The 72,089-nt window shown below is 41.9% G+C and overlaps 2 protein-coding genes across 2 annotated transcripts; both read left to right on the plus strand.

Annotated features, from left to right (window-relative positions):
* Positions 1–20,790: 20,790 nt before the first annotated feature.
* On the plus strand, positions 20,791–57,452 carry LOC142175780 (MADS-box transcription factor 58-like). Its single transcript, XM_075242776.1, has 6 exons — positions 20,791–20,795; positions 21,509–21,590; positions 21,709–21,770; positions 21,860–21,949; positions 56,966–57,043; positions 57,293–57,452. Exons 1-6 carry the CDS (start codon positions 20,791–20,793, stop codon positions 57,450–57,452), a joined length of 477 nt encoding a protein of 158 aa, XP_075098877.1.
* Positions 57,453–57,503: 51 nt separating this feature from the next.
* Positions 57,504–57,922, plus strand: LOC142175781 (uncharacterized). Its single transcript, XM_075242777.1, has 2 exons — positions 57,504–57,798; positions 57,906–57,922. The coding sequence occupies exons 1-2, from the start codon at positions 57,504–57,506 to the stop codon at positions 57,920–57,922; spliced, it is 312 nt and encodes a 103-aa protein (XP_075098878.1).
* The last annotated feature ends 14,167 nt before the right edge of the window (positions 57,923–72,089 follow it).

Consider the following 72,089-nt stretch of genomic DNA (forward strand, 5'->3'; position numbering starts at 1 on the left):
ATTTTCACTCTGGAATAGGTAAGGGTATTTAGACTTCATCTCCTCTTCTGCTCCCCATGTCATTTCTTCTATATTCTTGTTCCTCCATAATACTTTCACGGAAGCTACATCCTTTGTTCTCAGCTTGCGGACTTGTCGATCTAATATAGCCACTGGCAGTTCATCATATGATAGATCCTTTGTAACTTGTACATCTTTGATAGGGACGACCCGAGAAGGGTCTCCAATACATTTCCTCAACATAGATACATGGAATACCGGGTGGACAAATTCCAATTCAGATGGCAATTCTAACTCGTAAGCAACCTGTCCAATTCGTCGAAGAATTTTGTACGGCCCAATATACCATGGACTCAACTTACCCTTCTTCCCAAAACGCATAACACCCTTCATCGGCGAGATCTTCAGGAAAACCCAATCACCAACCTCAAATTCCAGATCACGACGTCGGACATCGGAATAAGATTTTTGCCTGCTTTGTGCCGTCCTCAGCCGCTCTTGTATCAGTTTCACCTTCTCAATGGCTTGGTAAATCAAATCTGGCCCATATAATTCTGTCTCACCGACTTCGAACCATCCAACTGGTGATCTACATCTCCTCCCGTACAGTGCCTCATACGGGGCCATTTTAATACTGGAATGGTAGCTATTATTGTAGGCAAATTCTATAAGTGCCAGATGGTCATCCCAATTCCCCTTAAAATCTAGAACACATGCTCGTAGCATATCTTCCAGCGTCTGGATGGTACGTTCAGCCTGTCCGTCAGTCTGCGGATGGAATGCAGTGCTGAGATTTACTTGTGTGCCTAAACTCTTCTGAAAAGATCTCCAAAAGTTAGCCGTAAATTGAGCTCCTCGGTCTGATATAATAGATACCGGCACACCATGAAGCCTAACAATCTCCTTGATATACAACTTCGCATAATCTTCAGCCGTGTAAGTTGTCTTAACTGGTAGAAAATGGGCAGATTTTGTAAGTCGATCAACTATCACCCAAATGGAGTCAAACTTATGATAAGAGCGAGGTAATCCAATAATGAAGTCCATATTAATCACCTCCCATTTCCAGGTCGGAATCTCTATATTCTGAATCAATCCACTGGGTTTCTGATGCTCGATCTTTACTTGTTGACAATTAGGACACTGGGCTATAAATTCTGCAATAGACTTCTTCATGTTGTCCCACCAATACTGCTCCTTAACGTCATGATACATCTTTGTCGAGCCAGGATGGATAGAATATCGGGACTGATGAATCTCAATCATAATCTTCTCTCGCAACCCTGCCACACTAGGCACACATAATCGACCCTGGTATCTCAGTGTCCCATCTCCTCCGATCTTGAAAGCTGTAATCTTACACTGCTGAATTCCCTCTCTCAATCTTACTAAGGTAGGATCTTCATATTGCCGTGCTTTTACCTCGGCTACCAAAGATGATTCTGCTGTATTTTGTACAGTAACACCTCCGTCATCAGAGTCCAACAATCTGATTCTCATATTGGCCAGCTGGTGAAGCTCTTTGGTCAACCCTTGTCTACCTGCCTCAATATGTATTAAGCTTCCCATTGACTTACGGCTGAGAGCGTCTGCCACAACATTGGCTTTACCAGGATGGTACAATATCTCGACGTCATAGTCTTTCAGTAATTCAAGCCACCTACGCTGCCTCAAATTCAACTCCTTCTGCTTGAAGATGTATTGTAAACTTTTGTGATCTGTGTAGATGTCAACATGGACGCCGTATAAGTAGTGCCGCCATATCTTCAAAGCATATATTACTGCAGCCAATTCCAAATCATGAGTCGGGTAATTCTTTTCATGCTTCTTCAATTGTCGTGATGCATAAGCAATCACCTTCCCACGTTGCATCAATACGCACCCCAAACCTATACCTGAGGCATCACAATATACCACATAACCTTCTGTTCCTTCTGGGAGAGTGAGCACTGGCGCAGATGTCAATCGATTCTTTAGCTCCTGAAAACTATGTTCACAAGAATCAGACCACTGGAACTTGGTAGCTTTCTGTGTTAACTTAGTCAATGGTGCTGATATAGAGGAAAACCCTTCTACAAACCGCCTATAATACCCTGCTAGCCCCAGGAAGCTGCGGACTTCTGATGGTGTTGTAGGTCTCGGCCAATTCTTCACTGCATCGATCTTCTGAGTGTCGACACTAATACCCTCATCAGATATCACATGGCCAAGGAATGCTACTGAGTTCAGCCAGAATTCACATTTAGAGAGCTTAGCATATAACTTATGATCCTGAAGGGTCTGTAATACTATCCGCAAGTGGCCCGCATGTTCCACCTCCGAACGAGAATACACCAGAATGTCATCAATGAATACGATCACGAACACATCAAGATAGGGCCTGAATACACTATTCATGAGATCCATAAAAGCTGCTGGGGCATTTGTTAGCCCGAACGACATCACCAAGAACTCAAAATGCCCATATCTTGTCCGGAAGGCCGTCTTTGGAATATCCTTCTCCTTAACCCTCACCTGATGATACCCTGAACGCAAGTCAATCTTGGAGAAATACTTGGCACCCTGGAGTTGGTCAAACAGGTCATCAATTCTTGGAAGTGGATACTTGTTCTTTATTGTAAACTTATTCAACTGTCGATAATCGATACACATCCTTAACGACCCATCTTTCTTCCGCACGAACAAGACTGGCGCACCCCAAGGTGAAGTGCTAGGCCTAATGAAACCCTTATCCAGCAAGTCCTTCAACTGTGCCTTCAACTCTCGCAACTCTGCCGGGGCCATCCTGTATGGAGGGATAGAGATCGGTTGAGTGTCAGGCAATGCATCAATGCTAAACTCAATCTCCCTTTCAGGAGGAAGGCCTGGGAGGTCATCTGGGAAAACATCTGGAAATTCATTGACCACGGGGATTAATTGTAGAGTAGGCGGCTTCGCCTCCACATCCCTAACACGAACAAGATGATAAATGTAACCTTTTGAGATCATCCTCCTTGCCTTAAGATAGGAAATAAACCTACCTTTCGGCATAGCAATGTTCCCCTTCCATTCAATGGTGGGTTCACCCAGAAACTGAAACCTAACCATCTTCGTACGACAGTCAACAGTTGCATAGCATGAGGCCAACCAGTCCATTCCCATTATCACATCGAAATCAACCATTTCTAACTCAAATAAATTTGCCGAGGTTTGAAGACTACAAATCATCACAGTGCAACCTTTATATACCCTTCTAGCAATCACAGAATCTCCTATCGGAGTGGATACCGCAAATGGTTTACTTATCAATTCAGGTTCAATGCCAAACTTATTAGCCACAAAGGGTGTAACATATGATAAGGTAGATCCTGGATCAATTAGCGCATATACATCATAAGAAAAAACAGACAATATACCTGTAACAACATCCGGAGACGATTCGAGATCTTGTCGACCTACTAGAGCATAGGTTCGATTTTGAGCACCACTCGAACTCGGCACTGAACCTCTACCTCTACCACGACCTGTCGACTGCTGAAAACCTTGTGCTGGAGGTCGAACTGATGAGGAAGAACCAGACACAGATCCAGTCGGTTGAGCCATACCACCACCTCCTCTGTTAGGACAATCCCGCATCATATGGCCACGCTGTCCGCAAGAATAGCACGCATCGGAACCTCGATGGCACAGTCCAAAGTGGGCCTTGCCGCACTGATCACAACGAGGTGTTGGGGGTCTCGTCTGACTCGTATCTCTATGAAATTGTGAACCTGATGCCCTCGAACTCTGACCTGAATCAGAATAGGTAAATCGATCATACCGAGGCCTCTGAAACTGTGGAGGAGCACTAGCTACAGGGGGCGCCGAACTCCTCGAAGATTGGGGCCTGATACTGCCTCTTAACTCATCAGAATACCCTGCAAATCTTGCCCTCTTATGCTGGCCCCTATCCTGCTCCCTATCTGCCCTTTGCTGGCGCTTACGATCCTCTAGGGTCTGGGCATAAGCCTGAATACGGGAAATATCCATGCCCTCTACCAAGGAGGCTGTTGTGCACTCATTTATCAGATGTGGTCCCAACCCGTTCACGAACAGATGCACCCTATCACTCATTTCGGCCACCATATGGGGAGCATACCTTGCTAAAGAATCAAATTGTATACTATACTCTCGTACACTCATATTACCCTGTCGAAGGTTCAAGAACTTATCAGCTCTTGCTCGTCGTATCTCAACTGGCAAGTAGTGACGAAGAAAGGCCTCAGAAAATTCCTTCCACACGGCTAGAGGAGCGTTCGGACCCCTAGATCTCTCCCAACTATCATACCAGAAAACCGCTAAATCCCGTAACCGATAAGAAGCCAACTCTACTGCCTCCGTATCACTAGCATGCATAACCCGCAATGTACGATGAACCTGATCAATAAATGTTTGTGGGTCCTCCTTGGGATCTGATCCGGTAAACACTGGAGGGTCTAGATTAATAAAATCACGAACTCTCGCACTAACCGGTTTATCAGCAACACCGGTATTCTGCCTCTGAGCCTGAGCAGCTACCAAGCTAGTCAACAACTGCACTGCACTGCGCATATCGTGGTCTGTAGTGCCAGACGGTGGAACTGGATGTACTGGGTGCCTCCTAATATCCTCTGGAGGAGACGGAGAGGTATGAGATGGCATCTCACTCTGAGCCTCACTTTGGCCTGCTCTGGCTGGAGGGACCTGAATGTTACCCTCGCCCACAGCTGTATCAAGCCGTTTACTAATCGCTTGCTTCCTAGTCGAAGGCATCGCTGAAAGAAAACAATGTGAATATTAGATATGAACACTTACGACTCAACTCTACGCACGATCTAGATTTAGGAAGAAGGTAACAACCCTAGATGTCATGTAGCCTCCTGATTATAAATGTGGCGCGCTACACATCCATAATCAAAACTCTACTAGACACGGCTCATAGACAACCCCTAGGACATACTTGCTCTGATACCAAGTTTGTCACGACCCAACTGGAGGGTCATGACTAGCACCCGGGCCATACTTGCCGAGCACCAACGTACATTTTATCTAACCTTCCTTATTATCTTTAAGGGCCGACAAGACCAATATAAATGAAAGACATGGATCATGAACATCCAACAATGAAAGATAATGTCATGAACATACGTAACATGGGACGACAAGACTGTCAAGAAACTATATATAAGGTACGAGCTACCATGGTGCCATGAAAGACTATACAACAAAAATCAGCCGACAAGGCATTCCAAACCATACATGAGTCGACACCTGTCTATGAGCCTCTAAAAAAACATAAGTGCTACAACATTGCCGGAACAGGGCCCCGACATACCCATAATGTCTATAACAAAAATGCATACCAAGACCACGGCAAGTCCGGAGAAAGGATCTTGCCAATAACGCTGAACCGGATAGCCTACTGTGATGGGGGAGCTGCGTCTACCCGTCTATCAGGACCTGCAGCACGACATGCAGCGTCCACAAATAAAAAGGACATCAGTATGAATAAAGTACTGAGTATGTAAGGCAGAATAGCATAAGTAAGAACAATAATGTAAACAGTGATAGGGAATATACAACCTGTGACATCTGGGTACCTCTGAGGGCTACTGACATGAAATACATGATACATACATATATATATACATAAACGTTTAAAACATATGCCTTTGTGGGCATCATCATCATCATATCGTACCCGGCCATAATAGGCTCGGTAAAACATACCCGGCCATCAAAGGGCTTGGTAGAATCGTACCCGGCCACGTGGAGCTCGGTAAAACCCAACTGATCAGTGGTTGCACAATAGGTGCCATACCCGGCCGACTATAGCGCGGCTCGATAGAGTAAAATAGATACATATATATGATGCATGCTGGACTCGTTGGAATCATATTTTGAACCTTTCGGAGTGACGTAAGGTCGGTATCCTTCGTACACGTTATTAGGATTAACTCTTCATCAAGAATCTTATAAGAATCAGGAACTACCAACAACATTGATAATATAAGAATAAGAGAAGTAACATCAATATCAATCGTTTCATAAGAAGGGCAGCAATGTAAGTACTGCTAGCTTCTAAGAGTAGAGTATCTTTGGGAGCTCGTTCATTACATTATGTACAATTGGAGTCGTGCAAAAGAATGAAGGGGATAGCCTCACATACCTTGTATATACTGCCCAACCTCAAGCTATGCAAATGTCACGACTCCTTAGTCTACAATAAAAGAAATGACACTATCATTATCGTTTAAGCGTCGTAACTATTATGTATCGACCGCAACCTATTTTACGATGAAACGGACAGCACCTCCCCTATTTATATGACTTCACACAAGTCAATACAATCACCAAACAGCCCAAACAACATCATTAATAATCATATTGAGCCTCCAAAATAGTCCACCAACTAACAACATTACTACCAAGCCTTTTGATATATATTTCACAAGTTCTAGCATCAACGACTTAGCCACAACTTGGATAATCTTAAATATATATAGAGTAAGAGGTTCATTACCTTTAAACAGAAAGAACAACTCCAATTTGACCTTAATTTTCCTCGAAATATCCCTTCAATTCTGCCACAAGAATAAGGAAGCGAAACTTGCAATTAATTCGGGTTTTTCGGCACTAGAATTACTTTAGAAGACTTGAAATCACCTAGGGTTGATATTAAAAACTTGAAGGTGTATTTACAGAATATAAAGCACTTTAAACAACCTCCCACACGAGCTGGAACAACACAAAAATCAGCAACAACAAGAAAAACAAGAAACTTACTAGCACCACGGGATTCCCGACATTTGATTTGTGTTGTTTGCCCTTTGTTTGGGTCTTGGATCATGAGAGAATCTTGAGAGAATGTTTTTAGGGTTATAAGGTCTGAATATACTGAAAAATAATGACTTAAAACGGGGTTGAGTTATCTTATATATGTCCAAATGTCTTAAACCGCCTTTGTGGGCCCCATAGAGAGCAGCTTGGCGCACTCTCGCGAAAACGCAAATATCTCTCTATTCCGAGATCGTATCGATGAACGGTTTAATGCGTTGGAAACTAGACTCATAGATCTTCAATTTGATAGGTAGATCACCCCATAATTCCAAGCACATTGGGAGTAAAATGCAGTAACATTTGACCTAAAGTTTAAGTAAAATTATAAACCTAAGTTGCGACAACTTTTATCGACTTTTATTTCATAACTCGCTTGACTTCAAGACTTATGATGCGGATATTATATGATTCAAATACATTAAAACAAGACCTCTTGGGACAGTTAATCACCTCTAGTGTTATCCGAAAATACGGGTTATAACATCCTTGATTAGCTTAACTTCAAATACTTGTTAACCACTCTTATACACCCTTGTATCGTTTAAGACCAATAGGATTAACTTATTATCATCTCAAAGATAATCTCTTCTTGGATTTACGTCGACTACCTTACGGCGTGATCTATGATATGCGAATTTGGGTTGTAACAGTGGAACTAGGAAAGCCGACTTATTTCCAAAACAAACCGATGTTTTCATTTCAAAGATAATTTCAATGTTGTTTAACATAAAAACCTTCGTAAAGGAGTTCAAATCAAAATTAAAATGCAGAAGGAAAAGCCCGACATCGGGGTGTCACTAGTCATGAGCATCTACTATAATCTATCTAACAATATCAAAGCTAACTCAGCCTGGAAAATAGCTAAATACAACTAGAGGAAGATAAGAGGGAGAAGAGCAGGCGCTGCAATCGCCAAACAGCTACCTCGCTATCTCCAAGAAAATCTGCAACCAGAACAATCAATAACCGCTACCGTATCCAGCTACACCTGAATCTGCACACAAGGTGCAGGGAGTAACGTGAGTATGCCAACTCAGTAAATAACAACAATAAATAAAGAATGACCAGTAGTGACGGGCAACAAAGCATACAACATTCATATCAAGAAAACTCAGTAAAATACCACATGCTTTTAAAATCAGGATTTAAATCAAAACATCTCGTTTAAACCCAGTCCCAGTAAAAATCATTTAAAGATATTTTTCAACCGTTTTCAAACAAAGGAAAAATGCAAAGGTGCGCAAAATGGTGAAGTCATTAACAGCCCATTGGGCAAAACATCACTCATATACTGCCCCTCGGGCAAACCTCACAGTCACTTGTGCCACTCGGGCATACCTCACAATCACTCTTGCCACTCGGGCAAACCTCACAATCACTAATGCCTCCTAGTCACTCAGCACTCGGCACTTGGCACACGCACTCAGTAGGTACATGCGCTCACTGGGGGGTGTGTACAGACTCCGGAGGGGCTCCTTCAGCCCAAGCGCTATAATCTGCACAGACAACTCACGTGCTGCACGGACAACTCACGTGCTATAATAATAAAGTATGTTGCAGGCGTACAACCCCGATCCACACTCATCCTCACAAATCAGGCCATCGGCCTCATTCAGTCATACACCTGTCAAGCCACTCGGGCATTTCAGTAAAACAGGGCATTCGGCCCAAAACATTTATATGCATCACAATAGAGTCATAAAACTGAGTTACGCGGTAAGAAAGTATAAACACGACTGATTATGGATTTTCAATCGAAAACAATGAGAGGATGGTATGAGAAAGCCCCTAAGGGTCCAAACAGCACTGGCGCAAGGCCCGAACATGGCATTCAGCCCAATTTACAGAAACTCTTTCTAAAACATACAAGTATCATATAGTTTTAACAAAATATGTAACTTTACAGTTGCTACGGGACGGACCAAGTCACAATCCTCAACAGTGCATGCCCACATTTGCGTCACTAAAAATAGTAGAATGATACAAAATCCAGGATTTACAAATGCTCCGAATCTATTCACCATCAGTACAATACCATCAATACGCGTTAATGGAATGAATTCCACAAGAAAAGCTACAAAATTAGACCAAAACCCGAAATTGGCTCAAACCCGGCCCCCGGGCTCATGTCTCGAAATCCGACAAAATTTACAAACCTAGAAAGCTCATTCTCTCACGAGTCTAACCATACCAAATTCATCAAAATCCGACATCGTTTGGTCGTTCAAATCCGTAAATTACTCTCCAAACAATTCCAAGCCCTAACCCCTCATTTTCACTAATTACAATGATTAAACAACGAAATATCACCATATATACAAGTATTAGGGCTCAAGTAACTTACCTCAACGAAATCCCCTTGATTCTCTCTTCAAATATCTCCCAAAAACTCCAAAAACCAAATAGAAATGGTGAAGAATGCACCAAAATTCACGAAGTGTGCAATATGTACCCTCTGCCCAGGCTCCTCGCACCTACGGCCATTATCTCGCACCCGCGCGACCGCACCTGTGCAACTCACTTACGCGCCCAGACTCCGCATCTGCGGCAAACCCATCACACCTGCAAAGGCATACCTGCGCTTTTCCTCCGCTTCTGTGAAGCCTGCCCAACATTTCCCTTCTCCGCATCTACGCCCCAGGTTTCGCACTTGCGGGCTCGCAGATGCGACGTCCAACTCGCACCTGCACATCTTGTGTAGCCCAGCATTGCCCGCACCTGCGCACTCCCCACGTGCACCAGCAGCTTCGCCCCTGCGAGGCTTTCTTCCGCAATTGCAAAAATAGCAGTAGCAACAGCTCCAGCTGCATTTTCCAACTTGGACAAATTTGCTAACCACCCGGAATCACCCCAAGGCCCTCGGGACCGCAACCAAAAATGCCAACAAATCATATATCAACATACCAACTTAGTCGAACCTTTGAATCACTCAAAAAAAAATCAAATCATCAAATTACCCTCGGATTCAAGCCTAAGAACTTCAAAATTTCAAAATTCGGCAACTGATGCCGAAACCAACCAAACCACGTCCGAATGACCTCAAATTTTGCATACACATCAAAAATGACACTACAAACCTACTCAAACTTCCGGAATTCCATTCCAACCCCGATATAAAATTTTCCACTACCGATCGAAATTGCCAAATTTCCAATTTCGCCAATTCAAGCCTAATTCTACCACAAACCTCCAAATCATATTCTAGACGTACTGCTAAGTCCAACATTACCTAACGGAGCTAACGGAACCATCAAAATTCAAATCCGAGATCGTTTACACATAGGTCAACATCTGGTTGACTTTTCCAACTTAAGTTTCTACTTAAGAGATTAAGTGTCTCAATTCACTCTGAAACCACTCCGGTCCCGAACCAACTAATTCCATATAACATAATATAGTTGACTAACAAAAAAATAAGTAGAAATGGGGAAAACGAGGCTATAACTCTCGAAACGACCGGCCGGGTCGTTACATCCTCCCCCTCATAAACATCCGTTCGTCCTCGAACGGGTCTAGAAACATACCTGGAGTCTCGAATAAGCGTGGATATTTGCTCCGCATCTCCCGCTCGGTGTCCCAGGTGGCCACCTCCACAGGCTGACCTCTCCATTGCACCTTCACTGAAGCTATATCCTTTGACCTCAACCTTCAAACCTGTCGATCCAAGATAGCCACCGGCTCCACATCATAAGTCATATCACCCTCCAACTGAACCGTGCTAAAATCCAAAACATGGGACGGATCTCTAATATACTTCCGGAGCATGAAGACATGAAACACTGGATGCACACTCGACAAGCTGGGTGGCAAGGCAAGCTTATAAGCCACCTCCCCTATCCTCCTAAGTACCTCAAAAGGCCCAATCAACCGGGGGCTCAACTTGCCCCTCTTCCCAAACCTCATAACACCCTTCATAGGTGATACCTTCAGCAAAACCTTCTCCCCAACCATAAATGACACATCACGGACCTTCCTATCCGCGTAGCTCTTCTCCTTAGACTGCGTCGTGCGAAGCCGTTCCTGAATCAATTTCACCTTATCTAATGCGTCCTAGACCAAGTCTATACCTAAGACCCTAGCCTCACACGGCTCAAACAATCCAACCGGAGATCTACACCTCCTCCCATATTAAGCCTCATACGGAGCAATCTAAATACTCGACAGATAACTGTTGTTATATGCAAACTCCGCGAGTGGCAGAAACTGGTCCCATGAACCCCCAAAGTCAATGACACAAGCACGCAACATGTCCTCTAATATCTGAATAGTGCTCTCGGACTGCCCGTCCGTCTGAGGGTGAAAAGTTGTGCTCAACTCAACCTGAGTACCCAAATCTCGCTGCACGGCCCTCCAAAACTGCGATGTGAACTGAGTACCCCTATCTGAAATGATGGAAACTGGGACACCATGCAGGCAAACGATCGTTCGGATGTAAATCCCAGCCAAGCACTCTGAAGAGTAAGTAGTACCAACTGAAATGAAGTGCGCAGACTTGGTCAGCCGATCCACAATAACCCAAATAGCATCAAACTTCCTCAAAGTCCGTGGGAGCCCAACTACAAAGTCCATGGTGATCTGCTCCCACTTCCACTCTGGGATCTCTAATCTCTGAAGCAAGCCACCCGGTCTCTGATGCTCATACTTAACCTGCTGACAGTTGAGGCACCGAGCCACAAACCTAACTATATCCTTCTTCATCCGCCTCCACCAATAGTGCTACCTCAAATCCTGGTACATCTTCGCGGCACCCGGATGGATGGAATACCGCGAGCTATGGGCCTCCTCAAGAATCAACTCTCGAAGCCCATCTACATTAGGCACACATATCCGGCCCTGCATTCTCAGCACGCCATCATTACCAATAGTCACATCCCTAGCATCACCTCTCCGAACCCTATCCTGAAGAACGAGCAAGTCGGGGTCATCATACTAACGCTCCCTGATACAGTCATAAAGAGAAGACCTGGAGACCACACAAGCCAGTACCCGACTAGGCTCCGAAATATCCAATCCAACAAGCTGGCCTGCTAAGGCCTGAACAACCAATGCCAAAGGTCTCTCTGCTGCTGGAAGATAAGCTAAACTCCCCAAACTCTCTGCCCGGTGACTCAAAGCATCGGCCACCACATTGGCTTTCCCCGAATGGTACAAAATAGTGATATCATAGTCCTTAAGAAGCTCCAACCATCTCCGCTGATGCAATTTAAGATCCTTCTACTTTAACAGATACTGCAGACTCCGGTGATAAATATAGATCTCACAATGAACCCCATACAAAAAATGATGCCAAATCTTCAAGGCGTGAACAATGGCTGCTAACTCAAGATCATGGACAGATAGTTCTTCTCATGGGTCTTCAACTGGCACGAGGCATATGAAATCACCCTACCCTCTTGCATCAAAACACAACCAATGCCTATCCTCGAGGCATCACAATACACGGTGTAAGAACCTGAAGCTAATGGCAAAACTAACACTGGAGCGGTGGTCAAAGCAGTCTTGATCTTCTGAAAGCTCTCCCCACACTCATCCGACCACCTGAATGGAGCACCCTTTAGGGTCAATTTGGTCAAGGGCGATGCAATAGATGAAAATCCCTCCACAAAGCGATAGTATTAACCCGCCAAACCAAGAAAGCTCCTAATCTTTGTGGCTGAGGACGGTCTGGGCAAACTCTACACCGCCTCTATCTTCTTCGGATCCACCTGAATACCCTCACTGGACACCACGTGCCCCAAGAATGCTACTGAACTGAGCCAAAACTCACATTTGGAGAACTTTGCATAAAGCTTCTCCTCCCTCAATCTCTGTAACACAATCTTCAAATGTTGAGCGTGTTCCTCCTGGGTACGAGAGTACACCAGGATGTCATCAATGAATACAACAATAAATGAGTCAAAATAGGGCTGGAATACATTGTTCATCAAATGCATGAACGTCGTTGGGGCATTGGAGACATCACCAAGAACTCATAATTGCCATATCGGGTCCTGAAAGTTGTCTTAAGAATATCTGAATCCCGAATCTTCAACTGGTGATAACCGGACCTCAAATCGATCTTGGATAACACCCTCGCTCCCTGAAGCTGGTCGAATAAATCGTCAATTCGAGGAAAAGGATACTTGTTCTTGACTGTGACCTTGTTCAACTGCCTGTAATCAATACACATTCTCATGGAACCATCCTTCTTCTTCACAAATAGAACTGGTGCACCCCAAGGTGACACACTAGGCAGAATAAACCCCTTATCTAGGAGTTCGTGAAGCTGTTCATTCAATTCCTTCAACTCCGTCGGTACCATACGATATGGTGGAATAGATATGGGCCGAGTGCCCGACACCAAATCAATACCAAAGTTAATATCCCTATCAGGCGGCATGCCCGGCAAGTCTGCAGGAAACACATCCGAAAAATCACGTACCACCGGAACAGAATCAATGACATGAGTCTCTGCACTAACATCTCTCACAAAAGCAAAATAAGATAGGAAACCCTTCTCAACCATGCGCTGGGCCTTCATATATGAAATCACCCTACTTGGTACATAATCTACATAACCGCTCCACTCAACCCTCAAAATTCCTGGCATAATCAATATCACCATCTTAGCGTGACAATCTAGAACAACATAACATGGAGATAACCAATCCATAACTAATATTACGTCAAAGTCGACCATACTGAGCAGCAAAAGGGCCACTTGGGTCTCCAGATCCCCAATAGTCACCACACATGACCGATATACGCGGTCCATAATAATAGTATCGCCCACAGGAGTGGATACATGAATAGAAGAAACTAGAGACTCACGGGGCATATCCATGAAAATGGGCGAAATACGAGGAAACATATGAATACGTGGAACCAAGGTCAAATAATATTGAGGCATCTCTGTGACAAACTGAGACAATACCTGTAATCACAGCATCTGAAGCAATAGCATCTGGTCTGGTAGGGAGAGCATAGAAACGGGCCTGACCACACCCTGATCTGCCTCTTCCTCTATGGTGACCCCTAGCTGACTGACCTCCACCCTGAGCTGACTGGGCGAGTGGTGAGGTAACTGGTGCTGTAGTCGAAGGCTAACACCTCTGCTGAGATAGACCTCCATGACGACGAGGACACTGCCTCCATATATTCCCAAGCTCCTCACACTCAAAACAACTCCCTGGTGCTGGCGGCGGAAACTGAAGGGAACCCCTAGAGCCGGGATAACTGGTAGAAGAACCTGGCATGGAAGAGCCCTGAACAGGTGGAGCACGAGATGAACTCTGAACTGGAAGGGCACTAAGTGATGAGTGGCCCTGATAAGAACTGTGAGAACCATGGCGAGATGATGCACCACGGTAAAATGGCCGAGCTGACTGAGCCTGTCTGAAATGACGACCTCTACCATGCTGGAACTGACCCCCAAAAGGAGCACCGCTGAATCCACCCTGACCACGAGGCCTCTTGGCCTCCCTCTCAAACCTCTCTTGACCGCGAACCATCTCAATCTGCCGAGCAATGTCGACAACCTCATCAAAGGTAGCACCCGAAACCCGCTCCCTGGTCATGGCAACTGTAGCTGATAAGTGAGGCCATCAATAAACCTCATGATCCTCTCTCTGTCTATGGGAACCAACCAAATAGCATGACAGGCTAACTTGGAGAATCACATCTCATACTGTGTCAAAGACATATGACCCTAGAGAAGCCGCTCAAACTGTCTGCGCAGCTCTTCTCTGCGGGATCGAGGCACGAACTTCTCCAAAAAGATCACGGAGAACTGCTACCAAGTAAGGGGTGCTGCGCCATCCGGCCTACGCCTCTTGTAAGTCTCCCACCATCTGAGTGCAGCCCCAGAAAACTGAAAGGTAGTGAATAAGACCGCACAAGTCTCCAAAATACCAGCAGTACGGAGTATCCTCTGACACCTGTCTAAAAAGTCCTTAGCATCCTCTCTCTCTGTGCCACAAAAAAGTGGTGGCTGGAGTCTCCCAAACCTCTCCCACCTACGCTGATCATCCTCAAGCATAGCAGAAACCACATAATCCTGAGCAACTATAATCGGCTGGGCTGGTGGTGCCTCCAGTGTGTGAAGTCCCTGAACAACCTGCTCGGGTGTGCGACCGACGAGAGTCTGAGTGCCTCCCCTGGCCTGAGAAGTGGTTGTAGCCGTCCAAATAGAGACCACCTGAGCAAGGCCAGTACACACTGTCAGAATCAGAGCTAAGGCCTCCTGAAGGCCTGGAATCACAATAGGCACAGGTGGTGCCCGAGCTGGTGCATCAAAAACTGGAACTGGAACCTGGTCCTAATCTGGGACAACCGGTGGGTCTGCAGGTACTGCCCCAGCTGCCGTACAGGCTGCACCTCTGCCCCTACTACAGCCTCTACCGCGGCCTCGGCCTCTCACGGCCCTGGCTGGTGGTACTGGTGGCTGACCCTCCTGACCGGTAGCACGAGTCCTCATTATCTCTAAGAGAATGAAACAACAGATTTTTAGTTACTAGAATCAACAGATTCGCACGACAAGAATTCAAGAATGTGGAGTTTCCTAAAGGTTTTGCACCCTCCTAAAGATAAGTACAGACGTCTCCGTATCGATCCGCAAGACTCTACTAAACCCGCTCATGACTCATGAGACCTATGTAACCTAGGCTCTGATACCAATCTGTCATGACCCAAGCTAACCCCTGTCGTGATGGCGCCAATCGTAGAATTAGGCAAGCGACTCATTTCCAAAACAAATCGATGTTTTCATTTCAAAGATAATTTCAATGTTATTTAACATAAAAACCTTCGTAAAGGAGTTCAAATCAAAATAAAAGTGCGGAAGGAAAAGCCCAACATCGGGGTGTCACTAGTCATGAGCATCTACTACAATCTGTCTAACAATATCAAGTCTAACTCAGCCTGAAAAATAGCTAAATACAACTAGAGGAAGATAAGAGGGAGAAGAGCAGGGGCTGCGATCGCCAAACAGCTACCTTGCTATCTCCAAGAAAATCTGCAACCAGAACAATCAATAACCGCTACCGTGTCCGGCTACACCTGAATCTGCACACAAGATGTAGGGAGTAACATGAGTACGCCAACTCAGTAAGTAACAACAATAAATAAAGACTGAGCAGTAGTGACGAGCAATAAAGCATATAACATTCATATCAGGAAAACTCAGTAAAATACCACATGCTTTTAAAATCAGGATTTGAATTAAAACATCTCGTTTAAACCCAATTCCAGTAAAAATCATTTAAAGATATTTTTCAACAGTTTTCAAACAGAGGAAAAATGCAAAGGTGAGCAAAATGGTGAAGTCATAAACAGCCCCTCGGGCAAAACATCACTCATATATAGCCCCTTAGGCAAACATCACAGTCACTCGTGCCACTCGGGCATACCTCACAATCACTCTTGCCACTCAGGCATACCTTACAATCACTCATGCCTCCCAGTCACTCAGCACTCGGCACTCGCACTCAGTAGGTACCTGCGCTCACTGGGGGTGTGTACAGACTCCGGAGGGGCTCCTTCAGCCCAAGCGCTATAATCTGCACGGACAACTCACGTGCTATAATAATAAAGTATGCTGCAGGCGGGCAGCCCCGATCCACACTCATCCTCACAAATTAGGCCCTCGGCCTCACTCAGTCATAAACCTCTCAAGCCACTCGGGCATTTCAGTAAAACAGCGCATTCGGCCCAAAATATTTATATGCATCAAAATAGAGTCATAAAACTGAGTTACGCGGTAAACAAGTATAAACATGACTGAGTATGGATTTTCAATCGAAAACAATGAGAGGATGGTTAGAAAAATCCCCTAAGTGTTCAAACAGCACTGGCGCAAGGCCCGAACATGGCATTCAGCCCAATTTACAGAAACTCTTTCTAAAACATATAAGTATTATATAGTTTCAACAAAATATGCAACTTTACAGTTGTTACGGGACGGACCAAGTCACAATCCCCAACAGTGCACGCCCACACGCCCATCACTAAAAATAGTAGAATGTTACAAAATCCGGGGTTTCGTACCCTTAGGACTAGATTTACAATCGTTACTTACTTCAAACCGGTCAAATCTCTACCCCCAATGCTCTTGCCTCTGGACTCGGCCTTCAAAAGCTCTGAATCTAATCACAATCAGTACAATACTATCAATACGCGCTAATGGAATGAATTCCACAAGAAAAGCTACAAAATTAGACCAAAACCCGAAATTGGCACAAACCCGGCCCCCGGGCCCACGTCTCGAAATCCGACAAAATTTACAAAACTAGAAAGCTCATTTACTCACAGGTCTAACCATACCAAATTCATCAAAATCCGACATCGTTTGGTCCTTCTAAACCTTAAACTACTATCCAAAAAATTCCAAGCCCTAACCCCTCATTTTCACTAATTACAATGATTAAACAACGGAAAATCACCATATATACAAGTGTCAGGGCTCAAGTAACTTACCTCAATGAAATCCCCTTGATTCCATCTTCAAATCTCTCCCAAAAGCTCCAAAAACCGAATAGAAATTGTGAAGAATGCACCAAAATTCGCGAAGTGTGCAATATGTACCCTCTGCCCAGGCTCCTCGCACCTGCGGCCATTATCTTACACCCGCGCGACTGCACATGCGGTCCAAGGAGCGGTACCTGCGCAACTCACTTACGCACCCAGACTCCGCATATGCGGCAAACCCATCGCACATGCAAAGGCACACCTGCGCATTTCCTCCGCTTCTGCGAAGCCTGCTCAGCATTTCCCTTCGCCGCATCTGCGCCCCAGGTTTTTCGCACTTGCGGGGTCGTAGATGCGACCTACAACTCGCACTTGCGCATCTTTCCTAGCCCAGCGGTTCTTGCACCTGCGCACTCCCCACGCACACCAGCGGCCTTGCACCTGCGAGGCTTTCTTCCGCAGGTGCAAAAATAGCAGTAGTAGCAGCTCCAGCTGCATTTTCCAACTTCGACAAATCCGTTAACCACCCGAAATCACCCCGAGGCCCTCGGGACCTCAACCAAAAATTCCAACAAGTCATATATCAACATACCAACTTAGTCAAACCTTCGAATCTCTCAAAACAATATCAAATCATGAAATTACCCTCGGATTCAAGCATAAAAACTTCTAAATTTCCAAATTTGGCAACCGATGCCGAAACCAACCAGACCACGTTTGAATGACCTCAAATTTTGCACACACATCACAAATGACACTAAAAACCTACTCCAACTTCCGGAATTCCATTCTGACCCCGATATCAAATTTTCCATTGCCAACCGAAATCGCCAAATGTTTAATTTCGCCAATTCAAGCCTAATTCTACCACGGACCTCCAAATCACATTCCGGATGCACTCCTAAGTCCAAAATAACCTAACGGAGCTAACAGAACCATCAGAATTCAAATTCGAGATTGTTTACACATAGGTCAACATCCGGTTGTCTTTTCCAACTTAAATTTCTACTTAAGAGACTAAGTGTCTCAGTTCACTCTGAAACCACTCCGGTCCCGAACGAACTAACCCGATATAACATAATATAGCTAAATAACACAAAAAGAAGTAGAAATGGGAAAAATGGGGCTATAAATCTCGAAATAACCGGTCGGGTCATTACAGATAATCATTTTGACGAGCTCTCATAGTAGACAAGGTTAGCATTCAGCGAAGGATCGGTAAGACTCCACCTCATTCGGAGTGCAGCCGAGTCTATGAGTCATCATGTCAGAGTTTTTCTATATACTTATGGGTAGGCCGGTAACCTGTCCCATTTAATGTCGAATAATCTTAGAGGATTTATAAACATAGGTTCATCTTGTACAGTATGTCAGAGGCTTTGACGGCCCACATGTATTCATGTTTTAAGAAAGATGGTTCATTTATACAATGTTTTCCCACTTTATAATTGTACATTATGAGTTGTGCCCATGTGGGCCCATGATAGTTACAAAAGGAATGAGTTTAGCTAACTCGACCTATGTATGTTCTAGTTTTGGTCGAACGATCATGAGTTACAGTGTGGTTCGCTCGGGCCAGCACGGCACTTGGTGCCAGCCACGCCTCCCCAGGTTTGGGGATTGACAATAACAACATTTGACTATTTCGAATAAGTTTTGTGACACGATAGGAACACATGCATGTAAGGTAAGCACTCTCATCCCCTGAATTACCTTACTAATGGCCCATTCTAGTTACATTTTGAAATTAAGAGTTTGGGTGATAGAATCTTACATCTTGAAAAGAAGACCTAGGTGCCTCTCTTGATAATCTTCAAGGTTTTAAGTGAGAATTGAAGAGCAATTTGATGATGATCACTTTCTCCCTCTAGGACCCTCTCTCTCACTCTAAAAATATCATAAAATAAGTTCAAAATGGCTCAAGTTAGGCGTTTTAACGGAATAGGATCGGGTTTAAAAACCCCAAAAATGAAGTTCCGGAACAAGTTCTGCGATCGCATAATTGATATGCGGTCCGCATATCGACCGCATAATTTGGCCTCCAAAATTGGGCATGACTGACCCGGTATGCGGTCACTATGCGGCTCGTAGACCTGTTCTACGGTCGTATAATGCACCGCAGAATGGATCTACAGTCGCATGCACCGCAGAATCTCCCTCCAAAAAATTCCAAAGGGGGATATGCGACAAGAGTGCGGCCCACGAAGTGGTTATGCGGTTGCATAATGGACGCAAAATTTGACATCAAAATGACCCAGAAAAATGACCCACTCTTCGACCATTCTGCCCAACATTTTCTTCAACTCCTTGGCACACTGTTCAATCCAAAAAGTCTGAACCGCAGCTCGCAAGCTCGCCGCAAAGAACTTCTACTACTATTTAACCTCTACGCTTATTTCGGCATCACGAAATCCCGATTTTTAGGAAAAATTTTACGGAGCCTTATAGTATCTTCTTCTATACGTAACTTCGTGTTGTACCTATTGTACACATCATTCTAAGTTGTTGCTGGAAATTCTCGCAAACTTTCCTTCAGCCTCCTCGTGGCTTCTGTACTTTTCACGTTCAGGTTGCTCGCAAATGCCATAGCCGCCTAGTTATTAGGTACTCGAGGTAACATAATCCTCTCCCGCTGGAATCTGTCTACGAACTCTCTGAGCAATTCTGTATTCCCTTGTTTAACCTTAAAGGTGTCTTCCATCCTTTTCTCAACTTTTTGAGCTCCCGAATGTACTTTTATAAATGAATCTGCAAGCTCAGCAAAAGAGATATCTTGTATATGCCCTATACGATCGTTCTGTTCCTTCAACAGTTTCTGCAAAGTTAGCACTAAACTTTGTAAATTAAAATTATTGGGAGTACCTGACCCTCCATCACGGGAATCATTGGGATTTTCTCCACTTCCAGAATTATGAAGCCCTGAACACGGGTTCTCCAAAGTTGTCGTGCTAACGGGTGTTAGAGTTTGCACCGCATTAGGCAATCCACTGACAAAAGCTTGCAGCGCATTATTCACGTGCTCCACAATCAATTGATTTAGAGCATCTTGCTCCATAGTTTGGTAATTTCCGTGTTGATCATCAGTGCAAGAAGTGGACCTTGCAGGCGAAATTCCACGTGACTGTTGTGGGGATCCCGTTGGTGTGTGGTGTGGTGGAGTTGCACCCTGTTGGTTCATCTGGTTGTTGTCATTGACGGTAGACATATTTGATTGTTAAAGATTGGAAATTGAACAGATTATCAGATTCTCGGTAACGAAACCAATTTATTTAACCAAAAATAGATTTCTCGGTCAAAGTCAATATCTAGAAGAAATCGGATTACTAATAACCAATACGTACTTCACTTTCCCAATAATTTTTGAAGAATAGATCAAAGAATGGGAATGATTGACAAAGGAAAATAAGGAATGAACTAATAATCACTCCCACAAATTAAGGTATAAAGCTTGGAGAAATAAGCAAAGAATAATAGTGTGGATTTCAATAATAATCGTAACCTCTATTACGAATGAGGTTTTTGTTCTTATATAGGAGCATACAATTAAAAAGGTTCCCATTTTTAATTTGGGTTCACTAATGGTATTAATTGTATTGATTGTCTGTTACCATATATTACCGTAGCATATACATTTATGACTAAAGATTCCTTATAATTGTATCGATTTCCCTTCCTTCTTTGCAGCATTCATTCATTTCGCTCATGTTTCTCCTTTAACAGTTGTCTGGTCTGGTTCTTTCCTTAATGTAACCCCGTTGGTGTTTCTCTCGTGTTTTTTCTGCATTCTTTAATTCGTCAAATTAAGAGTGCCACTTGTCCTTACATCGATGTTCCATGTGTCATGCCTCGTCAGCTTGTTGATAGTCCACGTATCATGTCTTTTTTTCTACCAATACAGTTTCCATTTTTAGCATTCAGTTTTATTAACATCTTTTTATGCACAAAAAAAGTACCTGAAACTAATTGCTTCCCATATTCTTTTCCCATCTAGCAAGAGATGAATTTACACCATCAAAATTTTCCTTGTTTCAGTGTGGATATATAGAGATTAAAATGCTTACGTTCCCGGTTTATTTATTTCACGAGATAAATTATATCTGCTGAAAAGAATTTATTGCATTAGATGCATCCTTGCTCCTTGTTAACGACTTTAATTTCTTTATTTTATTTTCTAAATAAATTTATGGTTTATTATTGTAACATGTTGAAACCTTTCTGCTATACACAGAATTAAGGCAACTATTGATCAGTACAAGAAAGCAACCTCAGAAACCTCTAATGCTTGCACCACTCAAGAGCTCAATGCTCAGGTAATTAATTTAGCAAAACCTTTTATTCTTTCAATATTTCCACATATACAGAAGCACATATTATTTTAATTAATTGTTGCCGGATTAAAATTAATTCTTTTGGCTATCATGGACGTAGTTTTACCAACAAGAATCGAAAAAGCTGCTCCAACAGATACAGATGATCCAGAATTCAAACAGGCAATGTATTAATTGCATAAAATTTAACATGAACTTAAAACTAATTCAATTGTTTTATAGTAGTTATAACATTAATTTTATATCCACAGGCATCTGGTTGGTGAAGGCTTAAGCTCTTTGAACGTAAGGGAGCTGAAGCAGTTGGAGAACAGACTTGAACGAGGCATTACTAGAATTAGGTCAAAAAATGTAACGACCCGACCGATCGTTTTGAGAGTAATAGCCCCGATCCCCTATTAACTGCTTTTTCCAAATCTTTTTCTGCTATTGTGACTTGCCAGGATGATTGATTTTGAGTTTCGGAGTGTTTTGGGACACTTAGTCCATAAATGAGAGCTTAAGCCTTAGGATTTGGACAGTAGTCGGAACTATGTGAAGATGACTCCGGAATGGAATTCTGTCGGTTCTGTTAGCTCCGTTAGGTGATTTTGGATTTAGGAGCATGTCCGGATTGTGTTTTGGAGGTTCGTAGCTCATTTAGGCTTGAAATGGCGAAAGTCGAATTTTTGGAGTTTTGGGCAGGTAGTGAAATTTTTGATATCGGGGTCGTTTTTCAATTCCGGAAGTTGGAGTAGGTCCGTAATGTTGATTATGACTTGTGCCCAAAATTTAAGGTCAATCGGACGTGATTTGATAGGTTTCGGCATCGGTTGTAAAATTTGAGGTCAATCGTCAGTGAAAGGTATGCTTTCGCGAGAGTCCCCTCGCGTTCGCGAAGGAGGAATTTTGGGCCAGTGGAAGATTGTTCATCGCGTTCGCAATCGTGATGTCATGTTCGCGAAGAAGAATGCACCTGGGCAGAATTTAAGGTTCAATAACAAGGGTTGAGTTCATAACACAAAAATTTGATTGAGAGCTCGGTAGAAGGCGAAATTTGGAGAGATTTTTGGAGGAAGTTTTTGGGTAATGATTCCTAACTCCTTTATGGTTATATTTTACTAATCTATGGTTGATTTCATCATTTAATTTCGGATTTGTGATGAAAAATTGAGAAAGATTCTTAGGCCGAATTTTGGGGTTTTGATCGTGATTTTGGTAATGGATTTGAGCAATTTTGGTATGAGTAAACTCGTGTGTGAATGGGTTTTCGTATTTTACGACTTTTACCCGATTCCGAGACATGGACCAGGGGTGACTTTTTGGGCATTTTTCGTAATTTCACGCTTTAGCTTCGAATTAATTAGCCAAATTAGTTACTTGTAGTTATATTTACATTATGCAATTTATTTGAATAGATTCGGGCCATTTGGAGTCGGATACTCGTGGCAAGAACGTGTTACCAAGGTGATTGAGCGGTTCAAGGTAAGTGTCTTGCCTAACCTTGTATTGGAGACTTCCCCATTAGGATATCTTGATATTATTTTGTGTGTGGGCGCCGTGTACGTGAGGTGACGAGTACGTACACGGGCTATTATTGCAAAAATCCTGTTTAACCTTTTTAAATCATAAATTATTTCTCTTATTAAGTCGTACTAATATGTTTAATTGTGTAGTTTAGACTAGAAAAGCATGTTTACGTGTTTTAACTGCCTAATTGACATTCTGTGCGTCATGTTTAGCTAAGTCCTCATTTGCCTTATCTGTGTCCAGTATAAACTGTATATCTCGATGTCATACCTGTCATTTCATCTTGCGTTGCATATTAACTTTGGGACTACAGACGTATTCCGGGAGATCCCCATGTACTGCATATTTACTTTGGGACTATGGACGTATTTCGGGAGATCCCCCAGCTCTGCATATTTACTTTGGGACTACGGACGTATTCCGGGAGATCCCCATTGTACTGTATATTTACTTTGGGACTACGGACGTATTCTGGGAGATCCCCCTGTACTGTATATTGCATATTTACTTTGGGACTACGGACGTATTCCGGGAGATCCCCCTGTACTGCATATTCATTTGAAACTACGGGATGGTATCCCGAGAGATTTTTCCCACTGTGTTTACCTTGTTTTGAGCCGAGGGCTCCCTTAACTGTTAAATTTTCGATAATTTCTCTAACTATGTTACCGTAAATTTCACTTATATCTTTTACTGTTTAATTTATTATATTTACTCTGGTAGGGCCTTGACCTGACCTCGTCACTACTCGACCGAGGTTAGGCTTGGTACTTACTGGGTACCATTGTGGTGTACTCATGCCCTTACCTGCACATGTTTTTGTGCGCAAATCAAGGTGTGAGCTATCAGCCTCGGGGTTAGTACGTGCTGCTGATTCTAGGAGACTTCAAGGTACTTCTGCTTGCATCCGCAGATTTTCGAAGTCCCCTTCTACTCCCTCGTCTAGAGACTTTCCTTATTATCTTAAGACTTTTGTATAGAGTTACATAGATTATAGCAGCTTGTGACTTAGTGATATTCCGGGTCTCGGGAAATTATTTTGTATATGCCGAGTTGTACTACTCTTGGCTATTTATAATATGCTGTTTATCCTTAAAATGTTGTATTTTCTTTATATTTTTAGCAATAGTAGGCTTACCTAGTCGTAAAGACTAGGTGCCACCACGACACCTTACGGAGGGTTAATTTGGGGTCGTGACAAGTTGGTATCAGAGCACTAGGTTCATAGGAGTCACGAGTCACAAGCCGGTTTATTAGAGTCTCGCGGATCAGTGCGGAGACGTCCGTACTTATCTTCGGGAGGCTATGTAACTGTTAAGAACAATCATATTTCTTTGATTTCCTTGTCGTGCGAGTTATTGACATCAAATATTCTAAGATTCTATTCTATTCTTTCTCAAAGATGGTGAGGACCCGCAATGGGAGGACCGACGATCAGGCACCCGGGCCCTCTGCCAGAGCCGCCAGAGGCCGGGGTCGGGGTAGAGGACGACCACGTGGTGCAACCCGAGCACCTACGAGAGCTACCTCAGAAGAGCCCCTAGCAGCTCCAGTTGGAGGGCCAACGCCGGAGATCCCTATTGCTACTCCAGCCCTCCAGGAGACTTTAGCTCAGTTCTTGAGCATGTTCAGCACTCTAGCTCAGGCAGGACTATTTCCGATAGCTCCGCTACATCTCAGGCTGAGGGAGGGGCACAAACTCCCGCAGCCCGCACTCCTGAGAAGAGGGTCTAGGTTGATCAGGCCCCAGAGTATATTCCTATGCCCCCATTGGCTCCGGTTCAGCATGAGATCAGGGTAGCTGCTTCTGAGGCAGAGCAGCTCAGACTTTAGAGGTACAAGAAGTACCACCCACCTACTTTCAGCGGACTAGCTTCATATGATGCTCTAGGTTTTCTTGAGGAGTGTCATCGTATTCTCCGCACTATGGGCATTGTAGAGACGAGTGGGGTTTCTTTCACCGCTTTCCAGCTGAAGGGAGCAGCATACCAGTGGTGGTGTGCCTATGAGCTGAGTAGTCCGGACGAGGCAACCTCACTCACTTGGACTCAGTTTTCAGAGATATTCTTGCGTGAGTATATTCCTCAGAGCCTCAGGGATGCTTGGCGCGCAGAGTTTGAGCAGTTGTGTCAGGGTGCTATGACTGTGTCGGAGTATGCAGTCCGTTTCAGTGAGTTAGCTCGCCATGCGCCGGCTCTGGTTGCTACAGTCAGAGAGAGGGTTCGTCGCTTCATTGAGGGACTCCACCCCAGTATTCGGACTAGTATGGCCAGGGAGTTGGAGATGGACATCACGTATCAGCAGGCAGTGAGCATTGCCAGGAGGGTGGAGGGCATGTTTGCCCGGGACAGAGAGGAGAGAGAGGCCAAGAGGTCTCGAGAGACTGGTCATTATTCAGGAGCTCGTGCACCAGCAGCACACTATGGTAGGGGTTTTGTGAGTCGCCCTGTTCATTCAGCTCTTCCAGCAGCCAGCGGTGTTCCAGCTCCTCCTAGACCTCAGGAGCCCTATTATGCACCGCCAGTATCCAGTATGCCTCCTACTCGAGGTGCTACTATCGGCCTGTCCAGCAGGCCAGGTCCGAGTCAATCTCAGCCGCCGCGTCCTCCGAGAGGTTGTTTTGAGTATGGTGACACTCGTCACCTGGTTAGAGATTGTCCTAGATCCAGGAGGGGTGCACCTCCACAGACTTATCAGCCTCCACATGCTCCACCGGGTCCTCCGGTAATTCTTCCAGCACCAGCTGCCACCCCACCTCCTCAGCCAGCTCGAGGTGGAGGTCCGGGAGGTCGAGGTCGCCCTAGAGGGGGAGGCCAGGCCAGGTACTATGCCCTTCCAGCCCGTTGAGAGGTCGTTGCTTTAGATTCAGTCATCACAGGTATCGTCCCTGTCTGTCATAGGGATGCATCAGTATTATTTGACTCAGGCTCTACATATTCATATGTGTCTTCTTATTTTGCTCCACATTTGGGGATATCTCGGGATTCTTTGAGTTCCCCTGTTTATGTATCTATTCATATGGGAGATTCTCTTGTTATGGACCGCGTATATCGGTCGTGTTTGATTGCTCTTAGTGGTTTTGAGACCAGAGCCGATTTGTTATTACTCAGTATGGTAGATTTTGATGTTAGCTTGGACATGGACTGGTTGTCGCCCCATTATGCTATTCTTGATTGTTACGCTAAGACCGTGACGCTGGCTATGCTAGGTTTGCCGAGATTAGAGTGGAGAGGTACCTTAGAGTATACTCCTCGCAGGGTCATTTCATTTCTTAAGGCTTAGCGAATGGTTGAGAAGGGGTGTGATGCGTATTTGGCCTATGTGAGAGATGTCAGTATTGATACCCCTACAGTCGAGTCAGTTCCAATAGTGAGGGACTTTCCAGATGTGTAGCTAGGGCACTCAGCCCGATAGAGATATTGATTTCGGCATTGATTTGTAGCTAGGGCACTCAGCCCATTTCTATTCCTCCCTACCGTATGGCTCCTCCTGAGTTGAAGGAGTTGAAGGAGCAGTTGCAGGAGTTGCTTGATAAGGGTTTCATCAGGCCCAGTGTATCACCTTGGGGTGCTCCGGTCTTATTTGTGAAGAAGAAGGATGGTTCTTTGCGTATGTGTATTGATTATTAGCAGCTGAACAAGGTTACAGTGAAGAACAAGTATCCTTTGCCTCGCATTGATGATTTATTTGATCAGTTACAGGGTGCTAGGGTGTTTTCCAAGATTGACTTGCGTTCTGGCTATCATTAGTTGAAGATTCGGGAGTCGGATATCCCAAAGACCGCTTTCAGGACCAGTTATGATCACTATGAGTTTCTTGTCATGTCATTTGGGCTGACCAATGCCCCAGCAGTCTTTATGCATTTGATGCACAGTGTATTCCGGCCTTATCTTGATTCCTTTATCATTGTGTTTATTGACGACATCCTGGTATATTCTCGGTCTTGGGAAGATCATGAGCAGCACTTGAGGACCGTGCTTCAGACGTTGAGAGAGAAGAGGTTGTATGCAAAATTTTCTAAGTGTGAATTCTGGCTTGATTCAGTGGCATTCTTGGGCCACATAGTGTCTTGTGATGGGATCAAGGTAGATTTGAAGAAGGTGGAGGCAGTGCAGAGTTGGCCTAGACCGTCATCAGCTACGGAGATCCGTAGTTTCCTTGGTTTGGCGGGGTATTACCGTCGCTTTGTGGAGGGATTTTCATCCATTACACCACCTATGACCAGGCTCACCCAGAAGGGTGCTCCATTCAGGTGGACCAAGGAGTGTGAGCAGAGCTTTTAGAAGCTCAAGAAAGCTTTGACTACAGCCCCAATATTAGTATTGCCTACAGGTTCAGGGTCCTACACTGTCTATTGTGATGCCTCGAGGATTGGCTTTGGGGCGGTATTGACGTAGGACGGTAGGGCGATTGCCTACGCGTCTAGACAGTTGAAGGTGCATGAGAAGAATTATCCAATTCATGATCTTGAGTTAGCAGCTATTGTTCACGCCCTGAAGATCTGGCGTCATTATTTGTACGGTGTTCCCTGTGAGATTTACACTGACCACCGGAGTTTGCAGTACTTGTCCAAGTAGAAGGACTTTAATTTGCATCAGCGGAGGTGGTTGGAGCTACTTAAAGACTGATATCACTATATTGTACCACCCGGGGATTCCTTGAGTCGCCGGGTAGAGAGTTTGGGGAGTTTGGCATATCTTCCGGCAGCTGAAAGGCCCTTAGCCTTGGATGTTCAGGCCTTAGCCAACCAGTTCGTGAGATTGGATATTTCAGAGCCTAGCCGGGTATTAGCTTGTGCGGTTGCTTGGTCTTCTCTTTATGACCGTATCAGGGAGCGCTAGTATGATGATCCTCATCTTCTAGTTCTTCAAGACAGGGTTCGGCAAGGTGATGCCAGAGATGTGACTATTGGTGATGACAGTGTGATGAGGATGCAGGGCCGGATCTGTGTGCCCAATGTAGATGGCCTTCGGAGTTGATTCTTGAGGAGGCCCATAGCTCGCGGTACTCCATTCATCCGGGTGCCGCGAAGATATACCAGGACTTGAGGCAGCACGAAGAAGAATGAAAAAAGATATAGTTGGGTTTGTGGCCATGTGTCTCAACTGTCAGCAGGTTAAATATGAGCACTAGAGGCCGGGTGGATTACTTCAGAGGTTAGAGATCCCAGAGTGGAAGTGTGAGCGAATCACCATGGACTTTGTAGTTGGACTTCCACGTACTTTGAGAAGGTTCGATGCTATCTGGGTGATCGTGGATCGGCTGACCAAGTCAGCTCATTTTATTCCAGTGTTGACCACTTATTCTTCTGAGGGGTTGGCTGAGATTTATATCAGAGAGATTGTACGCCTTCATGGTATTCCAATAACCATCATTTCAGACAGAGGTACACAGTTCACATCATAGTTTTGGAGAGTCGTACAGCAGGATTTGTGTACTAAGGTGGAGTTCAGCACAGCCTTTCACCCTCAGACGGACGGGCAGTCCGAGAGCACGATTCAGATTCTTGAGGATATGCTCTGTGCCTGTGTGATGGAGTTTGGAGGGTCATGGGACCGATACTTGCCACTTGCATAGTTCGCTTACAACAACAGTTACCAGTTCAGCATTCAGATGACACCGTATGAGGCTTTGTATGGTAGGCGGTGCCGGTCCCCAGTGAGATGGTTTGAGCCAGGCGAGGCCCGATTGTTGGGTACAGATTTGGTCCAGGATGCCCTGGATAAGGTGAAGGTGATTCAGGAGAGACTTCGCACAACCCAGTCCAGGCAGAAGAGTTATGCAGACCGTAAGGTTTGTGATTTGGCATTTATGGTTGGTGAGCGGGTCTTGCTTTGGGTATCGCCTATGAAGGGTGTCATGAGGTTCAGAAAGAAGGGCAAGCTGAGCCCGAGGTTCATTAGTCCTTTTGAGATATTGCGGCGAGCTAGGGAGGTTGCTTATGAGCTTGCCTTACCTCCCACCCTAGCAGGAGTTCACCCGGTATTCCACGTGTCCATGCTCCGGAAGTATCACAGTGATCCGACTCATGTATTGGATTTCAGCTCAATCCAGTTGGACAAAGATCTATCTTATGTTGAGGAGCCAGTTGTCACACCCCGAACCTAGGAGCGAGACAAGCACCTGGTGCCTCACCTAACCTGGCATACCAAATTGCGACTAAGGGACTCTGAACACATAATGTCATACTTTGGCCATGGGGCCACCTTGCAAGACAATTTGCGAAGAAAAATATAAAACTGAATGGAAACTAGCGCTAACTAAACATCAATATAAAGCTAGGCTGAAAAGGCCGTCATAGCTACTACAGTTGACAAACCACCAAATTATACATACCAGGCCTACAAACCCAACATACTGCACTAACCAACAGGATATGTCTACAAGCCTCTACTGATAGATGTACTACGATCGGAACAGGGCCCCGACCAACCCATAACATATATACAGATATACATAAGATGTACACAACACTTTAGACCTGGCAACTCCAAAAGGCGTGGAGCTTACCGATCAGGCTGAACTCGGGAAACACCTACTAAGGAGATCTACTCGTCTGTCTATCTGAACCTGCATGCATGAAATGCAGCGTCCCCGGAAAAGGAACGTCAGTACGAAATAATGTACCGAGTATGTAAGGCAATAACATAACTGAAAATCGAAACTGAACTGATAATATAATAACTGGAAGTAACTGGGAGTCAAAGATGATCTGGAGATATACTTACCTACTGATACTGACTCAACTCCTTCAATGTAGTAAGTAAAATAATTGTACGGCCTTATAAGGCTCGGTATATATAACTGCTGTGCCATAGTAGGCTCACTCATAGGCGCTCAGCCATACTAGGCTATGTATCTCGACCATGCTGGGCTCGCTCATAGGCGCTCGGCCACAGTAGGCTCGGTATATAACTTTCCATCTCATCAGTGGTTGCCCAATAGGGGCCTGCCCATCGATTATAGCTCGATGGTAATGAAAATACTGTAATACTGTATATATAGGCTTGTTGCTCTCTTGACTGGAAGAAGACAATACTAAATTGAATATAGAATCTCGATAAGGAATAATATTGTAACTTATGAGACTAGAATAGTGTGAATAAATTCATGAATATGAACTTCTCTTTTTGTCTCATTACTAACACATGTAGCTACGAGATCATGCCAAAATGAAGGAAGGATTAGCCTTAACATACCTTATCACAATCTTTCCAATCACCAAGTTGAACTCACCTCTTTGCACCTTAATCTACAAGAACGATAATAATACTATCATTAAGTTACGAAAGGTACAACTATCGCACAACAAACGACAAACTTATTTTGTATTAAAACGGGCAGCATCTCCCCTATAATCCTTACTTCCTCCAAATTCAAGATAACACCAACAATATAAGAACAGAACAATAACAACATATATACATCATTTTCCAGCCCTATATACACCATCAAATACTACAAAATAGCCCAACACACCCCAATCTCTTCGTACACAAAACGACCACCGTAGTAGTGTCAAACGACCCGAAAATGTTATGATGAACGACCAGCCAACCACCCTACATTTATATGGTATTTATAAACCCCCTTCCTCCTCCAAAACTCCACAAAATAGTAGTAAAACACGCAGCCCAACAGCAACACAAAACAGTCCACAAAACAGTCCGCTACAAGTGAATAACTCGAACTCACGGCTTCCGATCACCGTCCCGTGAGTTCTTACAATTATAGAACGACTTACCATGAATTTACAGAAGAAAAATTGGATGAAAGATATAAGTAAACTCACCTTATTTGTTGGATAACTCAGCTCTTATCTTGGTTCTTCAAACTCTAGGTTTTACCTTCAATTGGAACTTGAAAGGGAGAGAAAATCAATTAGGGTTTGTGGGAAATTTTTGGGAGGATTCTTTGCAGAGCTTATGTCTGGTTATTATGCTCTATTTTAAGTCTAATATATGAAGAAAATAGGCCCTTAAAATGCCTCTTTGGACGACCCGAAATGGCCCATTTTTGAGCTTTCATTTAAGCAAGTAGGTGACACACCTACTTGTCACCTAGCAGCTTGCGCAGTATCGCACAAATGCCCATATCTTTCTACTCCAATGTCGTATTGACAAACGGTTTAATGCGTTGGAAAATAGACTCATAGATATTTAATTTGATGGGTGGAACACCCCATAACTCTAAGTATATTGGGAGAAAATCGCAGTTACATTTGATCCAAAATTTCAGTAAAACTTATGAGTGTAACTTGTGATGACTTTCATCGACTTTTGTTCCACAACTCGCTTGACATTAAAACATAACACACGGATGTCATACGACTAATATAAATCATAACATAATCTCCTTATCATGTTAATCACCCTAGTCTCACCCCAAAGGTACATGTTATAACATTCCCAACTTGTCGACTTTCGACGAAACATTGTTTTATTTAATTGCTTTAGCTTCTGAACTGTCCAATCCTCTTTGTACTTGTTGTTCATGATCTTCAATATTTGTAACCTCAGAGGTAACTTGATTAACTTACTTTATATACTTTTAAATATTATCTCATTTTTGTTCCTACATTAGTTTGCTTACGATGCATTTTTACGTACGAAAATATAGGGTGTAACATCACTCCCCCCTTGGGAACATTCGTCCTCGAATGTTTACTCTTAGAGACTTTGGAAAATTTTGCCAAAGTATCCTTCGTACACTAGGTTAAAACCAACCTGCACGTAGCCAGTAACATACTATGCATGCCACATATGGCCAATCTTTATAAATAGCAGCAATTTGCCTCACCGACCGTAAATCATAAATATTGAAAGTGAAAAATAAAAGCTTACCTGATGACCTGCTAGCCTACATAGAGCTATGTTGTAGCGTCCCATCTCGAACCATACCTTCAGTTTGAAATAGGTGGGGGTATTTAGACTTCATTTCTTCCTCCGATTCCCACGTCATCTCTTCTACATTCTTGCTCCTCCATAAAACCTTTACGGAAGCTACCTCCTTATTTCGTAGATTGCGGATTTGTCGGTCTAGGATGGCAACTGGAATTTCCTCGTATGACAAGTCCTCTGTAATCTGTACATCATCCGTGGGCACCACTCGGGTAGGATCGCCAATGCACTTTCGTAGCATAGATACGTGAAAAACCGGATGGACAGACTCCAATTCTGAGGGCAACTCTAACTCATAAGCTACTTGGCCCACTCTCCGAATGATCCTATAAGGCCCAATATACCGTGGGCTAAGCTTGCCTTTCTTGCCAAACCTCATCACGCCCTTCATAGGTGATACCTTTAAGAATACCCAGTCATTAATCCTGAACTCTAAGTCTCGTCGCCGCACGTCAGAATATGACTTCTGATGACTCTGAGCTGTCAACAATCGCTCCCGGATAAGCTTTACTTTCTCTATGGCCTGTTGAACCAGGCCTGGCCCATATAACCCAGATTCCCCAACATCAAACCACCCGATAGGAGATCTGCACTTACGCCCATACAAAGCCTCATACGGAGCCATCTGAATACTGGAGTGGTAACTGTTATTATATGCAAACTCGACAAGAGGTAGATGTTCATCCCAACTTCTTTTAAAATCCAACACACATACTCGTAACATATCCTCGAGCGTCTGAATTGTGCGCTCGGCTTGTCCATCAGTCTGTGGATGAAAAGCTGTGCTGAGATTCACCTGAGTCCCTAAACCTCTCTGAAATGACCTCCAAAAATGTGCTGTAAACTGAGCCCCACGGTCAGATATAATAGAAACTGGTACTCCGTGTAGCCGCACTATCTCCTTAATATATAACTTGGCATAATCTTCTGCTGTATATGTAGATCTGACCGGTAGGAAGTGAGCTGATTTCGTGAGCCTTTCGACTATCACCCATATGGAATCGAACTTACGATTAGAACGAGGTAAACCCGTGATAAAGTCCATGTTTATCACCTCCCATTTCCATGTCGAGATCTCTATAGTCTGCATTAGCCCTCCAGGCTTCTGGTGCTCTATCTTCACTTGCTGGCAACTAGTACATTGGGCGACAAACTCAGCAATGTTCTTCTTCATATCATTCCACCAGTACACATCCTTAATGTCATGATACATCTTCGTCGACCCAGGATGGATGGAATACCATGAATAATGTGCCTCTGACATAATCCTGTCTCGTAGCCCTGCTACATCTGGAACACACAAACGACCCCTATATCTGAGAACCCCATCTCCCTTTAGCTCTAACAGTGGTTTCTTCTGCTGCGGAACTCGCTCTCTCAGCTCAACCAACTCTGGGTCCTCGTACTGCCTTTCCTTGACTTCCGCTATGAGGGATGATTTTGTAGTGTTTTGGAGTACAACTCCACCATCCTCAGAATCTACTAACCGAACCCCCAACGAAGACAATTGATGAATCTCTCTAGCTAATTGTCTTTTCTCGGGATCTACATGTGCTAAGCTACCCATAGATCGATGACTTAATGCATCTGCTACAACATTAGCTTTCCCTGGATGGTAGAGAATGTTAACATCGTAATCTTTCAATAACTCAAGCCATCGCCTCTGTCGCAAATTCAACTCTTTCTGCTTGAAGATATATTGTAGGCTTTTATGATCAGTAAATACATCAACATGAACACCATATAAATAATGCCGCCATATCTTAAGTGCATGGACAACCACAGCTAACTCGAGGTCGTGGGTCGGATAATTCCTCTCGTGCTTCCTCAACTGCCTTGAAGCATACACAATTGCCTTCCCATGTTGTATTAGGACACATCCTAACCCGACACCTGATGCATCACAATACACGGCATAACCCTCTAGACCCTCTGGAAGTGTTAGAACTGGAGCTGAGGTCAACCTGTTCTTAAGCTCTTGGAAACTCCGCTCACAAGCCTCTGTCCATTGAAACTTAGTTTCTTTCTGTGTCAACTTCGTCAATGGTGCCGAAAGGGAAGAAAAACCCTCTACGAACCTCCGATAGTATCCTGCTAAGCCTAGAAAGCTACGAACCTCTGTCGGAGTGGTAGGTCTAGGCCAATATTTCACGGCCTCAATCTTTTGAGTGTCCACCTTTATCCCTTCATCTGATACAATATGCCCCAAGAATGCTACAGACTTCAACCAGAACTCACATTTAGAAAACTTAGCATACAACTTACGATCACGGAGGCTTTGGAGTACCGCTCGCAGGTGGTCTGCATGCTCATCCTCTGAACGGGAATAAAGCAGAATATCATCAATAAATACTCTCACGAACAGATCTAAAAATGGCCGGAATAGGCTATTCATCAAGTCCATAAATACAGCGGGTGCATTAGTCAACCCGAAGGACATGACAAGGAACTCGAAGTGGCCATATCGGGTCCTGAAGGCTGTCTTCGGAATATCTTTTTCCCGAACACTGACCTGGTGGTACCTCGACCTCAAATCTATCTTTGAAAAGCATCTAGCCCCCTGCAACTGATCAAACAAGTCATCGATCCTTGGAAGTGGATACTTATTCTTAATAGTTACCTTGTTCAGCTGCCTATAATCGATACACATCCTCAGCGAGCCGTCTTTCTTCTGCACAAATAGTACTGGTGCACCCCAAGGTGAGGTACTGGGCCTGATGTAACCTTTCTCCAGCAAATCTTTTAACTGCTCCTTCAACTCCTTCAATTCGCCAGGTGCCATTCTATACGGAGGGACGGATATTGGTTGAGTTCCTGGAAGCAAATCGATGCTAAAATCAATCTCTCGCTCTGGAGGAATACCTGGAAGCTCATCTGGAAACACATCTGCATACTCTTTGACTACGGGAATAGACTGAAGTGTAGGTATCTCAGCATCTGCATCTCTAACTCGCACAATATGATAAATGCACCCTTTTGCGATCATTTTCCTCGCCTTCAGATAGGAAATAAACCTACCTCTGGGTATTGGTCTATTACCTACCCATTCAAGGACTGGCTCACCCGGAAAATGAAATCTGGCTGCCTTTGCTCGACAATCAACTGTGGCATAGCAAGCTGCCAACCAGTCCATGCCCATGATAGCATCAAAATCCATCATCTCTAGCTCAACTAGGTCAGCTGAGGTCTGACGACTACAAATTGTCACCGTACAACCTCGGTAAACTCGTCTAGCAATAATCAATTCTCCGACCGGTGTAGATACCGCAAAAGGATCACTTAGTATTTCAGGCACTATACCAAAATTCCTCGCGACAAATGGGGTAATATACGATAAAGTAGATCCTGGGTCTATCAAAGCATAAGCATCGTGAGAGAAAATGGTTAATATACCTGTCACAACATCTGGTGAAGACTCCTGGTCCTGTCGACCCGCTAAAGCATAGATACGGTTCTGATTACCACTTGAACTAGAACCTCTACCTCTGCCCCGACCTCTACCAGCCGAAGACTGAGACTCGCGCCCTGAAGGATGCACTGACATAGATGATCTTGTTGCTGAACTCGCTGGTTGTGCCATTCCCCCCGAATATCTATTTGGGCAATCTCGCATCATATGCCCTGGACGCCCACATGTATAACAAGCATCAGAACTTGCTCGGCATTGGCCCAAGTGTCCTCTACCACAGATGTCACACCGTGGAGGAAATGACCATGTCTGCGCAGATCCTCGCTGTCGCTGCAAACCCGACGCCCGTGAGCTCTCACCTGGTCCTGACTTAGTATAACGGTCATACCTGTAACCCTGTAACTGAGGTAGCAGAGGCCTAGGTGGCCGTCCGAAGTACTGGGTCCTATAACTACCCTGATATTGCTCCTGAGACCTGGGAAATCTCATCCTCTTACGTTGCCCTTGCTCAGCCCTCTCTGTACCCTGCTGCCGACGCCTACCCCTTTCTATATTCTGGGCGAATGCCTGAATCCGGGAGATATCCATACTATCCTGCAATGCAGCGGTGGCACATGCCTCGGTTAACTCTGGGGCTAACCCTGCTATAAACCTGTGAATCCTGTCCCGCATAGTAGCAACTATGGATGGTGCATATCTGGCCAATGAGTCAAAACGGAGACTATACTCTCGAACACTCATATTACCCTGCTTGAGGGCTAGAAACTGATCGACTCGAGCCTGTCGGATCTCCCGTGGTAAGTACTGGTCAAGGAAGGCATCTGAAAAATTCTCCCAAATAGCTGGAGGTGCATCACGTCCCCTGGACCTCTCCCATCCCTCATACCAAAGGATGGCTATATCTCGGAGTCGAAAAGCTGCTAGCTCAACTGCCTCTTTCTCCGTGGCATGCATAACACGAAAGATCCTGTGAAGCTGATCTATGAAATCCTGTGGGTCCTCCCTCTGATCTGTCCCCGTGAACTCTGGGGGACTCAAAGCAATAAACTCTCGGACCCTTGAACTCCCAGACCCCTCAGAAGTTCCCGCACAAGCTGATGCCCTAGCCTGTTGCTGGGTAGCTACCAACTGTGTCAACAAATGCACCGCACTCCTTAAGTCCCGATCTGATGGAAGTGGAGGGGGAACTGGATGTGCGGTTTCCCTAGGAATCTCTATAGTTGGTGGAGGAGCCGGTAATGGCTGAGTAGGGGTCTCACCTTGAGCCTCAGACTGGGCCCCATCTACTGGGGGTACCCTGCTGGTCCCCTCACCTACTACTGTATCTCTCCTCTGGCTAGCCGTAGTCTTCCTAGTCACCGTTATCTGTGCATGCAAACACCAACACATAAGTTTAATTCAAATTTCCTATAACTCAGTTCTATAGCACGATTTAGATTTCAAAGAAGGGTAACCAACTCCTAAATGCCCTGTAGTGCCCTGCTTATATAATGTGGTGCACAACACATCTATAAACAAGACTCTACTAGACACGGCTTGTAGACTCCCTAGGATAGAACTGCTCTGATACTAAGTTTGTCACGCCCCGAACCTAGGAGCGAGACAAGCACCCGGTGCCTCACCTAACCTGGCGTACCAAATTGCGACTAAGGGACTCTGAACACATAATGTCATACTTTGGCCATGGGGCCACCTTGCAAGACAATTTGCGAAGAAAAATATAAAACTGAATGGAAACTAGCGCTAACTAAACATCAATATAAAGCTAGGCTGAAAAGGCCATCATAGCTACTACAGCTGACAAACCACCAAATTATACATACCAGGCCTACAAACCCAACATACTGCACTAACCAACAGGATATGTCTACAAGCCTCTACTGATAGATGTACTATGATCGGAACAGGGCCCCGACCTACCCCCATAACATATATACAGATATACATAAGATGTACACAACACTCTAGACCTGGCAACTCCGAAAGGCATGGAGCTTACCGATCAGGCTGAACTCGGGAAACACCTACTGAGGAGATCTACTCGTCTGTCTATCTGAACCTGCATGCATGAAATGTAGCGTCCCCGGAAAAGGAACATCAGTACGAAATAATGTACCGAGTATGTAAGGCAATAACATAACTGAAAATCGAAACTGAACTGATAATATAATAATTGGAAGTAACTGGGAGTCAAAGATGATCTGGAGATATACTTACCTGCTGATACTGACTCAACTCCTTCAATGTAGTAAGTAAAATAATTGTACGGCCTTATAAGGCTCGGTATATATAACTGTTGTGCCATAGTAGGCTCGCTCATAGGCACTCGGCCATACTAGGCTATGTATCTCGACCATGCTGGGCTCGCTCATAGGCGCTCGGCCACAGTAGGCTCGGTATATAACTTTCCATCTGATCAGAGGTTGCCCAATAGGGGCCTGCCCATCGATTATAGCTCGATGGTAATGAAAATACTGTAATACTGTATATATAGGCTTGTTGCTCTCTTGACTGGAAGAAGACAATACTAAATTGAATATAGAATCTCGATAAGGAATAATATTGTAACTTATGAGACTAGAATAGTGTGAATAAATTCATGAATATGAACTTCTCTTTTTGTCTCATTACTAACACATGTAGCGACGAGATCATGCCAAAATGAAGGAAGGCTTAGCCTTAACATACCTTATCACAATCTTTCCAATCACCAAGTTGAACTCACCTCTTTGCACCTTAATCTACAAGAACGATAATAATACTATCATTAAGTTACGAAAGGTACAACTATCGCACAACGAACGACAAACTTATTTTGTATTAAAACGGGCAGCATCTCCCCTATAATCCTTACTTCCTCCAAATTCAAGATAACACCAACAATACAAGAACAGAACAATAACAACATATATACATCATTTTCCAGCCCTATATACACCATCAAATACTACAAAACAGCCCAACACACCCCAATCTCTTCGTACACAAAACGACCACCGTAGTAGTGTCAAACGACCCGAAAATGTTATGATGAACGACCAGCCAACCACCCTACATTTATATGGTATTTATAAACCCCCTTCCTCCTCCAAAACTCCACAAAATAGTAGTAAAACACGCAGCCCAACAGCAACACAAAACAGTCCACAAAACAGTCCGCTACAAGTGAATAACTCGAACTCACGGCTTCCGATCACCGTCCCGTGAGTTCTTACAAGTATAGAACGACTTACCATGAATTTACAGAAGAAAAATTGGATGAAAGAGAGAAGTAAACTCACCTTATTTGTTGGATAACTCAGCTCTTATCTTGGTTTTTCAAACTCTAGGTTTTACCTCCAATTGGAACTTGAAAGGGAGAGAAAATCAATTAGGGTTTGTGGGAAATTTTTGGGAGGATTCTTTGCAGAGCTTATGTCTGGTTATTATGCTCTATTTTAAGTCTAATATATGAAGAAAATAGGCCCTTAAAAGGCCTCTTTGGACGACCCAAAATGGCCCATTTTTGGGCTTTCATTTAAGCAAGTAGGTGACACACCTACTTGTCACCTAGCAGCTTGCGCAGTATTGCACAAATGCCCATATCTTTCTACTCCAATGTCGTATTGACAAACGGTTTAATGAGTTGGAAAATAGACTCATAGATCTTTAATTTTATGAATGGAACATCCCATAACTCTAAGTATATTGGGAGAAAATCGCAGTTACATTTGACCCAAAATTTCAGTAAAACTTATGAGTGTAACTTGTGATGACTTTCATCGACTTTTGTTCCACAACTCGCTTGACATTAAAACATAACACACGGATGTCATACGACTAATATAAATCATAACATAATCTCCTTATCATGTTAATCACCCTAGTCTCACCCCAAAGGTGCATGTTATAACATTCCCAACTTGTCGACTCTCGACGAAATATTGTTTTATTTAATTGCTTTAGCTTCTGAACTGTCCAACCCTCTTTGTACTTGTTGTTCATGATCTTCAATATTTGTAACCTCAGAGGTAATATGATTAACTTACTTTATATACTTTTAAATATTATCTCATTTTTTGTCCTACATTAGTTTGCTTACGACGCATTTTTACGTACGAAAATATAGGGTGTAACACCAGTAGCCATTTTAGACAGGCAGGTCAGAAAGCTCAGGTCAAAGAATATTGCTTCAGTAAAGGTCTAGTGGAGGGGTCAGCTGGTCGAGGAGGCAACTTGGGAGACTGAACAGGATATGCGCAGCCAGTACCCTCATCTTTTCACAGTTTCAGGTATGTCTTTATACTTGTTCGAGGACGAATGATTGTTTTAAGAGGGGGAGGATGTAACGACCCGGCCGGTCATTTTGAGAGTAATAGCCCCGATCCCTTATTAACTGCTTTCCCCAAATCTTTTTCTGCTATTGTGACTTTCCAGGATGATTGGTTTTGAGTTTCGGAGTGTTTTGGGACACTTAGTCCCTAAATGAGAGCTTAAGCCTTAGGATTTGGACTGTAGTCGGAACTATGTGAAGATGACTCTGGAATGGAATTCCATCGGCTCTGTTAGCTCTGTTAGGTGATTTTGGGTTTAGGAGCATGTCCGGATTGTGTTTTGGAGGTTTGTAGCTCATTTAGGATTGAAATGGCGAAAGTCGAATTTTTGGAGTTTTGGGCCGGTAGTGGAATTTTTGATATCGGGGTTGTTTTCCAATTCCGAAAGTTGGAGTAGGTCCGTAATGTTGATTATGACTTGTGCATAAAATTTGAGGTCAATCGGACGTGATTTGATAGGTTTCGGCATCAGTTGTAGACTTTTGAAGTTTCAAGTTCTTTAAGTTTGAATTGGAGGGTGATTCATGATTTTAGCGTTGTTTGATGGGATTTGAGAGCTCGACTAAGTTCGTATGGTGTTTTAGGATTTGTTGGTATGTTTGGTCGAGGTCCCGGGGGCCTCGGGTGTGTTTCGGATGCTCAACGAGTCATCTTTGAACTTAGAGAAGTGGCAGATTTCTGGTGTTTTATTGCACAAAAATCCTTCATCGCATTCGCGAGAGGTGCCTCGCGATCGCGTAGTGCATCTGGGAAAGGCAGCGAAGTTGTTCTTCGCGTTCGCGATGTTGTTCCCGTGTTCGCGAAGGTGTGGGACCTTAAGCCTACGCGTTCGCGATATGGTCCTCGCGTTCGCGTAGAGGAACGGGGTAGAGGAAGCTTCGTGTTACAACCCAAATTCGCATACCATAGATCACGCCGTAAGTTAGTCAACGTAAATCCAAGAAGAGATTATCTTTTAGATGATAAGAAGTTAATGCTATTGGTCTTAAACGATACAAGGGTGTATAAGAGTGGTTAACAAGTATTTGAAGTTAAACGAATCAAGGATGTTGTAACCCGTATTTTTGGGTAACACTAGAGGTGATTAATTGTCCCAAGAGGTCTTGTTTTAATGTATTTGAATCATATAATATCCGCATCATAAGTCTTGAAGTCAAGCGAGTTATGAAACAAAAGTCGATAAAAGTTGTTGCAACTTAGGTTTATAATTTTACTTAAACTTTAGGTCAAATGTTACTGCATTTTTCTCCCAATTTGCTTGGAATTATGGGGTGATCTACCTATCATATTGCAGATCTATGCGTCTAGTTTCCAACGCATTAAACCGTTCATCGATACGATCTAGGAATAGAGAGATATTCGTGTTTTCGCGAGAGTGCGCCAAGCTGCTCTCTATGGGGCCCACAAAGGTGGTTTAAGACATATGGACATATATAAGATATCTCAACCCCGTTTTAAGTCATTATTTTTCAGTATATTCAGACCTTATAACCCTAAAAACAGTCTCTCAAGGTTCTCTCATGATCCGAGACCCAAACAAAGGGCAAACAACACAAATCAAATGTCGGGAATCCTGTGGCGCTAGTAAGTTTCTTGTTCTTCTTGTTGTTGCTGATTTTTGTGTTGTTCCAGCTCGTGTGGGAGGTTGTTTTAAGTGTTTTATGTCCTGTAAATGCACCTTCAAGTTTTTAATATCAACCCTAGGTGATTTCAAGTCTTCTAAAGTAATTCTAGTGCCGAAAAACCTGAATTAATTGCTAGTTTCGCTTCCTTGTTCTTGTGGCAGAATTGAAGGGATATTTCGTGGAAAATTAAGGTCAAATTGGAGTTGTTCTTTCTGTTTAAAGGTAAGGAACCTCTTACTCTATATATATTTAAGATTATCCAAGTTGCAGCTAAGTCGTTGAAGCTAGAACTTGTGAAATATATATCGAAAGGCTTGGTAGTAATGTTGTTGGTTGGTGGACTGTTTTGGAGGCTCAATATGATTATTAATGATGTTGTTTGGGCTGTTTGGTGATTGTATTTACTTGTGGGAAGTCATATAAATAGGGGAGGTGCTGTCCGTTTCATCGTAAAATAGGTTGTGGTCGATACATAATAGTTACGACGCTTAAACGATAATAATAGTGTCATTTGTCTTATTGTAGACTAAGGAGTTGTGACATTTGCATAGCTTGAGGTTGGGCAGTATATACAAGGTATGTGAGGCTATCCCCTTCATTCTTTTGCACGACTCCGATTGTACATAATGTAATGAACGAGCTCCCAAAGATACTCTACTCTTAGAAGCTAGCAGTACTTACATTGCTGCCCTTCTTATGAAACGATTGATATTGATGTTACTTCTCTTATTCTTATATTATCAATGTTGTTGGTAGTTCCTGATTCTTATAAGATTCTTGATGAAGAGTTAATCCTAATAACATGTACGAAGGATACCGACCTTACGTCACTCCGAAAGGTTCAAAATGTGATTCCAATGAGTCCAGCATGCATCATATATATGTATCTATTTTACTCTACCGAGCCGCGCTAAAGTCGGCCGGGTACGGCACCTATTGTGCAACCACTGATCAGTTGGGTTTTACCGAGCTCCACGTGGCCGGGTACGATTCTACCGAGCCCTATGATGGCCGGGTACGTTTTACCGAGCCTATTATGGCCGGGTACGATATGATGATGATGATGCCCACAAAGGCATATGTTTTAAAAGTTTATGTATATATATGTATGTATCATGTATTTCATGTCAGTAGCCCTCAGAGGTACCCAGATGTCACAGGTTATATATTCTCTATCCCTGTTTACATTACTGTTCTTACTTATGCTTTCTTGCCTCACATACTCAGTACTTTATTCGTACTGACGTCCTTTTTATTTGTGGACGCTGCATGTCATGCTGCAGGTCCTGATAGACAGGTAGACGTAGCTCCCCCACCACAGTAGGCTGTCCAGTTCAGCGGTTATTGGCGAGATCCCTTCTCCGGACTTGCCGTGGTCTTGGTATGCATTTTTGTTATAGACATTATGGGTATGTCGGGGCCCTGTTCCGGCAATGTTGTAGCACTTATGTTCCTTTAGAGGCTCATAGACAGGTGTCGACTTATGTATGGTTTAGAATGCCTTGTCGGCTGATTTTTGTTGTATAGTCTTTCATGGCATCATGTTAGCTCGTACCTTATATATAACTTCTTGACAGTCTTGCCGTCCCATGTTATGTATGTTCATGACATTATCTTTCATTGTTGGATGTTCATGATCCATGTCTACTATTTATATTGATCTTGTCGGCCCCTAACGATAATAAGGAAGGTTAGATAAAATGTACGTCGGTGCTCGGCAAGTATGGCCCGGGTGCTAGTCATGACCCTCTAGTTGGGTCGTGACAAACTTGGTATCAGAGCAAGTCTGTCCTAGGGGATGTCTATGAGCCGTGTCTAGTAGAGTTTTGATTATGGATGTGTAGCGCGCCACATTTATAATCAGGAGGCTACGTGACATCTAGGGTTGTTACCTTCTTCCTGAATCTAGATCGTGCGTAGAGTTGAGTAGTAAGTGTTCATATCTAATATTCACCTTGTTTTCTTTCAGCGATGCCTTCGACTAGGAAGCAAACAATTAGTAAACGGCTTGATACAGTTGTGGGAGAGGGTAACATTCAGGTGCCTCCTGCCAGAGTAGGCCAAAGTGAGGCTCAGAGTGAGATGCCGTCTCATACCTCTCCGTCTCCTCCAGAGGATATTAGGAAGCACCCAGTACATCCAGTTCCTCCGTCTAGCACTACAGACCACGATATGCCCAGTGCGGTGCAATTGTTAACTAGCTTGGTAGTTGCTCAGGCTCAGAGGCAGAATACCAGTGTTGCTGATAAACCGGTTAGTGCGAGAGTTCGTGATTTTATTAATCTAGACCCTCCAGTGTTTACCGGATCATACCCCAAGGAGGACTCACAAACATTTATTGATTAGATTCATCGTACATTGCGGGTTATGCATGCTAGTGATACGGAGGCAGTAGAGTTGGCTTCTTATTGGTTACGGGATTTAGCGGTTTTCTGGTATGATAGTTGGGAGAGATCTAGGGGTCCGAACGCTCCTCCAGCCGTGTGGAAGGAATTTTCTGAGGCCTTTCTTCGTCACTACTTGCCAGTTGAGATACGACAAGCTAGAGCTGATAAGTTCTTGAACCTTTGACAGGGTAATATGAGTGTACGAGAGTATAGTATACAGTTTGATTCTTTAGCAAGGTATGCTCCCCATATGGTGGCCGAGATGAGTGATAGGGTGCATCTGTTCGTGAACGGGTTGGGACCACATCTGATAAATGAGTGCACAATAGCCTCCTTGGTAGAGGGCATGGATATTTCCCGTATTCAGGCTTATGCCCAGACCCTAGAGGATCGTAAGCGCCAGCAAAGGGCAGATAGGGAGCAGGATAGGGGCCAGCATAAGAGGGCGAGATTTTTAGGGTATTCTGATGAGTTCAGAGGCAGTATCAGGCCCCAATCTTCGAGGAGTTCGGCGCCACTAGTGCTCCTCCAAAGTTTCAGAGGCCTCGGTATGATCGATTTACCTATTCTGGTTCAGGTCAGAGTTTGAGGGTATCAGACTCACAATTTCATAGAGATACTAGTCAGACGAGACCCCCAACACCTCATTGTGATCAGTGCGGCAAGGCCTACTTTGGACTGTGCCGTCGAGGTTCCGATGCGTGCTATTCTTGCGGACAGCGTGGCCATAAGATGCGGGATTGTCCTAATAGAGGAGGTGGTGGTATGGCTCAACCGACTGGATCTGTGTCTGGTTCTTCCTCATCAGTTCGACCTCCAGCACAAGGTTTTCAACAGTCGACAGGTCGTGGTAGAGGTAGAGGTTCAGTGCCGAGTTCGAGTGGTGCTCAAAATCGAACCTATGCTCTAGTAGGTCGACAAGATCTCGAGTCATCTCCGGATGTTGTTACAGGTATATTGTCTGTGTTTTCTTATGATGTATATGCGCTAATTGATCCAGGATCTACCTTATCATATGTTACACCCTTTGTGGCTAATAAGTTTGGCATTGAACCTGAATTGATATGTAAACCACTTGCGGTATCCACTCCGATAGGAGATTCTGTGATTGCTAGAAGGGTATATAAAGGTTGCACTGTGATGATTTGTAGTCGTCAAACCTCGGCAAATTTATTTGAGTTAGAAATGGTTGATTTCAATGTGATAATGGGAATGGACTGGTTGGCCTCATGCTATGCAAATGTTGATTGTCGTACGAAGATGGTTAAGTTTCAGTTTCCTTGTGAACCCGCCATTGAATGGAAGGGGAACATTGCTATGCCGAAAGGTAGGTTTATTTCCTATCTTAAGGCAAGGAAGATGATCTCAAAAGGTTACATTTATCATCTTGTTCGCGTTAGGGATGCGGAGGCGAAGCCGCCTACTCTACAATTAATCCCCGTGGTCAATGAATTTCCAGATGTTTTCCCAGATGAACTCCCAGGCCTTCCTCCTGAAAGGGAGATTGAGTTTAGCATTGATGCATTACCTGACACTCAACCGATCTCTATCCCTCCATATAGGATGGCCCCGGCAGAGTTGCGAGAGTTGAAGGCACAGTTGAAGGACTTGCTGGATAAGGGTTTCATTAGGCCTAGCACTTCACCTTAGGGTGCGCCAATCTTGTTCGTGCGGAAGAAAGATGGGTCGTTAAGGATGTGTATCGATTATCGACAGTTGAATAAGTTTACAATAAAGAACAAGTATCCACTTCCAAGAATTGATGACTTATTTGACCAACTCCAGGGTGCCAAGTATTTCTCCAAGATTGACTTGCGTTCAGGGTATCATCAGGTGAGGGTTAAGGAGAAGGATATTCCAAAGACGGCCTTCCGGACAAGATATGGGCATTTTGAGTTCTTGGTGATGTCGTTCGGGCTAACAAATGCCCCAGCAGCTTTTATGGATCTCATGAATAGTGTATTCAGGCCCTATCTTGATGTGTTCATGATCGTATTCATTGATGACATTCTGGTGTATTCTCGTTCGGAGGCGGAACATGCGGGCCACTTGCGGATAGTATTACAGACCCTTCAGGATCATAAGTTATATGCTAAGCTCTCTAAATGTGAATTATGGCTGAACTCAGTAGCATTCCTTGGCCATGTGATATCTGATGAGGGTATTAGTGTCGACATTCAGAAGATCGATGCAGTGAAGAATTGGCCGAGACCTACAACACCGTCAGAAGTCCGCAGCTTCCTGGGGCTAGCAGGATATTATAGGCGGTTTGTAGAAGGGTTTTCCACTATATCAGCACCATTGACTAAGTTAACACAGAAAGCTACCAAGTTCCAGTGGACTGATGCTTGTGAACATAGTTTTCAGGAGCTAAAGAATCGATTGACATCTGCGCCAGTGCTCACTCTCCCAGAAGGAACAGAAGGTTATGTGGTATATTGTGATGCCTCAGGTATAGGTTTGGGGTGTTTATTGATGCAACGTGGGAAGGTGATTGCTTATGCATCAAGACAATTGAAGAAGCATGAAAAGAATTACCCGACTCATGAGTTGGAATGGGCTGCAGTAATATATGCTTTGAAGATATGGCGGCACTACTTATACGGCGTCCATGTTGACATCTACACAGATCACAAGAGTTTACAATACATCTTCAAGCAGAAGGAGTTGAATTTGAGGCAGCGTAGGTGGCTTGAATTACTGAAAGACTACGATGTCGAGATATTGTACCATCCCGGTAAAGCTAATGTTGTGGCAGACGCTCTCAGCCGTAAGTCAATGGGAAGCTTAATACATATTGAGGCAGGTAGACAAGGGTTGACCAAAGAGCTTCACCAGCTGGCCAATATGAGAATCAGATTGTTGGACTCTGATGACGGAGGTGTTACTGTACAGAATACAGCAGAATCATCTTTGGTAGCCGAGGTAAAAGCACGGCAATATGAAGATCCTACCTTAGTAAGATTGAGAGAGGGAATTCAGCAGTGTAAGATTACAGCTTTCAAAATCGGAGGAGATGGGACACTGAGATACCAGGGCCGATTATGTGTACCTAGTGTGGCAGGGTTGCGAGAGAAGATTATGATTGAGATTCACCAGTCCCGATATTCTATCCATCCTGGCTCGACAAAGATGTATCATGATGTTAAGGAGCAGTATTGGTGGGATAACATGAAGAAGTCTATTGCAGAATTTGTAGCCCAGTGTCCTAATTGTCAATAAGTAAAGATCGAGCATCAGAAACCTAGTAGATTGATTCAGAATATAGAGATTCCGACCTGGAAATGGGAGGTGATTAATATGGACTTCATTATTGGATTACCTTGCTCTTATCATAAGTTTGACTCCATCTGGGTGAAAATTGATCGACTTACAAAATCTGCCCATTTTCTGCCAGTTAAGATAACTTACACGGCTGAAGATTATGCGAAATTGTATATCAAGGAGATTGTTAGGCTTCATGGTGTGTCGGTATCTATTATATCAGACCGAGGAGCTCAATTTACGGCTAACTTTTGGAGGTCTTTTCAGAAGGGTTTAGGCACACAAGTAAATCTCAGCACTGCATTCCATCCGCAGACTGATGGACAGGCTGAACGTACCATCCAGACGCTTGAAGATATGCTACGAGCATGTGTTCTAGATTTCAAGGGGAATTGGGATGACCATCTGGCACTTATAGAATTTTCCTACAATAATAGCTACCATTCCAGTATTAAAATGGCCCCGTATGAGGCACTGTACGGGAGGAGATGTAGATCACCAGTTGGATGGTTTGAAGTCGGTGAGACAGAATTATATGGGCCAGATTTGATTCACCAAGCCATTGAGAAGGTGAAAATGATACAAGAGCGACTGAGGATGGCACAAAGCAGGCAAAAGTCTTATTCCGACGTCCGACGTCGTGATCTGGAATTTGAGGTTGGTGATTGGGTTTTCCTGAAGATCTCGCCGATGAAGGGTGTTATGCGTTTTGGGAAGAAGGGTAAGTTGAGTCCGCGGTATATTGGGCCGTACAAAATTCTTCGACGAATTGGACAGGTTGCTTATGAGTTAGAATTGCCATCTGAATTGGAATTTGTCCACCCGGTATTCCATGTATCTATGTTAAGGAAATGTATTGGAGACCCTTCTCGGGTCGTCCCTATCAAAGATGTACAAGTTACAAAGGATCTATCATATGATAAAGTGCCAGTGGCTATATTAGATCGACAAGTCCGCAAGCTGAGAACAAAGGATGTAGCTTCCGTGAAAGTATTATGGAGGAACAAGAATATAGAAGAAATGACATGGGAAGCAGAAGAGGAGATGAAGTCTAAATACCCTTACCTATTCCAGAGTGAAGATAACGAGGATGCCGGGGGAAAGAAGGACGCATTATAAGGTGAAACGGCTCTATGAGGTAAGCAATAGCTTGTGAATACTCTTTTTTTAATACAAAATGGTAATATGCAGATAATGTACAAATCCATAATGATTTATATAGTCTTGTAAGGCCATAGGTTAGGTTTAACTGCTTGCAAGTTTGGCTAGTGTCCATTTTATAGGGGAAACTCAGCCGGAAATCTCTGTCGGAATCCACAATGAGTTAGACACCCCATAAACCCTTACATTCGAGGACGAATGTTCCTAAGGGGGAGAGGGTGTTAGAACCCAAATTCGCATACCATAGATCACGCCGTAAGTTAGTCGACGTAAATCCAAAAAGAGATTATCTTTGAGATGATAAGAAGTTAATCCTATTGGTCTTAAACGATACAAGGGTGTATAAGAGTGGTTAACAAGTATTTGAAGTTAAACGAATCAAGGATGTTGTAACCCGTATTTTCGGGTAACACTAGAGGTGATTAATTGTCCCAAGAGGTCTTGTTTTAATGTATTTGAATCATATAATATCCGCATCATAAGTCTTGAAGTCAAGCGAGTTATGAAACAAAAGTCGATAAAAGTTGTTGCAACTTAGGTTTATAATTTTACTTAAACTTTAGGTCATATGTTACTGCATTTTTCTCCCAATGTGCTTGGAATTATGGGGTGATCTACCTATCAAATTAAATATCTATGAGTCTAGTTTCCAACTCATTAAACCGTTCATCGATACGATCTCAGAAAAGAGAGATATTCGTATTTTCGCGAGAGTGCGCCAAGCTGCTCTCTATGGGGCCCACAAAGGCGGTTTAAGACATATGGACATATATAAGATATCTCAACCCCGTTTTAAGTCATTATTTTTCAGTATATTCAGACCTTATAACCCTAAAAACAGTCTCTCAAGGTTCTCTCATGATCCGAGACCCAAACAAAGGCCAAACAACACAAATCAAATGTCGGGAATCCCGTGGCTCTAGTAAGTTTCTTGTTCTTCTTGTTGTTGCTGATTTTTGTGTTGTTCCAGCTCGTGTGGGAGGTTGTTTTAAGTGTTTTATGTCCTGTAAATATACCTTCAAGTTTTTAATATCAACCCTAGGTGACTTCAAGTCTTCTAAAGTAATTCTAGTGCAGAAAAACCCGAATTAATTGCTAGTTTCGCTTCCTTGTTCTTGTGGCAGAATTGAAGGGATATTTCGTGGAAAATTAAGGTCAAATTGGAGTTGTTCTTTCTGTTTAAAGGTAAGGAACCTCTTACTCTATATATATTTAATATTATCCAAGTTGCAGCTAAGTCGTTGAAGCTAGAACTTGTGAAATATATATCGAAAGGCTTGGTAGTAATGTTGTTGGTTGGTGGACTGTTTTGGAGGCTCAATATGATTATTAATGATGTTGTTTGGGCTGTTTTGTGATTGTATTGACTTGTGGGAAGTCATATAAATAGGGGAGGTGCTTGTCCGTTTCATCGTAAAATAGGTTGTGGTCGATACATAATAGTTACGACGCTTAAACGATAATGATAGTGTCATTTGTCTTATTGTAGACTAAGGAGTCATGACATTTGCATAGCTTGAGGTTGGGCAGTATATACAAGGTATGTGAGGCTATCCCCTTCATTCTTTTGCACGACTCCGATTGTACATAATGTAATGAACGAGCTCCCAAAGATACTCTACTCTTAGAAGCTAGCAGTACTTACATTGCTGCCCTTCTTATGAAACGATTGATATTGATGTTAATTCTCTTATTCTTATATTATCAATGTACGCAATAGTAACTTCATTCAATGAGCTTTCACTTGCATGATTATTTGTATGAGAATAACCGAAGAAAAAGTTTAGGTTTGGTCTCTTCATTATTAATGGTAAAAGTACCTTTGATCTCAGGAATGCATTCTCTTGTTCAAGTTGAATTTCCTATTACAACAGCATGTTCAAGATTAAAGAACCAAGAATAATTAATGAGATCTGTTAAGAACCAGCCTCAAGGAAATATGATAGAACAAGTTTCAAGAAATTACCCTCTTCTGCAAATTCTCAGTATCAGCTAGTATCATCTCATGCTGTTCAACCACATATATAAGAAACATCAAAGCCATTTATTAAGAGGATAGTCAAAGACTATGAGGTTACAATTTGAAACACAATTTTACGAGTTCAAATTCAGCGATCTCTTGGAACTTCTACCCGTTCTATGTCCCTTAACAATACTCCCTCCGTTTAAAAAGGAGCTAACATTTTTACTATTTGAAGAGTCAAACAAAATTTTCTTTGATCATATTTTTTGCAAAGTTTTTTGAATATTTTAAATTGTTAACTATTCTAATTTATAATAGTATTTTTTATGTAGTTTCAAAATATGTAAATTTTATTTAAAAAAACATAGAGAATCTATGTCCGAATTCAATTAATAATATTGTTAGTTAGTTTGACTCTCGTACTCCGAAAAGATTCAAACAAATTGAAACGGATGGAGTATTTTAAACTAAAAGACCTTAGAAGTATGACTACTTGGTGAAGCTGAAAGCTAAGGGGGAAAAAAGAAAGAATTTTTATGTGAGCCTGCATGTACTATTTTCACTAGTATTCTTGACAATTTTAGTGTACCTATTTTGTCACAACCCCAAATTAACCCTCCGTAAGGTGTCGTGATGGCACCTAATTTTTACGACTAGGTAAGCCTACTATTGCAAAAAATATAAAGAAAATACAACATTTTAAGGATAAACAGCATATTATAAATAGCCAAGAGTAGTACCACTCGGCATATACAAAATAATATCCCAAGATCTGGAATATCACTAAGTCACAAGCTGCTATAATCTATGTAGCTCTATACAAAAATCTGAAGATAATAAGGAAAGTCTCTAGACGAGGGAGTAGAAGGGGACTCCGAAGATCTGCGAACGCAAGAAGAAGTACCTTGAAGTCTCCTAGAATCAGCAGCACGTACTAACTCCGAGGCTGATAGCTCGCACCTGGATCTGCGCCAGAAAACATATGCAGGGAAGGGCATGAGTACACCACAATGGTACCAAGTAAGTGCCAAGCTTAACCTCGGTCGAGTAGTGACGAGGTCAGGTCAAGGCCCTACCGGAGTAAATATAATAAATTAAACAGTAAAAAATATAAGTGAAATTTACAGTAACATAGTTAGAGAAATTCTCGAAAATTTAACAATTAAGGGAGCCCTCGGCTCAAAACAAGGTAAACACAGTGAAAAAATCTCTCGGGATACCGTTCCATAGTTTCAAATGAATATGCAGTACAGGGGGATCTCTCGGAATACGTCCGTAGTCCCAAAGTAAATATGCAGTACAGGGGGGATCTTCCGGAATACGTCCGTAGTCCCAAAGTAAATATGCAGTGATGGGGGATCTCCCGGAATACGTCCGTAGTCCCAAAGTAAATATGCAGTACAGGGGGATCTCCCGGAATACGTCCGTAGTCCCAAAATAAATATGCAACGCAAGATGAAATGACAGGTATGACATTGAGATATACAGTTTATACTGGACAAAGATATGGCAAATGAGGACTTAGCTAAACATGACGCACAAAATGTCAATTAGGCAGTTAAAAAACGTAAACATGCTTTTCTAGTCTAAACTACACAATTAAACATACTAGTACGACTCAATAAGAGAAATAATTTATGATTTAAAAAGGTTAAACAGGATTTTTGCAATAATAGGCTGTGTACGTACTCGTCACCTCACGTACACGGCGCCCACACACCAAATAATATCAAGATATCCTAAGGGGGAAGTCCCCAATACAAGGTTAGGCAAGCCACTTACCTCGAATCGCTCAAATCACCTTGGTAACACGTTCTTGCCACGAGTATCCGACTCCAAATGGCCCGAATCTATTCAAATAAATTGCATAATATAAATATAACTACAATTAACTAATTTGGCTAATTAATTCGAAGCAAAGCGTGAAATTAGGAAAAACGACCAAAAAGTCACCCAGGCCCATTTCCCGGAATCGGGTAAAAGTCGCAAAATACGAACACCCATTCACTCACGAGTTTACTCGTGCCAAAATTGCTCAAATCCAATACCAAAATTTCGATCAAAAACCCCAAAATTCGGCCTAAGAAGCTTTCTCAATTTTTCACCCCAAATCCGAAATTAAATGATGAACTCAACCATAGATTAGTGGAATATAACCATAAAGGAGTTAGGAATTATTACCCAAAAACTTCCTCCGAAAATCACTCCAAATTTCGCCTTCTACCGAGCTCTCAATCAAATTTTTGTGTTATGAACTCAACCCTCGTTTTTGAACCTTAAATTCTGCCAAGGTGCGTTCTTCTTCGTGAACGCGACATCACGATCGCGAACGCTATGTACAATCTTCCACTGGCCCAAAATTCATCCTTCGCGAACGCGAGGGGACTCTCGCGAAAGCATACCTTTCACTGATGGACCCTTCGCGAACGCAGGAACCTCTTCGCGAATGCGTAGGCTTAATGCTCGAAGTGTCACGACCCAACTGGAGGGTCATGACTAGCACCCTGGCCATACTTGCCGAGCACCGACGTACATTTTATCTAACCTTCCTTATTATCTTTAGGGGCCGACAAGATCAATATAAATAGTAGACATGGATCATGAACATCCAACAATGAAAGATAATGTCATGAACATACATAACATGGGACGACAAGACTGTCAAGAAACTATATATAAGGTACGAGCTATCATGATGCCATGAAAGACTATACAACAAAAATCAGCCGAAAAGGCATTCTAAACCATACATAAGTCGACACCTGTCTATGAGCCTCTAAAGGAATATAAGTGCTACAACATTGCCGGAACAGGGCCCCGACATACCCATAATGTCTATAACAAAAATGCATACCAAGACCACGGCAAGTCCGGAGAAGGGATCTCGCCAATAACCGCTGAACTGGACAGCCTACTGTAGTGGGGGAGCTACGTCTACCTGTCTATCAGGACCTGCAGCACGACATGCAGCGTCCACAAATAAAAAGGACGTCAGTACGAATAAAGTACTGAGTATGTGAGGCAAGAAAGCATAAGTAAGAACAGTAATGTAAACAAGGATAGAGAATATACAACCTGTGACATCTGGGTACCTCTGAGGGCTACTAACATGAAATACATGATACATACATATATATACATAAACTTTTAAAACATACGCCTTTGTGGGCATCACCATCATCATATCGTACCCGGCCATAATAGGCTCGGTAAAATGTACCCGGCCATCATAGGGCTCGGTAGAATCGTACCCGGCCACGTGGAGCTCGGTAAAACCCAACTGATCAGTGGTTGCACAATAGGTGCCGTACCCGGCCGACTATAGCGCGGCTCGGTAGAGTAAAATAGATACATATATATGATGCATGCTGGACTCATTGGAATCACATTTTGAACCTTTCGGAGTGACGTAAGGTCGGTATCCTTCGTACATGTTATTAGGATTAACTCTTCATCAAGAATCTTATAAGAATCAGGAACTAACAACAACATTGATAATATAAGAATAAGAGAAGTAACATCAATATCAATCGTTTCATTCTTTGTCTAATTGACACGACTTGTCTTTAGTTCAAGTGTTCCGTAGGTACTATTCTTGGTTTACGTGTCCAAGTGAGAAGTACTTTCAAGTTTAGGAGGCCGGATATATTAGATATGCTCTAGATCCAATCTCATATTTGATGATTTGAACATATTTTTGTGAATGTTATTTAATATAAAAATATATGGCATTTGATATTCGTTTATCATAATTATTATTAATTGCTTGATTAATTTAATAAGGTCCGTGATTAAATTTTGAGACGTGTCATCATGATGGAGATCATGATAATGAGAGTAAAGTCTTTTACAATTTAATCTAAATTTTGTTCTTGATCGTAGAATTATTAATTTAAACATTAGTAATCCGGTTAGATCAATATTTATGCGATCGTATTTATGGGATAAAGATTAGTTGATCTCATTAACTAAATAACATAAATAGATGATGCATATAGAGATATGATCATTGAACCGATTCATTGGATAATTCCTAATGGTTAGAATTACCATAAACTGTCAATAGGATATTTTCTTGACGAATGTGATGTAAGAATTTCCTTTGACCTGATATCATCATAGTAATTGACAAATTATTTATTGTGCTTTGATACTAGACACATATGGCCCTAGGGCGATAGTTGAAAGGATATTGGGTACGATTAAATACTTGTAGAATTAGTGATTCATCAAGATGGAATCTGTCAACTCTTGGTAATGAGTTTAAGCTCCATGTTATCATAAATTATAACCGACCAAATTAAGACCTTGGATAGGGCGATTGAATGAAAGAAGAAAAGAGCTTCTTAGGTCATTCAATGGTCGATTATTTTTGACATGAACACATAGTCGGCCGCCTATTAGGATTTGACAGTTGAACCATATCCTCGGGTGACCCGGAGCTATAAGGACATAAGGAATTAATACATTATTCTTCTACAGGTTCATGAGAGTAAATTATATACTTCATGCTATCCGGTCGTTAAGGAGTGTTGCTAGACACCACCCTTGATTAGTATATTGATGTGATCAATTTACTACCAGTTTAGTATTGAACCTATGGGGTCGCACACTAGCGAGTGTCCTGATTTTTGCTAAATGATTAATTACTTTATTATTTGATAATTAAATTAAAGAATTTAATTAGTCAAATAAATTTAGTTATTAGTCCAAATAAAATATTATTATATTCTTTGCTAGCACAGAGGATATAATTAATATTGTGGACAAGTTGAAGTTTTCTATTTTAAATTTTAATAGAAAAATATTAATAAGTAGAATTCAATTTAGAATTGAATTCTATAAATGTGTTGCATGTTTTTATTTTCAAATATTGACTAAGTTATAGAATTCAATTTAAAATTGAATTCCATAAATGAGTTACATGTTTTTATTTTAAAATTATGACTAAGTTGTAGAATTCAATTTAGAATTGAATTCCATAAATGAGTTACATGTTTTTATTTTAAAATGTTGACTAATTTGTAGAATTCAATTTAGAATTGAATCCATAAATGAATTACATGTTTTTATTTTAAAAGTATGACTAAATTGTAGAATTCAATTTAGAACTGAATTTCATAAATGAGTTACATATTTTTATTTTAAAAGTATGACTAAGTTGTAGAATTCAATTTAGAATTAAATTCCATAAATTAGTTACATATTTTTTAAATATTTACCATAAAGCATGTGATTTGTATTTTCCAATGAAAATTATGTGTATATATATATATGTGTGAGTCTTAATTAAGAATTAAGGTGATATAGATCTTATACATATTGTAAAAATTAAGAGAATTATTCTTGAGAAGAAAATTGCTTTGAGAAAGCAATAGTGCAATACAAAGCCAAGATAGAAAATACTAGTACAAGAAAATTATTTCTTATACTTCTACCTTTGAGTTGAGATTTTTGAGAAAACTTTCAACACAATATTTTCATTCAAATTTGTTCGCGGTATTTCATTGATCAAAGAGTTGATAGCAAGGATCAGTCTCGGTGTGGATACGCATAGTGTCTTCGCACTATCGAATAAATTTAAAACGAGACTCTCTTCACCAGGTACGTCTTAGATCCGATCTTTGACATGCAAAATAAATTTAAATACGAAAAGATCTTCCTAGGATTGTTATTGTCTTCCGCTGCATGTTATGAACACCTCTATGCAATCCTTCAATGGTATCAGAGCCGTGGTTTATTGTGTCTAAAATTTATTTATGACATATTTTAAGATTATATTTGAAGAGTTCAAACCATAATACATGTGTATTGTGCAATAGTCAAATTGTTTGAATGAATATGAATTTATATTATTTTATTGTGAATAAAATATGTATTCATATAAGTTAAACTATTGAGATAGTTCGTAATTTGAATTTAAAATTTCGTACAAGATATGATGGTAGTCTATAATAGGTTATTAGATTATACAATTATTTTAATTATTATTAGTTTATGAGATCTTAATTAATAATAATGTTCTAGCATGAATTATTTTATGTGACATATAAGATAAACATATTAGAAGATGTTGAATTTCGTTTTTATGTCACGTGCTTGTTCATTACATAATTTTACATTATTTATTACATGTGATATAAAATAATTTAGGACTAAGCATGTAGACAACTTGAACTAAATTCACATTCTATAAAAGATTTGATCTTTAGGTTATTAAAAATTATTTTAGTAACAATTCTCTCTTACTAAAATTTGAGTTCTTAAATAATATAATATAAGATATTTTATTATAAAGCTATCCATCAAAATAAATAATTTTATTTATTTCTTGTTTATAAGGAGCGGCCTGATAACCAGGAGACTTATAGTTCGAGAATATGTTAAAATTATTTATTGCATTAGATATATGGATTAGAAGAATTATTTAATTTTACACTAGACACCTGGACTACCCGGGGGAGTATAAAATTTAATAAATTCTTTGCTTTCATGATGGTTGAACTCAACTATGCCAATAGGATCGACCTGACCACCAGGGGACTATATGACATAGAGCTATTTAAGGATATTGTATGGGGATACAATTGGTAAAAGTACCTACCTTTAAAATATATGTGAGAAACGACTTGACATCCAAGGGGCTCATACATATTGTTATAGGATTCCTTTACTCCACTAAAAGAAATAGAGATTTCTTAAACTATATTTAGTGTAAATAGTTTAAAATAATTAGTGAAAATATCATTTAGATAAAAGTCCATGTCTTTATGATATATATGTGAATATGTTCTTATATTATTGCCTTTTTTTTTTCATATTTTAGATTTCTCAATATGTCTGTTATATCACTGCGTGGAATACAAGAGGCCAACAAGTTGGTAGGATCAAACTTTGATGATTGGTATAGAAATTTGAGAATTATTCTCATGCATGAAAAGCTTATTGATGTGATCGATAAGACTGCCAAGGAAGTCCCAAATGAGGATGATGATGATGCCACCAAGATTTATCAGAAATACTTCGAAGAATGTCTTACTACCAAATGCATCATTCTCGCTTCTATGAGTTCTGAGCTCCAGAGGAAACATCAGGATATGGATCCAACTGCAATCATTGAATATCTTAAGAAGATGTTTGGTACATAAAGCAGGACGGCTAGATATCAGCTATCTAAGGGTTTATTTGGATCCAAATTGATTGGAAACTCTCCAGTTGGACCTTATGTCAATCATATGATTGATCTTATTGAAGAACTTGAGAAGTTGGGGTACAAACTGGGTAAAGAGCTTTCTCAAGATTTGATCTTGTAGTCACTCTCTGAATCCTTTTCACAATTTGTTATTAATTTTAATATGCATAAAATGGATTATGATCTTTATGAGATGCTTAATATGCTAATTGATTATGAGAATCAACTTGCATCTGAGAAGAAGAAAGGAACTGTCATGTTGGTTGGAAACTCTTCTAAGAAGAAGGGTAAGGGTAAAAATAAACCCAAGAAGAAGCCTACTGCGCCTAAGGGTGGTGTGACCAAACTCAAAGGCATAATAGGCAAAGCTGACCAATCTGATGCTGAATGTTTCCATTGTAAGAAGATAGGACATTCGAAGAGAAATTGTCAAGAGTATCTTGTAACTCTAAATGACAAGAAACAAGGTAAGACTCAAATGAAAAATATTTTCAAAGTTTCTTTAACTACTACTAATGCTTCATTGTGGGTATTAGATACTGGTAGTGGTTATAACATCTGCAATATGTTGCAGGGGTTTCAAATAAGTAGAAGGTTGAAGAAAGAAGAAATTAATCTACAAGTTAGAAATGGTGCAAAAGTTGCGGCCGTAGCTGTAGGATCAATTTCTTTAATAATACCTACGAGCAAAGTACTTATGTTGGATGATTGTTATTACGTTCCTAAATTTGTTTCGAACATAATTTCAGCTTCTATGTTAGACAAACATGGTTTTCTCATTATTATAAGTAATGGTATTTGCTCTATTTATTATGGTGATAATTTATATGTGAATGGCTATCTCTAACATGATGTTTATGTCTTACCAAATTGTCATGACCCAAAATTCCCACCTTCGTACCGTGATGGCGCCTAACATTTCACTTGCTAGGCAAGCCAACGTTAAAATAATATTAGTCATTTTTAAATAATTTTTAAATTTATTAATAATAAAGAAACAAATGCGGAAGTAAGGTCTAAAATATAGTGAATAATTCATAAAAATAACGGCGTCTAAATACCATCCCAGAATTGATGTCGCAAGTGCACGAGCTTCTAAAATAATAAAAATAAAGGTCTGAATAAAATAAAGATGTCTGGAAATAAACACGCAGCTAAGGTACAGTAGACGGGGACTTCAGAACTGCGAACGCCGTGCAGTTATACCTCAAGTCTCCTCTGAGTAGCTGAAATCCGAGCAATTCTATGGTACGCCGCTGGGACCAACTCCAAAATCTGCACAAGAAGTGCAGAGTATAGTATCAGTACAACCGACCCCATGTACTAGTAAGTGCTGAGCCTAACCTCGACGAAGTAGTGACGAGGCTAAGGCGGTTCACTTACATTAACCTGTACGCAATATTAGTAACAACATCAATAATAGAAATAAATCAGGTAACTCATTTATAATGGTTGAAGCCAACTCAGCAGTTATAACCAATTATCATTTCCATAAATTCTGTTGCAGCGTGCAACCCGCTCTCACAATATATTTACATTCAATTCTGTTGCAGCGTGCAACCCGCTCTCCCAATATTTTTCTTTTAATCAAGTATATATATAGACTTTTAAATAAGTCAGTTGCGGCGTGCAATCCGATCCCCCAATATTGACTTTTCAATAAGTCTATTGCGGCGTGCAACCCGATCCTCTAATATTAACTTTTTAACAAGTCTGTTGCGGCGTGCAACCCGATCCTCCAATATTAACTTTTAAACAAGTCTATTGCGGCGTGCAACCCGATCCTCCAATATGGACTTTTAAACAAGTCTGTTGCGGCGTGCAATCCAATCCTCCAATATATTATTTCAATCAATTCGTGTCTTAGAACAATTTATGATTTTCAAATAATTATGTAAATAATTAATTTGACGACGTATAGACACTCGTCACCTCGCATATACATCGTTCACATGTATTTCACATAATAAATAATTTAAGGGTTCTATTCCCTCAAGTCAAGGTTAATCACGACACTTACCTCGCTATGCAAATTCCAATAAATTACTCGACCACAGCTTTTCCTTTTAAATTTGTCTCCAAAAGCTTCAAATCTATTCATAAATAATTCGATATACTCAATACAAATCGTAGGAATTAATTCCATATGAATTTACTAATTTTTCAGATAAAAATCTGAAATTCACTTTAAAAATTGACAGTGGATTCCACATCTCAAATCTCAGAAAAACTTACGAAATCCGAACACCCATTCCGAGACGAGTCCAACCATACAAAAATTATCAAATTCCGACATCGGATTGACTTTCGAATCTTCGTTTTACATTTTTGGAAAGTTTTGTAAAAATCTGATTTTTCTTCCATAAATTCATGGATTCATGATGTAAATGAGTATGGAAACATGAAATATAATCAATATAGGATAAGGAACACTTACCCCAATTTTTTCCCGTGAAAATCGCCCAAAAATCGCCTAAATCGAGCTCCCCAAACTCAAAAATGAGTAAAATGGCTGAACTCCCCGTTTTATGGGGTTTCTGGTGTTTTCAAGCGCCACAAGTAGCGTGGGGCGCTGCCTGTGGTGCACTTTCCAGAACACCAATAATTCCCAGCGCCAGAGCTAGCGCCCCACGCTATCCTGGGCGCTGGCAGCTACGAAAAATCTTTCCTGACACAAAAATGGGCATAACTCTCTCATACAATGTCCGAATTCGACGATTCTTTTTGTTATGGCTCCAAAATTTCAATACGGATCTAATGCTTCCATCAAAACTGAATTTGGAATTCATTTTCTTAATAGGATACCACTTATTCTTGAAGAAACGACGTCGAACGTTCTTGAAATGCCAAAATTAAATTCCGTTGACCACCCGAAATCCACCCGAAGCCCTCGGGATATCAACCAAATATACCAACAAGTCCTAAAATATTATACGGACTTATTCGGGGTCTCATATCAAGTCAAACGATGCTGAAATTATAATTCACACCTCGATTCGATCTTTTGAGTTTCCAAACTTTTTAATTTACAAATCTTGTGCCAAAACATGTTAAATGAATCCGGAATGACTTTAAATTTGGCACACAAGTCATAAATGATATAACGGAGCTATTTCAATTTTCCGAATCGGATTCCGACCTCGATATTAAAAAATCAACCCCGTGGTCAAACTTGGAATCTTTAGCCTTTAAATTGCTAGTTCCGTTAAATGGTCATAACTTAAGCTAGGGACCTCCAAATTAAATTTCGGGCATACGCCCAAGTCCCAAATCACGATACGGAGCTACTGGAACTGTCAAAACACTGATCCGAGTTTGTTTGCTAAAAATGTTGACCAAAGTCAACTCACTTGAATTTTAAAGCTCTATTTCACATTTTAATTCATATTTCACATGAAAACTTTTCCTAAAATTTTACAGATTGCGCACGCAAGTCGAGGAAGGATAAATAGTGCTTTTCGAGGTCTTAGAACACAAAATTACTTATTAAATTTAAAGATGACATTTTGGGTCATCACATTCTCCACCTCTAAAACAAACGTTCGTCCTCGAACGGAGTTAGAAAAAAAAAATACCTGAGTTGGAGAAAAGGTGTGGATATTTACTCCGCATGTCTGACTCGGACTCCCAGGTAGATGCCTCTACCGACTGACCTCTCCATTGCACCCGAACTGAAGTATAACTCTTAGACCTCAATTGTCGGACCTGCCGGGCTAGAATAGCCACCGGCTCCTCCTCGTAAGTCAAATCTTTATCCAATTGGACTGAGTTGAAATCTAACACATGGGACGGATCACCATGATATTTTTGGAGCATAGACACATGGAACACTGGATGAACCGCTGATGAACTAGGTGGTAATGCAACCCTGTAGGCTACTTCACCTACCCTTCCAAGAATTTCAAAGGGTCCGATATACCTAGGGCTCAACTTGCCCTTCTTTCCGAACCTCATTACACCTTTCATAGGTGAAACCCGAAGCAATATTCGTTCTCCAACCATGAATGCAATATCACGAACTTTACGGTCAGCATAACTCTTTTGCCTAGACTGAGCTGTGCGAAGTCGATCCTGAATAATCTTGACCTTATCCTAGGCATCCTGTACCAAATCGGTACCCAACAACCAAGCCCCTCCCGGTTCAAACCAACCAACTGGCGATCGGCATCGCCTTCCGTATAATGCCTCATATGGAGACATCTGAATGCTCGACTGGTAGCTGTTATTATAAGCAAACTCCGCAAGTGGCAAGAAATGATCCCAAGAACCTCCAAATTCCATAACACAAGCGCGAAGCATATCTTCCAATATCTGAATAGTGCGCTCTGACTGTCCGTCTGTCTGTGGATGAAATGTTGTACTCAACTCCACCCGCATGCCTAACTCATGTTGTACAGCCCTCCAAAAATGTGAGGTAAACTACGTACCTCGATCTGAAATAATAGACACTGGCACACTGTGAAGGCGGACAATCTCATCAATGTAAATTTCAGCTAACCTCTCTGAAGAATAGGTAACTGCCACTGGAATAAAATGGGCTGACTTGGTCAACCTGTCCACAATGACCCAAACTACGTCAAATTTTCTCTGAGTCCGTGGGAGCCCAACAACAAAATCCATTGTGATACGCTTCCACTTCCACTCAGGAATTTCTAACTTCTGAAACAAACCACCAGGTCTCTGATGCTCGTACTTAACTTGCTGACAATTCAGACACCGAGTTACATGTGCAACTATATCCTTTTTCATTCTCCTCCACCAATAATGTTGCCGCAAATCTTGATATATTTTTGCGGCACCTGGATGAATAGAATACCTGGAACTGTGTGCCTCTTCAAGAATTAATTCACGAAGCCCATCCACATTAGGCACACAAATACGGCCCTGCATTCGCAGAATTCCATCTTCCCCCACAGCAACCCGTTTGGCATCACCGTGCCACACCGTGTCCTTAAGGACAAGTAAGTGAGGATCATCATACTGCCTCTCTCTGATGCGCTCATATATAGAAGATCGAGCGACTGTACAAGCTAGAACCCGACTGGGTTCTGAAACATCTAACCTTACGAACTGATTAGCCAAAGTTTGAACAACTGCAGCTAATGGCCTCTCACCAACCGGAATATACGCAAGACTGCCCATACTCACAGCCTTTCTACTCAAAGCATCGGCCACCACATTGGCCTTTCCGGGGTGATACAAAATGGTGATATCATAGTATTTCAACAACTCCATCCATCTTCTTTGCCTCAAATTAAGATCTTTTTGTTTGAACAGGTACTGAAGGCGGCGATGATCAGTAAATACCTCACACGAGACATTGTAGAGGTAATGCCTCCAAATTTTTAGCGCATGAATAATGGCTGCCAATTCTAAGTCATGAACAGGATAATTCTTCTCATGAACTTTCAACTGTCGCGACGCATATGCAATTACCTTGCCATCTTGCATTAATAATGCACCAAGCACAATGTGAGATGCGTCATAATATACCATATACGATCCTGAACCTGTGGGTAATACCAATACTGGCGCCGTAGTCAAAGTGGTCTTGATCTTCTGAAAGCTAAACTAACACTCGTCTGACCATCTGAATGGAACACCCTTCTGGGTTAGTCTGGTCAAGGTGCTTGCTATAGATGAAAACCCTTCCACGAACCGACGATAATAACTTGCCAAACCTAGGAAACTCCGAATCTCTATAACCGAAGCAGGTCTAGGCCAATTCTGAATAGCCTCAATCTTCTTAGGATCCACCTTTATGCCTTCTACCAATACAACATGTCCCAAAAAGGCAATTGAGTCTAACCAAAACTCACATTTCGAAAATTTGGCATATAACTGATTATTCTTCAAGGTGTGAAGCACACTTCAAAGATGCCGTTCATGCTCCTCTCGACTGCTGGAGTAAATCAAGACATCATCAATGAATACAACCACAAAAGAATCCAAATAAGGCTTGAACACCCGATTCATCAAATCCATAAATGCTGTTGGAGCATTTGTCAACCCAAATGACATCACTAGGAACTCGTAATGCCCATACCGAGTCCGAAAAGATGTCTTAGGGACATCAAATTCCCTAATCTTCAACTGATGATAACCGGATCTCAAATCAATTTTCGAAAATACCTTGGCACCCTGAAACTGATCAAATAAGTCATCAATTCTTGCTAGCGGATATTTGTTTTTGATAGTGGCCTTGTTCAACTGCCGATAATCTATACACATCTGCATCGAGCCATCTTTCTTATTTACAAATAATACTGGTGCACCCCAGGGCAAGACACTGGGTCTAATGAATCCCTGATCAAGCAAGGCTTGTAACTGCTCTTTTAATTCTTTCAACTCTGGCGGGGCCATACGGTATGGTGGAATAGAAATGGGTTGAGTGCCCGGAGCCAAATAAATAAAGAAGTCAATATCTCTGTCGGGTGGCATTCCCGGCAGATCTGCAGGAAATACTTCCGAAAATTCACGAACAACTGGTACTGACTCCATAGAAGGGACATCCGCACTGGGATCACGAATATAAGCCAAATAGGCTAGACACCCTTTCTCTACCATACGCCGAGCTTTCATATAAGAAATAACCCTGCTGGCAGAATGGCCAGGAGTTCCTTTCCACTCTAATCGAGGTAACCCCGGCATAGCTAGGGTCACTGTCTTGGCATGACAGTCCAATATAGCATGATAAGGAGACAGCCAATCCATACCCAAGATGACATCAAAATCTACCATATCAAGAAGTAGAAGATCCACACTAGTTTCAAGATTACCAATAGTAACCACACACGAATGGTAGACATGATTTACTACCACAGAGTCTCCCACCAGTGTAGATACACACACAGAAGCACTCAGAGAATCACAAGGCACAACCAAATATGACGCAAAATAGGAGGACACATAGGAATAAGTAGATCCTGGATCAAATAAAACTGAAGCATCTCTATGGCAAACTGGAATAATACCTGTGATCACAGCATCAGATGACTCGGCCTCAGACCTAGCTGGAAAAGCATAAAATCGGGGCTGGGCCCCACCACTCTGAACTGCATCTCTGGGACGGCCGCTAACTGGCTGGCCTCCACCTCTAACAGTCTGACCTCTACCTCTAATGGCCTGATCTCCACCTCTAACTACTTGACCCCTACTCTAGCTGGCTGAGCAGACGGTGAAGCAACTGGTGCCTGTATGATGGCATGAGAATCTTGCCGAGATCTATTACTCGCCAATCTAGGGCAATACCTCCTCATGTGACCAATGTTCCCCCACTCATAACACCCATCTCGATGCAGTGGCTGCTGAAGCTGAAGCTGACCCAGATGGGCCGGATAACCACTGTAGTAACTCTAGAGTGGTGGTGCACTGATAGGAGCTGAATGTGCACTGAATACTGGCTGCCCAGAGTTAGGCATAATAGGACCGTTACTCCCTGAAGCACCGGGAGATACATGAAGTGCTGAATGAAACGGTCTAGGAGGATGACCCCTACCAAAATTACCCCTGCCTCCAGACGAGGCACCGTTGTAACCACCAAACTGACGAGGTCTCTTATCGGACCTCTTCCCTCTTTCCTATGCAAGAACCATCTCGATCCTCCTTGCGACATTAGCAGCCGCCTGAAAAGAAATCTCATTTCCGGTCTCCTTGGCCATCTGAAGTCTGATAGGGTGAGTGAGTCCCTCAATGAACCTCCTCACTCTCTCTCCCTCCGTAGGTAGTAAAAAGAGAGCATGACAGGCCAAATCCACAAAACGGGACTCATACTGAGTAACAGTCATACTGCCCTATTGTAGACGCTCAAATTGCTTGCGGAATTCCTCTCTTAGTATGATAGGGAGGAACTTCTCCAGAAATAACTGAGAGAACTGCTCCCAGGTAAGTGTAGGTGATCCGACTAGTAGGGTCAATGTATAATCTCTCCACCACCTCTTGGCGGAACCCGTCATCTGGAATACAGCAAAATCAACTCCATTGGTCTCAACTATACCCATGTTTCGCAGCACCTCATGGCAGCATTCAAGATAATCCTGTGGGTCCTCAGAAGGTGTACCACTGAAGTGAACTGGAAAGAGCTTAGTAAGCTTATCCAGTCTCAATAAGGCCTCAAAAGACATGGCAGGCCTATCATCGGTCTATGCCGCAATAACTGGCTGAACTACCCCAACTGGCAGGGCTTCTGGAGCCTGATTCTGGGGAGCCATCTGCTCCGGGGCGGGAGTAGTGGGAGTTTGTGCTCCTCCCCCAACCTGTGAGATGGCTGGTGCCACTAGAAATGTACCATTCTGAGCCACACTCTCCATAAGACTCACCAATCGGACTAGAGCGTCCTGAAGCACTGGAGTGGCTATGAATCCTTCCGGACCTGAACTGGTCCAACTAGTACATTCTGATCTGGGACCTCCTCCTGAAGGTCTACCTGAGGTTCTTCAATAGATGCAGTTGCTTGAGCTCTGGTCTGAGCTCTACCTCAGCCTCTGGCTCGGCCTCTAGCACGACCTCGGCCTCGACCGCTACCCCTGGCCATAGTTGCTACCACGGGTTCTGGTCCCTGTCTATCGGTAGAGGTATTACGCGTTCTCACCATCTGCAAGTGAATAAGAGTAGAATGGTTCAATCATCGATGATAGAATAAAATCGCACGATAGAATAAGAAAGAAGTGATATTGTTCCAAAACTTCATAGCATCTGAGAGATAAGTACAGACGTCTCCGTACCGATCCTTCAGACTCTACTAAGCTTGCTCGTGGCTCGTGAGACCTATATAACCTAGTGCTCTGATACCAACTGTCACGACCCGAAATTCCCACCTTCGGACCGTGATGGCGCCTAACATTTCACTTGCTAGGCAAGCCAACGTTAAAATAATATTAGCCATTTTTAAACAATTTTTAAATTTATTAATAATAAAGAAACAAATGCGGAAGTAAGGTCTGAAATATAGTGAATAATCCATAAAAATAACGGTGTCTAAATACCATCCCATAATTGGTGTCACAAGTGCACGAGCTTCTAAAATAATAAAAATAAAGGTCTGAATAAAATAAAGCTATCTGGAAATAAACACACAGCTAAGGTACAGTAGACGGGGACTTCAGAACTACGAACGCCGTGCAGTTATACCTCAAGTCTCCTCTAAGTAGCTAAAATCCGAGCAAGTCTATGGTACGCCGCTGGGACCAACTCCGAAATCTGCACAAGAAGTACAGAGTGTAGTATCAGTACAACCGACCCCATGTACTGGTAAGTGCTAAGCCTAACCTCGATGAAGTAGTGACGAGGCTAAGGCGGTTCACTTACATTAACCTGTACGCAATATTAGTAACAACATCAATAATAGAAATAAATCAGGTAACTGATTTATAATGGTTGAAGCCAACCCAGCAGTTATAACCAATTAGCATTTCCATAAATTCTGTTGCAGCGTGCAACCCGCTCTCACAATATATTCACATTCAATTCTGTTGCAGCGTGCAACCCGCTCTCATAATATATTCACATTCAATTCTGTTGCAGCGTGCAACCCGCTCTCCCAATATTTTCCTTTTAATCAAGTATATATATAGACTTTTAAATAAGTCTGTTGCGGCGTGCAATCCGATCCCCCAATATTGACTTTTCAATAAGTTTATTGCGGCGTGCAACCCGATCCTCCAATATTAACTTTTTAACAAGTTTGTTGCGGCGTGCAACCCGATCCTTCAATATTAACTTTAAAACAAGTGTGTTGCGGCGTGCAACCCGATCCTCCAATATGGACTTTTAAACAAGTCTGTTGCGGCGTGCAACCCGATCCTCCAATATGGACTTTTAAACAAGTCTGTTGCGGCGTGCAACCTGATCCTCCAATATATTCATTTCAATCAACTCTGTTGCAGCGCGCAACCCGCTCCTCCAATATATTCATTTACCAATTCTTATAGAATAAATTGCCCCAATAAATGCAGCAATTAATATAAAATTTTAAAACAACAAGCATTCAATAGTTATGATTTAATTATGAAACAAGCACTGACAATTAGCAATTTATTATGAAAATCGGGGAGAAAATAGACAGTTTAATATTTAATATGCGAAATGTCAAGTAGCAATTAATACACATAAATCAAATAGCATGTAACAGTTATTGCAGGAATTCAAGAATTAATATTTGTCAAGGAATAGGAAAGAAATAATTATTATAACAATTAATTCGTATCTTAGAACAATTTATGATTTTCAAATAATTATGCAAATAATTAATTTGATGACGTATAGACACTCGTCACCTCGCCTATACGTCGTTCACATGCATTTCACATAACAAATAATTTAAGGGTTCTATTCCCTCAAGTCAAGGTTAACCACGACACTTACCTCGCTATGCAAATTCCAATAAATTACTCGACCACAGCTTTTCCTTTTAAATTTATCTCCAAAAGCTTCAAATCTATTCACAAATAATTCTATATACTAAATACAAATCGTAGGAATTAATTCCATATGAATTTACTAATTTTCCGGATACAAATCCGAAATTCACTTTAAAAATTGACAGTGGGACCCACATCTCAAATCTTGAAAAAACTTACGAAATCCGAATACCCATTCCGAGACGAGTCCAACCATACAAAAATTATCAAATTCCGACATCGGATTGACCTTCGAATCTTCGTTTTACATTTTTGGAAGGTTTTGTAAAAATCTGATTTTTCTTCCATAAATTCATGGATTCATGATGAAAATGAGTATGAAATCATGAAATATAATCAATATAGGATAAGGAACACTTACCCCAATTTTTTCCCGTGAAAATCGCCCAAAAATTACCTAAATCGAGCTCCCCAAACTCAAAAATGAGTAAAATGGCTAAACTCCCCGTTTTATGGGGTTTCTAGCATTTTCGAGCGCCACAGGTAGCGTGGGGCGCTGCCTGTGGCACACTTTCCAGAACACCAATAATTCCCAGTGCCAGGGCTAGCGCCCCACGCTACCCTGGGCGCTGGTAGCTACGAAAAACCTTTCCCGACACGAAAATGGGCATAACTCTCTCATACGATGTCCGAATTCGACGATTCTTTTTGCTATGGCTCCAAAGTTTCAATAAGGATCTAATGCTTCCATCAAAACTGAATTTGGAATTCATTTTCTTAATGGGATACCACTTATTCTTGAAGAAATGACGTCGAACGTTCTTGAAATACTAAAATTAAATTCCGTTGACCACCCGAAATCCACCCGAGGCCCTCGGGATCTCAACCAAATATACCAACAAGTCCTAAAATATTATACGGACTTACTCGGGGTCTCATATCACGTCAAACGATGCTGAAATTATAATTCACACCTCGATTCGATCTTTTGAGTTTCTAAACTTTTCAATTTACAAATCTTGTTCCAAAACATGTTAAATGAATCCGGAATGATTTTAAATTTGGCACACAAGTCATAAATGACATAACGGAGTTATTCCAATTTTCCGAATCGGATTCCGACCCCGATATCAAAAAGTCAACTCCATGGTCAAACTTAGAAATCTTTAGCCTTTAAATTGCTAGTTCCGTTAAATGGTCATAACTTAAGCTAGGGACCTCTAAAATAAATTCCGGGCATACGCCCAAGTCCCAAATCACGATACGGAGCTACCACAACTGTCAAAATACTGATCCGAGTCTGTTTGCTAAAAATGTTGACCAAAGTCAACTCACTTGAATTTTAAAGCTCTATTTCATATTTTAATTCATATTTCACATGAAAACTTTCTAGAAAATTTTACGGACTGCGCACGCAAGTAGAGGAATGATAAATGATGCTTTTCGAGGTCTTAGAATACATAATTACTTATTAAATTTAAAGATGACATTTTGGGTCATCACACAAATGTGAATGCTAATTCGATTATGCATGTTTCAAGTCTTCAGAGGAAAAGAGATGATCAAGTAAATCATACATACTTTTGGCATTGTAGACTCGGTCATATAGGAGAGAAAAGAATTAACAAGTTGTATAAGGAAGGGTACCTTGACAAGTATAATTTTGAATCATATCCAACTTGTGAATCTTGTCTCAAAGGAAAAATGACCAAATCTCCATTTACTGGAAGTGGAGAAAGAGCTATTGAATTATTGGGACTAATTCATACAGATGTTTGGGGGCCCATAAAAATTCAAGCTAGAGATGGATATTCTTACTTCATCACATTCACTGATGATATGTCAAGATATGGATTTGTGTATCTTATGAAAGACAAACCTAAATCTTTTGAAATGTTGAAAAGGTTCCGTAGTGAAGTTGAGAAACAGACTGGTAAAAGTATTAAAGTACTAAGGTCTGATAGAGGTGGAGAATATCTTAGTGAAAATTTTACTAGGTATCTCAAAGAGAATGGGATTCTCTCATAGTGGACACCTCCAGGAACACCACAACACAATGGTGTGTCTGAAAGGAGAAATCGAACTTTATTAGATATGGTGAGATCTATGATGGGGTCCACTGATCTTCCAATAAATTTATGGGGATATGCTTTGGAAGCAGTAATATACTTACTTAATAAAGTTCCCACTAAGTCAGTCTCTACAACACCATTTGAGATATAGAAAGGACGTAAGCCTAATCTTAAGCATATTAATGTTTGGGGTTGTCCAACTTATGTTAAGAGACTTCAATCTAATAAACTTAACTCAAGATCTTATAAGTGCAGGTTCATTGGGCATCCCAATGGAACAATGGGATATTATTTTTATCACCTTTCTAACTATAAAGTGTTTGTGGCTAGAGGAGGATCCTTTTTGGAAAGGGAATTTCTTTTGGAAGCGAAATTATAATGGAGAAATAAAACTTGATGAAGTTCAAGAAACTAATAAATCAACACAAAATCAAGATCATGAGACACAAATTGAAGAACCTTTATTGGATGTTTTGAAGTTGACAAGGAAGTTGCCATCTTCAACAGTTGAAGTTCAAGAACTAAATGTAGTTCAAGAACATGTTAATGAACCAGTTCCAAACCAAATTGAACAACAACTAAATCCAGCACAAGGTGAACAAGTTATACAAGCACATCTTAGAAGGTCTACACGAGAATGTCATATATCAACTAGATTAAATCTAATGGTACAAGATGATGTATCAAATGAGGTTGATCATAATGATGATAACCTTAAGACCTATGAAGAGGCTATACAAAGTTCTGATCATGAGAAATGGAAAAAGTCCATGGAATCCGAAATGGAATCCATGAAGGAAAATAAAGTATGGACTTTAGTTGAACCTTCAAAGGATATAAAACCTATAGGTTGTAAATGGGTTTTTAAGAAAAAGATTGGAGAAGATGAAAAGGTGGAGACCTACAAAGCCCGTCTTGTTGCCAAGGGATATCGTCAGAAAGAAGGAGTCGACTATGATGAGACTTTCTCTCCCGTGACAATACTCAAATCAATTCAGATTTTGCTTGTTGTAGCAGCCTACTATGATTATGAAATATGGCAAATGGATGTGAAAACAGCTTTCCTTAATGGTGAGCTAGAAGAGGATGTGTACATGACACAACCTGAAGGTTTCACATCTCCGTCTGATCATAATAAAATTTGCAAGCTACAAAGATCCATTTATGGACTAAAACAAGCTTCTCGAAGTTGGAATATTCGCTTTAACAAGACAATTGAAAAGTTCAATTTTGTTAAATACGAAGAAGAAACTTGTGTGTACAAAAAGGTTAGTGGGAGCACAATTATATTCTTAATACTTTATGTTGATGATATATTGCTCATAGGAAATGATATACCAGCATTGCAAAGTACCAAGATTTGGCTATCTGAACAGTTCTCCATGAAAGACTTGGGAGAAGCAACTTATATATTGGGAATAAAGATCTATAGAGATAGATCTAGGAAGCTGCTTGGGCTTTCCCAGTCCTTGTACATTGATAGCATCTTAAAGAGGTATAACATGGATAATTCCAAAAGAGGCTATCTACCGATAGGCACTAGAATTACTCTCAGCAGGGAGGATTGTCCTAAAATACCTGAAGAGAGAAAACGCATGAGTAGGATCCCATACGCTAGTGCAGTGGGAGCTATCATGTATACCATGATATGTACACGTCCTGATGTGGCTTATGCACCAGGAGTGACTAGCCGATGTCAGGCAAATCCTGGTGAGGGACATTGGAAGGTGGTGAAGACCATTCTTAAGTACTTAAGAAGGACTAAAGACCAATTCCTCATTTATGGAGATTCTGAGTTGAAACTAGAAGGTTATACTGATGCAAGTTTCTCTTCAGATAGAGATGATAGCAAATCTATTTCTGATTATGTATTCACCTTAAATGGTGGGGCAGTGAGTTGGAAAAGTTCCAAACAAGTTACAGTAGCTGATTCAGTGACTGAAGTAGAATATATAGCAGCTAGTGAAGCTGCTAAGGAAGTTGTATGGATGAAAAAGTTCTTAAATGAACTTGGTGTGGTTCCTTCAATAAAAGGTGCAGTTTCATTATTGTGTCACAATGCTGGAGTCATTGCTCAAGAAAAAGAATCAAGATCACACTAAAAATCAAACACGTCCTGCGAAGGTATCACTTGATAAGAGAGATCATTGAACGTGGAGACGTCGAAATTCAAAAGGTTGATGGAAAAGAAAATATTGCAGACCCATTCACTAAAGCACTTGGAGCAAAGCAGTTTGACAAGCACAAGTGGAAATTGGGAATGAAGTACAAGAGCAATTGGCTCTAGTGCAAGTAGGAGATTGTTAGGGATATATTAGATATGCCCTA

This window comes from Nicotiana tabacum, chromosome 22 (assembly GCF_000715075.1).
Source record: "Nicotiana tabacum cultivar K326 chromosome 22, ASM71507v2, whole genome shotgun sequence".
NCBI classification, from domain to species: domain Eukaryota; kingdom Viridiplantae; phylum Streptophyta; class Magnoliopsida; order Solanales; family Solanaceae; genus Nicotiana; species Nicotiana tabacum.

What these genes read in the sequence shown, in the direction of transcription:
- LOC142175781 (XM_075242777.1), top strand. Translation starts at nt 57,504, where the DNA reads ATGGATTATGATCTTTATGAGATGCTTAATATGCTAATTGATTATGAG.
- LOC142175780 (XM_075242776.1), top strand. An exon ending in CTCAAGAGCTCAATGCTCAG is followed by an intron (nt 21,591 to 21,708) that starts GTAATTAATTTA and finishes TCATGGACGTAG; the next exon opens with TTTTACCAACAAGAATCGAA. An exon ending in ATGATCCAGAATTCAAACAG is followed by an intron (nt 21,771 to 21,859) that starts GCAATGTATTAA and finishes TTATATCCACAG; the next exon opens with GCATCTGGTTGGTGAAGGCT.